This window comes from Cibotium barometz, chromosome 59, assembly GCF_041138505.1.
Source record: "Cibotium barometz isolate CiBa-2024 chromosome 59, ASM4113850v1, whole genome shotgun sequence".
NCBI classification, from domain to species: Eukaryota; Viridiplantae; Streptophyta; class Polypodiopsida; order Cyatheales; family Cibotiaceae; genus Cibotium; species Cibotium barometz.
In genome coordinates, this window is record NC_141104.1 from 33,079,909 (window position 1) to 33,151,997 (window position 72,089).

A 72,089-nucleotide genomic window follows, 5' to 3' on the forward strand; every position below is an offset into this window, starting at 1 on the left:
TAACTCACCACTAGGTAATGGGATATTTGTTGGGATTATACACCAAATATCCCTAGTCTTTATGTGTGTAAGGGTCATATGGACTAATGTTATTTTCATCATTATAAAAGCAACTTTGTTATTGTGAGGAATATCTATATTTGCAAGTGGCTAGGTAGATGGTAATCAACCCACCATGTATCTAGGGAGCTAAAATCATGGGGACAGAATAGTGGAACTAGGAGATACTCAAGAGAGAGATTCTAGGAGTGAGTTGAGGAGATGCTTCGTGAACTCCTATTAACGATTCCCATCATTGATTTGTAACTTAAAAATCTCTCACAAAGGAGATGTGATTCGAGATCTGTTTTTGCACGTAAGTATCCTATATCAAAAAGAAATTTCTATTCAAACATATCTTCAAAATGCAAAATTTCTCTCCCTAGAAAACTTTTATCTCTCTAGAATTTGATCATGAAAAATAGATATTTTTTGATATAATTGGGATACATATAAAGAGGTATCTTACACACACATAGAGGGAGAGGGTACATGACTAAACACCCCTTTCCTCCTCTTGAGTGTGTCAACATGAGCACTTTTTCATTAAGTTCAATCATTAATAAATGGTCAATATTGTTGAGGTGTCTAAATTCCATGTTGGTCTAACCACACGTATCTACTCTTTGCCTAAGAATTGGGAAAGCATGTTTAAACACATCCTTTAAAAAAGAAGGTGTCCTTTTTTTTTGTGAAGGGTATTTATGCCTATTATTTGTGAGAAAGAAACTATGCTCTGTTAGAATTAGGGTTGCAGGAAAGCACACAAAGCTTGGAGAAGAAGAAGCAAGAATGCACACAACACAAAGTGTATTAGATTGTGTTAATGTACAAAGATAAGTTAGCCCTAGAAGGATGGGCGTATATATAAGCCGGGGGGAAAAACCTCCTAAAGAGGGAAAAAGTGCCCCGGCGGTCCTAAGTGTGTTCTTACACATCACTGCCTATATATATATATGGCAACAAATCCCCCCTGGGAGTGATGGTGTGAACGAGAGCTGGCACTCATGTATAGGGGAGTGCCATGCCCGAAGTAGATCAGTCCACAAAGGGGAGCAAGCCCACCAAAGCTTTGCGGAAAGCTTCAAACTTTTCACGAGGAAGCGCCTTTGTGAAAAGATCGGCGAGGTTGTCCTATGTTGGCACATAGGCCAAGCTAATCTCTCCTACTGAGAGTCTCTCCCTGACATAGTGATAATGCACCTCAATGTGCTTTGTGCGAGCATGAAAAACTGGGTTTCTCGCAACTGCCAATGCGCTCTGACTGTCAGTGAAGATAGAGGTGGCAGACTCCTGCCCAACACCCAAGTCAGCCATAAGCCATTTGAGCCACACACACTCAACCGTAGCTATGAAAGCTGCCCTATACTCAGCTTCACAACTAGAAGTGGCCACAGTAGGTTGACCAAGATATGCATGAGCTACCGAGCATGAAACAAAAACCACTTGTGGACACTCTTGTGTCATAGCAACCAGCCCAATCTGAGTTCGAAAAAGCATGTAAATCTGGTGGCAATGACCCCCCCTTGGGATTAAAAAAACCCAAGATAGATGGTGCCACTCAAGTAGCGAAAGATGCGTTAAACTGCCTTCCAATGCTGAGACCCTGGGCTATGCATAAACCTGCTCACCTGTGAGACTGCAAACTGAATGTCCGGCCTCGTAATGCATACATAAATGAGGCAACCAACACCTGTCTGATAGAGTGTGACATCAAAGTGATCTCCAGCATCATGAAGACTCAACTTCAAACCTGTCTCCATTGGAGTAGCAATAGGCTTGCAGTCTTCAAGGCCAAATCTCTGCCTTTTCTTGAGCATAACCCTTTGCAACAAGTCTAGCCTTATAGCGATCAACACTGTCATCTGGCTTTCGTTTCAACTTAAAAACCCACTTACATCCCCAATGGCCTTTTTACCAATAGGCAAATCACATAAAGACCATCTACCATTCTTCATTATAGCATCATATTCAATTTGCATTGCAGCCAACCAATTTTTTGATTTTTGTGCCTTATCAAATGAAAGAGGTTCTTCCTCTTCACACATACTAGACACAGCCAAAGCATAACAATCTGATGCATAAGAGGCATGCTAAAAACTTGAACGAGTACGACTAGATATAGGTGCATCAATTTAACTATCACGCAAGGTTTGCACCAGCCATTTAGGCATACCTCTAGCCTGCTCATTTTCAGCCCTATCCTCAGAAATTACATCCTATAAATCTGCATTAGAAATGGACTGATCTATGATGTTGTTTGATATCTGCATAGGCTGAATATTTACCTCATTAGGACTTACATTTGAATTCCCACCTGTAATAAACAGAGGCAACAATGTATCAAATACATCCCGTGAGCTCACACCTGTCTCTTTGGTACATGATAACATAGGCTGAATATTTGCCTCATTAGGACTTACATTTGAATTCCCACGTGTAATAAACAGAGGCAACAATGTATCAAATACATCCCATGAGCTCACACCTGTCTCTTTGGTACATGATAACAAAGGCTGCATAGCATCTTCCACAAAAACAACATCTCGACTAATCAAGATACGCTTTGACTACGTGGATGATACAATCTGTAACCCTTGCTCTCAGCACTGTAACCAACAAAAATGCATTTGATAGCCTTATCATCTGATTTTCTGCGTTGTTGCACAGGCACTAAAGCATAGGCCAAACGCATCGTGCCATCTCCATAAGTGACCTATTTTTCCTCTCAGGAACACCATTTGACTGAGGGATGTACGGCATTGTACATTGGTGTTTTATCGCACGACTAGCCAGAAATGCATCAAACTCTTTAGACAAATACTCCCCCCCTCGATCAGAACGGAGGGTGCCCACAGTACAATTGGATACATTTTGAACCATAAGAAAAAACTGTTTGAAGCACAAAAACACTTCGGACTTTGCCTTCAGTGGATATACCCATGCATGCCTTGAGTAATCATCAATGAAAGTCACGAAGTACAAGTGTTTACCAAATGACGGAGTTTGCATAGGCCCACATACATCACTATGTACAAGTTGCAATTTGCGAGTGGCCCGCACAGAACCATCCTTTGGAAACGCAGAACGTTGCATTTTGCCTAAAATACAACCTTCACAAACATGTTTCAATGGTGCCTCAAGAGGGGGCAATGAAGCAACCATATCAAATTTCTGCAAACGCAGCAAACTAGCAAAGTTCAGATGACCAAAACGAGCATGCCATAGTTTTGCATCTAAAACTGCCTTTTCATCAGAAACTGCATTTGCTGAATCTTCCACACACTTGTCATAAGAATCGAGCCTATACAGCCCACGAAACAAGGTGCCAGATGCAATAATCGTATCACCAGAAGTCAAATCATGAATAATATATCTGTCATCCACAAATTTGACTACAAATCCAAGTCTAGCAAGCGCAGAGATAGACAATAGATTCTTCTTTATCCCTGGCACATACAAAGCATCTGAAAGTATGAAAGCGCTGCCATTTGCAGCAGTAAGCATAATTTTACCAACACCCTTCACTGGGTAAGAAGCATTATTGGCACATGTGATAGTATTCCCATTAGAGACAGCCTCAAGACAAGTGAACATATCACGATGCGAGGTAATGTGCTTTGTAGCACCACTGTCAAAATACCATACATTAGAGTCAATAGAAACTGCCAAACATGCATCATGTACAGATGGGTCATACTGGCAATACACGCTAAACGCCCATTCTGTATCCTGCACAACATTTGCAGAATTTGCATTTGTATAAGCATCCGCTATTGTGGCTGCATTTGACTCTTTCTTCTTTGCCTCTTTAGCCTTTAGCTTAGGGCAATTCTTAATGACATGATCATTTGCCTTACAATAGTTGCACCTGGTCTTTTTCTTACCTTTATCAAGAGCCTTCTCAGACTTATTGTTGCTACCTGTGGAAGGAGAAGAAGTTACAGACCTACTAATAGGAGAAGAAACAATTGAAGGGGCTACCTTACCACTTCTTCTCTACTGCTGGGGCAGTAATAAATGCTTGATCAACTGCATGCTGCCTGGCCTTGTTTTTCCTGGACTGCGCTTCTTGCAAGAGCTTGTTGTCTAAAGTATCATACTTGACAGTATCAGGTCTGTCCTCAGTAAGAAGTCTCCAAGTGGAAGCAAAAGTCTGATATGTCTCTCAGGTAAAACATCAAGAACAGTCTGCACAAGAGAATGATCAGGAATAATCTCACCTACTGAAATCAACTGTTCTTTGAGATCTTTAATCTCAGCAAGAAAAACATTCATGTCATCATCTTCCTGCATAATCTTCAATTCTAGCTCTTTACGCATGTAAGAGATTTTTGTCTCGTTATTACGACCTGCATACAAACCAGCTAGAATATCCCAAGTCTGTTTTGCTGTTTTAGCTGAACGAATATGTGGGGTGATGTTACGTTTGACAGAAAGTGCAATCAAGGCATGAGCATGCGCATCTTTACCATCCCAACGAGCTTGTTCAGCAATGGGTAAAATAGCAGCAACAGTAGAACTGCTAGAACCTGTAACATCCTCAATAGATCCTACATCCAAAGAACTTGGACGTACATCCATACCCTGCACAATGTTCCACACTCCTTTTGCAACCAAAACATGCTGCATCATGTATGCCCAAAGTGGGTAGTTGCTATCTCCATCCAGTTTGTCTTCAGCAGACAACATACAAAATGCATCATTGTTGTTATCAACCATGGCCACTGACTGAAACTGATGCAAAAGCTACCTGTAATGAAGCAAAGACTGAACAGAGAACAACTCATGCTATGTAGCACGGTCCACAATAGAATACGTATGCCTGTTTTGCAGAAAATTGCACTGTCGAAATTTCTCAATCGGAGAACGTGAGTCGGAGGGTGCTGGCGGTGTAGCCCTGGGAGCCGATGCCTGCTCTGATACCAATTGTTGGAATTAGGGTTGCAGGAAAGCACACAAAGCTTGGAGAAGAAGAAGCAAGAATGCACACAACACAAAGTGTATTAGATTGTGTCAATGTACAAAGATAAGTTAGCCCTAGAATGATGGGCGTATATACAAGCCAGGGGAAAAAACCTCCTAAAGAGGGAGAAAGTGCCCCGATGGTCCTAAGTGTGTTCACACACATCACTGCCTATATATATATATGGCAACATGCTCAAATCAATAAACCATCCACTTATTGAAGAAAGCACTAGGACTTTGTTAACAAGAAAAAAGGTCTTTGAGAATTTGTGATATTTAAAAGGATGGTGCTCAAGAACACTCCCCATTTATGCTAGAGAGATAAGAATAAACATAAAAGGAGAGGAAAGAGGCAAACGCCAAAAAAAGAAAGCATATTAACTTTTATAAATGAACGTCGAGTTATTTCAAACTACAACAAAATCACGAAAACTATACTCCACCTCAGGTTTTACCTAAAAAATCCAAAACATACATTTTTTAATGAAAACAGCCAAAATCGGCAAAAATGCATCAAAATACTACTAATTTATAATTTTTTTAAAAACATTCCACATCACAATAAAGTACACTCCATGCCAAAGATATCTAATTTTTAATAACAAAAAACCTTATGTATTATTATGAAAAGGTGCTATAGGGACAAAAGTGAACATTTTGGCAGCTCATGTCCGTTAAGATAAATCAAATTTTTTGCCATTGAGTTTTTCTTAGTTTCTTGACGTAGACTACCATGTGCTTCAAAGTGAACCCATGAACAAGGATTTTAGCATCTTGGAGGTTTAGCTTATCTATTTAACATTGATTCCCACATGATTTCTTCTCCTTTCTCCCTCTAATCGTCTCCCGTTAACGCATCAGAACCTGTTTTTCTGTACTAATGAATTTATATTGCTCCTCATACATGCTATAGTGATTTTTGTGACCAAACTATTTCATTTTGAAATGAATCATTTTTTGGCTCTTCAATGAGTTTTTCTTGTTCTATAAAAAAGCCTTGCCATCACTCCTGTGACTTTTGCCATTTGAAATAAATCATTTTTTGACTCTTTAATGAGTTTTTCTTGTTCTATAAAAAAGCATTGCCATCGCTCCTGTGACTTTTGCCATTTGAAATAAATCACTTTTTGACTCTTTAATGAGTTTTTCTTGTTTTATTAAAAAGTCTTGCCATCACTTCAATGAGCTTGCTAGAAAATATACATATGCAACATGTACTGTCTTATATTAAATCTCCGCCCAAACATCAAAGATAGTCAACTGTGTAGTTCTCTTTTTGTATAGTTTTCAAATTACGACTTCTGACAGAGGATCTCAAAAATATATTTTGATGCTCTCTTTTCAATTTGAATAATTTTTCTCATTCTTGCATGATTTTGACAAGCCCCAATTTTCTCAAATAATTTTTGTCATAGCATTAACTTTGACATATTAGTTTAATTACTAATATTGACACGAACCTTTTGTTTTGTGAAATTTGTGATATTTTTACCTCTTGGGATTCAAAATCACGTTCATTTGAACACTTCAAGCTTTTTTATTCAAAAAAGTACTTGTCACATTGTCTTCACTTTGAGAGAACCATTTGTTGGAGACATTAAAGAAGATGGAGGCTGAAATGTGTTTGAAAGGGCTAGAAATAGAGAACCTTAAACTCTTCATCTCTGTACAAAGCTTTACAACAAATTTGAGAAATGAAAACAATAAATACATGCTTAAAACCGAGTTAGAGTTAATTTAGGTGAACATAAAAACATTTTAAAAAGTGATAATACTGTAGTTAAGTGAAAAATTATTAGAGTAAATTAATTTTCCCCTTTAGAAGGGGGTGGAGAGGCTGTTTTCTCCTCAATATTAAGTGGAGTAGAGAGCATAAGAGCACTCAAGCTCCCTTTTTTGCAATCTTAATATTTTGTGAATAGTTTTACTAGCCCACATAGACATTTTTTAGTTTTCATTGGTTTTTTTTTTTGCTCTCAATGTTTGGAATTTTTTTATCTTTCATTTTTGAAAATAAAGAAATATCTTAGTAGAGCCTTTTATATTTCACACCAACCTAAAGAAGAAAAGAAGTAATTCTACTTTCATTTGATTTTTGTGACTTTTTTTGCGAAGTCAAACTTTTATTTCAAGCTTTTTAAATTTAAATGTAAGTTTTATTCAAAAACAACTTTAGGTAGTTAATTATTCAGTAATCTACATATGAAATGGTTCACCTAAAAATATGTAATTATACCACGTGAGTTTTAATGGAGGGGTTTTTTAGTTCAAAATTTTAAGGTAGATTTTAGTGAAAAAAAACCCATAAGTCCATAAAGAAAAAGGGATCATTTTATTTATGAAAAATTAATAGGTAAGGGGTTTTTTTAATACCCCTTAAACACACGTGATATATAGGGTTTCTTCCCCGAGATACTTAAGCATTTTAAATTACACACACACACACAACACAACACACACACACACACACACACACACACACACACACACACACACACACACTTAAGCGTTTTAAATTACACACACACACACACATACTTAAGCCTTTTAAATTGCACACATACTTAAGCGTTTTAAATTACACACACACACACACACACACACACACACACACACACACACACACACACAGAACACACACACACACACACACACACACACACAATATAAGATGTTAAGGTGGATTCTAGAATCCAACCTTGTGAGTGATCATGATTCAATTACAAAATTAAATTTTAGGTTTTGAGTCACACAGAAAAGTTTATGTAGATTAGGAAAATGTTATTTAATTTCTAAGACCCATACATAGTTTGTTTTTCTTAAGAGCACTCCATAGAACATGTAACAATTCATGAAATTTGAAAGGTTTTATCTTTTGTACTCTTATTCCTTAAAAATAAGAAAATCTTTTTAGACTAGTTGGTATTCTAGAGTCTACTGAGGCAGTTTGTTGGTATTGTAAATTCTAATAAAGAGGCTTCTTAGCATGTTGAATAGCATCGTTGTATTCCAAAATACACCTCTATTCTCAAAACAAAAAGCTTTGTAGAATAATATCCTTTTTTTTGTAAAATTTTTAAAATTTATACTATTTAGTCATGTTTCTTCACTTTATGTTGTGTTCTCAAATCAACCTTGTGGTTCCTTTGTATTCTAGAAACACACATGCTTCACATGCTTTCTCCTTTTTATTGAATCTAGAATACCAATTGGTAGTTATCCATTTGACATCTTTGTTTGTTTGGGCGCATTTACGCGCCTTGCCCTACCCATTAGTGTGTGTCCACTTACCTCTGTCGGCTCGCTTCCACACCCATCCACTTAAGTACCTGCCTCGTTAGGCCCACCACCTTCTTGCACACGTGTGCTCATCATGGACATGCCTATTCACACATGCACCCATGTGTGCCCTCTCACCTATTCGTGCACTAGGGCCACCCCTCGCCTACACTTAGTAGACTTGCACTTCCCTCCCCGCTACCCACCTACTACTACCTACCTGTTCATGCCCGTATGCCCCCCTGTTGGGCCATAGCTTCCTCTCCATTGTCTACCCTCTTGCCTACATGTGTGTTTGTGCCTGCACACCCGCCTACCAAATGCACCCCCTCCGTAATTCTCATCTTCATGTCTACGTGCATGTTTGTGCTCGCAAACCCACCTGCCAAATAGGGGCCCACTCCCCGTCCCCCTCCCATGGTTAGATGGGTTCCAGAATACCAACTTTTAGATTCTCAAATCTAATTGGTATAGTGAAATATCGATTTTGGTGCTCTTAAATTTAGTTGGTATTTTGGAATATGGATTTTGGTATTTTGGAATCCACTTGGTATTCCAAAACATGAATTTAGTTGGTTTTTTCTCCCTTGAAAGAAGAAAACTTTATAAGACGGTGATTTATGAGGCTGTTATATTTTAATGTACTTAAAATTTAATTTTGATCAAAACACATAGCTTTTAGATTACAAAAGGTTATTTGAAAATGTCCACACGACGCTTGCCAAATTCTTCATAGCTTTGGAGATAAAGGATGACAAAAGATAGCACTTTGCTATTTTAAACAGTTCAAACTAGGATTTCACCCATTTTTGAGGCTCCTAAATAGGCTTTAAAACACATTTTTGAGAATCTTCCCAACAACATGTTTTTTAGATAATTCAGAGGACTTCGACTTTCATTATCTTAATTTTCTCTAGTTCTTAATGGTTTGGAAGATATGACTCTTTAAAAGTGCCCTTTTTATTGCATTACCACTCAAAAATGAGTTACCAAAAGTACCCCTCTTAGGAACGAGCCAAAAAGCACCTCATTTTTGTAAAATATTGTGACTTAGGGGGTGGCGATGGTTTTGGAGGGGGTGGCTATTCGGGTCACGAAAAAAAAAATTTAAAATAAAAAATCGGTGATATGCTGTAGGAGATCTATAAGTTGAGAAATTTCACCATCTCTTGAAATGCACTTTTTGTATGAAATGGACTATTATTTTTCTTTAAAAAAATAGTTTTGAGATTTACTTTTTGTATAAAATGGACTATTACTTTTTTAAAAGAAAACAAATTATTATTATTAGTCATCTATTTTTTAGCAATATGAGGTGGATATTTAAGGAGTTTTCAAATTTTGTACTCAAATAAATTTTTGGGTGATTTACACATTTGTTGAAAATAACAATTATTAAGTTATGCTCTATGATTATGTTTAAGATGGTGTGATTGCTTGACATATTTGAGATCACGTGAGGAAATTTAGTCTTTAAAATTCTACAAATGTCTAAAATGGGTAGATTTTTAGCAATTTAAAATGTTTTCTCAAAACTACACCTCTTGCCTTGTTGTAGTTTTAGATGACTCATTATTAATGTTTTTGGTTAAAAATTAAGTTTGTGCTAATTGATGAGATTTCGAAGGGAACATACCAAAACAGAAAATATATTAACTTTTTTAATTGAAAATTGAAGTAAAATTATAGTTTTGCTATTCATAGAATTTCAAAACTTCTTTCACTAAGCATCATAGCAAAGCCTTAGAGATGAAAGAGAAATCAAGACTTGTTTTGCCAAGCATAATAGATAATCCTTAGTGATAGAAGAGAAATAAATAAAATTCCAATAAGAAAACCCCATGAAAAAGAAGTCGAAAATGTATAATCAAAATCTTGGCCTTTTCTTGTAAGAAGAGAAAAATATAATCATCAAAGCTTCACTAATCCATAAAGTGTATCATCTTTGAATTTTCCACAAGCTGTTTGAGAATTTGAGTAAAATGTTTTATTATAATGGAATAAGTATGTTTTCTTAAAATTTTGTAAAATTGATACATTCGATTCCAAAATTATTAATTCAAGACTTTAAATTTACTTGCCTTCCAAAATGAGTTGATAAGGCCACATGAACCAAAATGATTCAACTCAAGACTTGATGGCATTAACTCATAAAGCGACTTTTGTACCAAGTGTTATTCTAAGAAAATGCAACCAAGAAAAATTTTGTAAAATTGATACATTCGATTCCAAAATTATTAATTCAAAACTTTAAATTTACTTGCCTTCCAAAATGAGTTGATAAGGCCACATGAACCAAAATGATTCAACTCAAGACTTGATGGCATTAACTCATAAAGCGACTTTTGTACCAAGTGTTATTCTAAGAAAATGCAACCAAGAAAAATTTATCACGCAAAGAACACTCACTTTTGTACCATGTGTTATTCAGAGAAAATTCAACCAAGTGTTGTTCTAAGAAAATACAACCAAGCAAAATTTCTTATGTAAAAAACACTCATTTTTCACCATGCAATTATATGATGTCCTTTTTAGTGCTCTACTTTTTGCTGAAAGAATCACATAATACTTTTAGAAAGATATGAGTCAACTTTAACTTACTAAGTGCAACTTAGTAAGTTGAGTACAATTTGTTTATTCCACTAAACTTGCAAGAACACAAAAATCATTTTCATGGATGAGGTAAGGATATCCATGATCTTTTCCTTGATATTGACATGCTTTTGTTAATAAATAATTTAAAACAAGAAGGCATAACCTTTTTATCCTCGAAATAAAAGCTATGATTTTTTCTTGTATCATTTAAAATATGAAACTTTTTGAAAATTGACATTGTTTCAATCAAATGGCTAGTCATATGATATCATTGATATTATTGGTAAATTGTGATCTCTAAAAAATGTAGGTATAAAAATTGTAAGGATATTATTGATATTATTGGTAAATTGTGATCTCTAAAAAATGTGGGTGTAAGCATTCTTGAGAGAAAATACACTTTTGAACTAAGAAATATGGCATGACCATGTTCTGAGGCAAATAATGCATAGCCATAGATTTCTTCAAAGGTGTTTCTAGATATACTACACTTTGCTAGCATAATTTCTATTACGCTATTGTCCAATATAATCATATGGTTAACTAAAACACCAATTTTATTCACTATTATCAAATGGAATCAAACGATTAACTAGAATACCACTATTAGTCACGATTGTCAAATGGAATCAGATGGTAAAACTAGAGCACCACAAACAAATCAAACTTATTATTTCAAATTCCTTCACCTCAATTGCACTTGTAAAGTATGACTCGCTCCACAAGAAAACTTTGAGTTTTGCTACATATATTTTCATTTTCAACATACATTATTTCTCCAAAGGTGTTGCTAGATATTGGACACTTTGTTAGCATGATTTATATTATTTACTATTGTCATGGTTAATTAGAACACCACAAAGAAATTAAACTTATTATTCAAAATTCCTCCATCTGAATTGCACTTGAAAAGTATGAGGAGAAACTTTGAGTTTTCGACTATTTTTAAGCTTAAAAGGCACTTAAGACTACACATTATGTTATGCATAGATAGACCATAAACAAAACACCAAATTTTATTTTATATTTTTGGAATACAAAATATAAAGTAAGAACTCCAAGATGTTTAATTTCTCAATCTTTTTTTTTTGTTTTCTTAATCATGGATTCAATTGAAATAGTTTTCCTCCATAGATATTTCTTATAACTGAGCATGTGCATGATATTAAAGAAGACTAAGAGTGGATTGACCTACATGTATGGCACTTACTTTCTCCCTTTAACATAGAGTGCATTATGTCAACATTTTTTGTAACATCTGATTTTATCGTAGCTCTCTTTTTATTACCTTAGGGTCAACATCTCACTTTTTTTATTATCTTAGGGTCAACATTTCACTTTTTATTATTATCTTAGGATCAACATTTCACTTTTTTCCCACTACCATATATTACCATATAAATACACCAACATGAATCACGTTGGTGGATTAATGTTACAATTAGAGCATGCTAAAAGTGTGGGGTATGTGATGTGAATAACTGTTATAGTTTTACTTTTCTCGATTACACTTATTTATCCAAAGATTATTTTCTAAAAGTGTGGGGGATGTGATGTGAATAATTGTTATGGTTTTACTTTTCTTGATTACACTTATTTATCCAAAGATTATTTTCTTTGAGAATCCTTTAAACAACCCATGAGTAGGCCATAAATTTTATGTTGAAAGATCACTCAATTAAGCTTAAACATAATTAATGTGATACAAAAATAGTTCGTATTGGTTTGTGAAATAACATCAAGAAGGCACATGATACCTTGTGAAATTTTGATGATCTATGAAAAAGTCAACAACCTACATGTAAATGAGCTTACGTAGTGTGAGAGGGATTGATGCAAAGTGAAAGAAACCATCTAGTAAACATATATACACACATATTAGTTAGATCAATAAAAGTGGTTGAAGAATAACATCTTACTAGAGTCACTTGGAGTTAAAATTGTAGTTTATAGTAAGATCATCTTACTTTGAGTTAAACTTGTAGTAAATTTATGGTAAGATCATCTTACTTAGAGTAAAACTTATAGTAAGTTTATACTAAGATCCTTTAGGCATAATCAAAACGTTAATATTTATAGTAAGATCATTTAGGCATAATCAAAACATCAATATTTTATCTCTTCAATGAATTTTCCTTGATAAACATGGTCGAAAAGCATTTCATCTCATAACTACCAAATTTAATGATTTTACATGTAGTAAAATTAAGGATACTTTCTATCAAGGAATATTTATAGGACTTCATGATCTACAAATGAATGTATATCAATTTCAAGCTTTTATCCCAAATTTATATATTTTGTAATTTCACCTGTGAATAATATGACGTGGTTGAAGCAAGTAGTAAAAAATAAAGTTAATTTTTCATATCTACATAGGTATAGAAATAATTATGACTATTGAACTACAAAATGCCACTACTAATATGCTATCAATTTTAAAGTATTTTACTTTGATTTAGTCACCCTTCATCACATTTTTGGGGCATCTCAGGCCTTTAAAACTTTTGATTAATTTTACAGATAGTTGAATTAGAAGTTGCCACACCTACCTTAAACATCTATCCTACCCTTTTCATGAGAAGAGGGAGGCACGTCCTTAATTTATAGCATAAATCCTTTTAAAGGAAAGAGAATGGCCTACAAAGAGAGCTAAGGCCATTCATTATCTAAGCTACTAAGAAAACTACAGTGGGTAAGAAGAAACTCCTATGGTACTATATTTAACATATCAACGTAAGTTCTTTGTTATTACATGTGAATAATTACTTCACACACTTTGAGAAGGGACATTCGTTTGGGACACTTACACTCAACAACCTCAAAGGGGCCCATGCGGGCAGGATGATGGGCCCACTTCCAAGTGTATGGCCACTACCCCCATGGTAAACCAACAATCTCACACTTAATAATTGTACAATTGACAATTGGCACGGAAAAGCACGAGCTAGTGTGCACTCACGAGTTCGAATTATGATTTTATAGGTGTATATTGTTTAACTACATGATCAAGAAAGAGATTTCCTTACTATATACCAACCCACTTGTGGACGCGCATGGAGGCATGTGAGGAAGAGGAGTGGTGGAGTTGGTCAATGGTTTTTCATATGTGAGGAGGTGCCTTGGTGACATGTGTTTTCCTATTCATGAGAGCTTGGTCAATGGCTTTAAAAAAAAAATATTAATAAGGTTGTGAAATGGGCATCTAAGGGGCCATCAAACAAATATCAAAGGACTAAGCAAGTTTTCTTGTGTAGAAAATCAAGGGCCCTTTTTCCAAAAAGTGGACAAAAAGTCAAGAGGGGTAATTGTGTGAAGCCTATGGTATCCACTACTTTTAATTTTGTTGTGTGAAGACTTTTACGTGGCGACTGCGGTGGTGGGTGACGTTCTTCGTTCTTCGTTCTTCGTTCTTCGTCCTCTTCTTCATCGTTGCAGCTTCTCGGAGCTCTCAGAATACGATGGCTTCTCCCCAGCACGAGATCGCTTCTCCCCTTGCCCTCCCATGCAAGCAGCACACCATCGCTTCTGCACCTCCTCACCCTCTCATTATCTCTTCTGTTCCCTTCAAATGGGAAGAAGCCCCTGGCAAACCCATCCCCACTTGCAACCACCTCATCCCAGCTGCCCCTTCCTCTCCTCCCTCCCTCCAATTGCCCCCCAAGCTTCAACCCCAAGCTCACTTCCATAGCTCGGACAGCAGCAGCAGCAGCACCACCACATGGCACAAAAGCCCCCACCGCCTGCAACCCAAGAACCAGAAGCTCGTGAAACTCTGCAAGTGCATGTTTAGAACTGCTTCTTGGAGCCAGCCTCTTCACCCCCAATGGAGCTTTGCCAGGCGCCATGCCCATGATAGCAGCCTTGATGATGATCATGATCAAGGGGCGCCCACGGTCTTCAATGATAGGTTTTTCTTTGATAAAACCAGCCCCCAAGATTTGAAGTGCACTGTCTCCATAGATTCATGGCACCCCACAATCATCCCATTATATGAAGAGAAAGAGGATGAATTTGTGTGCAGGGATTCAAGCCTGGTTCTAGATGATGAAGAGAGCACTGGTTCTTCACCATGGCAGCCCATCATGTTCCATGAAAGAGAAGGTGCCTCTTCCCCATGCCAACCCATCATGTTCCATGATGGCAGAGAAGAAGATGATGATGGATTTGATTTCTATAGCACAGCTTCTTCCATAGAAAAGCCCTCCCAAAAAGCCCCCCTGGATAATTATGCTGATCCCCCTCCATGGATTCTAGATTTTAGCCCAGATGAAGAAGATGGCCATGTTAACAAAGGTGGCGGCAGAAAGATTATAAGATTAGTGGCCCTAATCAGGTTCAAGAACATAATCAGCAAGGTTTGCAAGCTAAACAGGAGAAGAGATGCTAATCAGGCAGACATGTGGTCACCTACTTTGGCCACCTACCTGTACAACCAACAAAAGCAGAAAGAAGAGGAAAGCAACCTTCACAGCATTAGAAGCCCTTACCTTTCAGAAGATGAGCAAGAAGATGAACAATTAAGCCCAATTAAGGGCCAATTAAGCCTAGCTAGGAGCCCTCATTTCTCAGAAGAGAAGCAAGATGGGCTCCAAAAAGCAACACACAAAATGTTAAGCCTAAGTGAGCATTTAGCAGAAGAGGAGCAAGATGAGCCCAAAAAGCCAACTGCTACACACAAATTAAGCTTAAGTGAGCATTTAGGTTATAATGACTCATTTAGCGAGCAAATGGACAGAAGATCGGTTGGAGACCCCTCTATTGATACAAAAGAAAGAGTGTCTGCATGCAAGGGGATGTGCAAGGTCCGGAAAACAGTCCGAGTCTTGGTAAGTACTCATCACATGGGCATTCATTTTTGGATTTACATACATAAACACATTAATTGTATGATGCTGAAGTAGTGTATCAATTCTATGAATCACACTAGCAACACCCTTGATCTCTTTATGGTGCTGCCATAGCAGCCAATGCATCGAGCTCTGTCTGGGGTCGAAGGCCGATAATGTCTCTGTCAAAGTGTTGGCATATGGATCATATGTGGTCTGGAGTAGTGTCATATGGATCATATGTGGTCTGAAGTAGTGTCATGTATGGATCATATGTGGTCGGTTGGCTTGACCATAAGTGCTATATGTGGTCTGGAGTAGTGTCATATGGATCATATGTGGTCTGAAGTAGTGTCATGTATGGATCATATGTGGTCGGTTGGCTTGACCATAAGTGCTATATGTGGTCCAAAGTAGAGTCATATGGATCATATGTATGACAAAAGCGTTTCTCTGCTCGAGTCTTAGAGACGAGCATGCTCGCCTCTGACCCCAGCTCGAAAAACAAAAAAATGGATCATATGTGGTCGGTTGGCTTGACTATAAGTGCTATTAGTATGATTGGCACCTTATGTATGTGGTCGGTTGGCTTGACTATAAGTGCTATTAGTATGATTGGCACCTTATGTATGTGGTCAACAGTAGGCTTGACTATAAGTGCAATTTGGTGCATCATATGGATCATATATATGATGGGCACAGGTATACGCGGTCTGTCGGCTTGACGCTGAGTTAAAAATTGGGCTGACTATGAGTCAAAAGTCTCAGGCACCCAGTATGTGGTCTGTTGGCCTGGCTAGGAGTTAAAAATCTCATCATGGATATGGTGGAGTATCATCAATGTAAACTAAACCTGTGTCATGAAACTAAACCTATCTAATCATGCATACAGGGTAGTGTCAATATAGTGGAATTATCATCAATGTAAACTAAACCTGTGTAATGACGCTAAACCTATCTAATCCTGCACATAGTGTAGTGTCAATATAGTGGAATATCATCAATGTAAACTAAACCTGTCTGATCACACTAATCTTGCATAAAGTGGAGTGTCAATCTAAACTAAGCAAGTGTTAACTTATATTCTGGAATCACAACGAGACCTTAATTAAACCTATATTTTGGAAGGTTGATTATTGTTTTCTTTTCAATTGTGTGTGTGTGTGTGTGCGCTCTTGGTTTCCATGCAGGCTGCAACAATCAAGCTCATTCTTGTTCAAACAGAAGCTCGTGGGAGGAGGGCAACATCTCTCAGCTATCGCTGCAAACCAAAATCCTTCAACCTCTCTCCACCCTCTTGATCCAACACACTGGTCCACACATACCTAATTATGGTTTCTATAATCCCCATCCTAATCTCAAGGATAATTAAGCTTGTAACAAGGCTTCATTAGAGGTTGGGAAATTCTCCACACGTCCCTGATTATGGTTTCTATAATCCCCATTCTAATCTCAAGATAATGATAATTAACCCTCATGCATGGTGCCAACAACAAACCAAAGTGGGATCCATGTAAGTGGGCAATTGACCCCACTATGCAAGATGCTTCATAGGTTGCTATAGTCCCTTTTTTTTCTTTTTCTTTTTAGATAGATAGATAAATAGATAAATAGAGAGAGAGTGAGTAGTCATATAGGAGGATTGGTTGGTGGAACATTTGTAAACTACTTCATTCCAAGAGTATTCTCACCCCAATCAAGAACTTAATCCTCAAGTGTGTAAAGGTGTGCTAAGACACTTTTCACTTCAAGATTGTGTCACAATCTTGCCATACATGCTCAACATTAGAGGCATCCATCAGTGAAGTAAGTTCCCCCCCCCCCCCCCCCCCTTTATTATAGCTCTTAGCATTTTCAACATGCACCAACATGTTGAGCGAGATTTGGTTTTGTTATAGCTCTTAGCATTTTCAACATGCATGACGTTACCAAGGTCAGATGAATAGAGTGATGTCTTGCTCGCCTTTTTGTATTTGTTGTTTTCAATAGTGCACATATTGACAATAGCTTGCTCGAAACAAAAAGTTAAAATGACATCTCGTGATGGTGAGCCTTTCTTTTTTTAGCAATTTAATATCTTTTATATTATAAAAATGTATGATTTAGATAATCTTTCTATTTACCTCAACTATTACATAATCTACATGGATAGTCAAATTTGATTATTTACTTATAAGTCATATATATGTTTTTTTTAATATTTAAATATTCTAATTTGATTATTATAATTAACAATGTTTTTAGAAAAAAATGTGATGAATAGATTAATATGTCCTAATATGTATGCTCACATCATATATATTTTGAGTTTATTTAAATTTTCATTCTATAAATTTTACATTTACTTCACTACCCACTCTAATAGTTATGACTACTACTTAAGCACCTAATCCTTAAATTATAATATTATCCCTACATTAAAAAAATCTACGATCTATAACATATTTATGAGTGCTCAAATCCATACAAAGGAAGCCACGACATCATGGAAAAATTTACAAGAATACATATCATTAATATTGACAAAATAAGCTTTTTTTAATCTCATTTTCCTTACTTCATACAAGTTCTCGAAGAGGGAGTGGTATTCTCAAAGAGCTAGAAATATAAACACAATAAGTGGAATATGAGCAAGAGTGGCTTCCTTATACATGAAAAGCTCAAAGAGTTGTCATGATTAAAATGATTTTACTCCAAGATTCATGTGCATGTCTCCTATCATGTACACATGTTGTTGTACCTTTTCCTTTCACCCATCTTTTTCTATCTTGAATTCCAAGATACATCGCTTCCAATTGTATTGTAGTAAGCCTCTTCTTTGCTTTTTTATCCTATGAGAGGAACTTTGTATGATGGTTTCAGTGTCACCCAATCGTTTAACTTGAAGTTTATACCTTTCCACACACCCTGATCATCTTTAACATTGTGAAGAATGCATGATAAAATGGCATTAAGACTATGCCTCATGTTAGACTAGTCTTGAAATTGTTTGATGATAAATAAAGGAGATAATGATCTAGAAAGACTATGAGAAAGAGGTGTAACCATAGTAGACTAGGGAATTTGAAATGCATTTACTCAAATGTACGATTCATTTTGTGAGGAACCCAATTTTTAAAATTTTATTTTCTTAAGTACTCACATTTGGTACGTGGTGCGAGTAGGTTTTGAAGTTGAAACCCCCACAAATAGCCATGTTAGATTACATTCAGTGGTGATACCCCCTAAATAGCTAAAACTAGTGAAGTTAGTGAAACTGTACATGACACCCAATGTCATATTTATGGTTGAATGTTGCATTTTTATTAGTCCAAATCTTAATCCAAATCTGATACAAGTGATTAAAGTGTGGCCCTTTTCTAAACATTTTTAGTCCTAATGGTACAACCTTCTTAGACATAAGTGAAATAGTACTTGAACCTTTATTGGTCAGTTTGCATCATTGCCTACTACTACCACATGACATTATCTCCTAGGCCTTAGGAAGGAATACCAATCCTTGTGACTGATCATGTGTCTAGAAACCCCATTATTGGTGATCCAAGAATCATCATGTGTGCTATAACATTAGTTGTCTCACTCACACTTCTTCAATGGCAACAACAAATAACTTTATTTCTCCTACTATAACATGATTGTATTGTTGGATTCTTCCATGGCCTTTCGAGTGCCATTCTTGGCATCTGCTTCCTTTTTCTTCTGTTCTTTATCTATGTGCCCTTTCTTGTTACATTATAAGCATTTAATATTTTTCTTCCAATTTTAAGAGTTAAAATCCTTTCCCTTCTCTTCTTTTTGTTAGTAGAGGAAGCTTGGTTGTTTGCTACCATTGTGACTCTTCATCCTTATCTCTTCATCTTGAAGTAACAAACTAAACTCCTCAAATCTAAGAGAAGTAGGCATAACACCAACACTCAAACATGTAATAAAACTATCATACTTAGGTGGTAATACCCTTAGACAATAATGATGAGTGAGATATAGGGAGAGCACACTCATGTTGATTGAGGCCACCTAGTCATAGATATCTTTGAATCTAGTGAGAAACACCTCCACTATTTTGCTTCTCTTATTGAAACTGATTTTTGAGCTTCTAAAACCTTGAGGGATTCGTGATCTCATATTGAATCTGCAAAAAAATCCCATGCGTTTGCAGCTATGAGACTTGTTGAACCATGGTCAAAAACACACTATCTTCCATGCCAGTGTGATAGTAGCACATATAGAGCATTTATCTGCAAGCTTGGACAAGGTCGGTAGCATATGGTACATGGTTATCGCCATATGCATCCCTAGGTTGAAAATCAACACTAATGATGGTGTCCCAGAGCTCATAGGAGGAAAGAATAACCTTAAGATTGAACTGTCAAAGAGAATAATTGGTTCCACTAAACTTTCTATTAGCATCAAATGGTGGATAGGATCATCATGGAAGGTGCCTGTTTTTTACAGGTATATATTTTATCATATTTTTTATAAATTAATAATTGAAGAAAAATATGCTTGATTTATTGTGTGTAGGAATAGACTTAATGGAATGTGCAAATGTGCACAAGATTATTATATGCGAAAAGGTGCACAAAGTTAGTGGGAAAACCAAGCCCAATTTATACGCTCATCTATTCTTATCTCCTTGGGCTATTTTTATGAATAAAATTCTCTAAATACTTAGTCGTGGGAAGTGGAGCTACGCACTTGAGGGGGGAGATTGCACCCAATCTGGTTTATTGTGTGGTATTCTCTATCCTTTACTTTTGATGGTGATGTTATTCTAATTCTTTTGCCTTGTGTTATGTTAAGTTATTTATTATTCAATTTAAATTCAAGTCTTTGTTTTAATTATGATGAAATTTGTGAGATTTTTAATTAATTCTTCAAGAAGGGTCCGGTGTGACAGTGGTATCAGAGCTTTGGTTTAATTTAATCTTCTTAAAGTAATCAAAGACTTGTGGAGAAAGAGGTGAAAGAGACAAAGGAACATGTGATTTTGGTAAATTTTTAATTTAATTTGAAGAACAAGTTTATGGAAATTTTATTTTATGTTTATGTATGGTTGAAAGAAAGCTTGTCTTTAACCATTTAACCATTGGATAACAAATCCCCATCAATCTATTGGCCAAAGGGTAAAGCCAAGTGGAAAACCATTAGTGGGCTTTCCAAAACCACAAAACCACCTTCTTCAACACTAATCCTCTTCATAATCCATCCATAAGGATTGAATCAGCAAGGAAAGGAGCATAGAGGGCCATAGCAAGATTACTAAGGCAATGGAAGTCTCTGATTTCTTTAACGGACAGCCTAGAGAGTCTTTGGCTTTCAATTTTCTCTTCTTCAATTACAAATTAGTGAAGCGCAGTATGGGAAATTAAAACCCAAATTTTATTTTAATTTGTTTATCTCCTCTCCCTCCAACTCATTAGGGCTGATTCATCTCCCTCTCTCCCTTGCGCTAGCCATCGACGATCGCAAGAATCACTAATCTTGGAAAACCAAAACATGACCCAGCTGCAGGAAAGAGGTGAAGTTAACCTAGCAACAGGGAGAAGTCTAACTGCAGATGAGCCAAAACACCGAAGCGGAGACTGCAAATCATACACACCGCAAACATAGGTGTCTCAGTAGAGTGGTGAAGACCATGGAAGACTAGCTCATTCCTACACAACCGTTGCTTCCAAAGAACTATATGCTAAAGCATGGTTAACTAGACCTGGGCTGCAGGGCCCACACTCACCTGTCTACGAAGCAACGAATGAGTCCAAGAAAGTTGGCGTCAATTCTCCTCCTTCCATAGCAGCGCTGCGTAAATTTTTGCTCGTGAAGAGAGGAGACGTTTTTTTAAAATTACAAAGCTATTAAAGCTTTGTGAATAAAGCTTTAACAAAGCTAGTAGGTTTGAAACCTACAATTTGATCAAAATATGTTTCTACCACACTCTTAGCTCGGCTATTTCTCTGGCCTTGAATTGTGAAAAGAAAATTGATTTTTCTAAGAAAACAATGACTCCCCAAACCTTGCCATCAACATCTTTGAGCCTTAAAACCTCTCTAAAATCATTTTGACACATCTTTTAATGACTATAACATAGGTATTAACACTAAGGTAGATGATTCACAAAAACTTAATAAACATGATTCCAAGAAGTGTTATAGGTGTAACGAGATTGGACACATTGCATTAAATTATCCACGGAAGTCAAACTTTATCTCATTAGGACTCAATATGATCGATGAAGATGAAGAAGAAGAATACCACGACGACTACTTAGACTCTTGAGGTAACATATTTATTGCATTTGATTATTTAACACTTTTTGGTAAACTCAAGAGAGTTTTTATGCATCAAAAGTGAAACTTCTTGAAGGAACTAGCCCTTCCATCTTGAATTATATTTTATAAATTTTTTACTATGTATTAGTCTTGTGGTATGGGACACGAGATTAATCATGTGTGAAGGATTTCGATGCATACTTATCTCTACATCTATGTGCTAATCCAATTTTGGGATTAACAAGAGCTACCACCATTATCTTATATCAAGGAGTCACGGTAGATACACCAAAGGGTCATACATTCAAGATATGAAGCAATAGTGTCCAAAGCTATAACTTGGACGGGCGCTCGTAATGGTGTAACAGAGTATTTATGGTGATTCCCGCTTCAAGAGCATGTGGTATAGTAAGTTAGGATGAAGTCCTAAGTGATGTACTTCATGGATATATTATGAGAGTAATCATTGTAAGAGCATTAGGCCTCTTATGAGCCTAAAGTGCCCGTCGGCCAGTTTAAGTGAGTGTGAACACTTATGGCCATATATATAAGTGAATTTCTCTCATAATACAACACACTCTCCCATTATGCAATAATTGAGTCTTGCTCTTGCTAATCCTCTTGCTAATCTCTCTCCCTAATGCATGCTAATGAGTGTGTGTAAGTGAAGTGAGGTGAGAAGAGGGACGAGGACCCGTAGTGCAACGCGACGGTGTGACAACGCTCACGGGAGATGCAGTAGAATTGCTTCTCAAGGAGTTGTAGAGCTTGGAGACCTCAAGGGTTACAAGCTTGGCCATTGGAAAGATCCTCACAACAGTTGCGGTTCACCAGGTAAGCTCTTTTTGGATGTGTTTCAAGGAGGGTTAGGGTGAGCCATAACATTTTTGGTGTCACTGCCTATGCAGTAGAGCCATTCCTTAGCTTTTTTCATCGTTTTATCTCTAATCTAGGCATAACCCATTGCCCATTATTTTGATTAATGTTTTTCCATGAAAAATATATGGATTTGATGGTGATTTATGTGAGATTTGGTGTAGAATAACTCTCTTTTTTGAAAAGAATATTTTTTGCTTAATTTTTAGATTAATTTGTTGATTTTGTTGTTGTTTTTATGGTTTTTCATGATCTTAGGGCTTGCACATAGTTTGTATTAGGATTAGTTTACATCCATTGCATCAAACAATGCAAGACAATGCAATTCTTAGTGAATGTCTCGTGAATGTTAGCTCCCTTTACTTTAAACATAGATCTAAGATCATTAATTCTAGTTTAATTGTGAGTTTTTTGTTGAAATTGTTTGGATTAGAGTGTTAGAAAGCATTAGGAGTAGCTCAATCTTTCAAAAAAAATCTTAAAACCATAAAAGAAACCCTTGAATTTGACTAATCTCTCTTAATGGACTGGTTTCTATCATTAAGGGTGGTTAATCTTGTTTAAGAGGCCAAAAATTTAGAAAATGTCTTAATTGGGGTCTAAATGGATCATATGAGTAGTCAAAATTAGAGTTTTTGAGTATTTTGAGAGCATCTAGATGCATCAAAACACCTAATCACATCAATTCTATGATTAATTAGAGAAATTTGGCTCTTTGTTTAATTTTACCTTAAAAGAGAAGACTATGATTAAGAGTCTAACTAATCTCTTAATTTAGATTAATTTACACAATTATTGATGCACAAAGATTAGCATTCCCGAGCCTTACTCTATCCAATGATGTGCTCAATTGTGTGAATTAATTAGGAATTAATGGTTAATTAGAGTCCTTGATTAGTGTAAAAGAGGAAAAGATTAGTGAAAGAATTAATCTAAGATTAATTCTTAATCACTTTTTTACATAACTCATTAAGGCTAATGAGCATTTAATGAGAAGATTCTTATGAGTTGTCAATTTGTCCATTTTGGGGGTCATTTATGAAGGGTGTAAGGGGGGTCATAAAAGGTTGACTTTTTTTATTCCCACTTACCTTTTTGGGAAAATGCCCATATCCTTTTCATTTTAAATTAAAAAATATTTCCCCCCAAAAAGAAAAATTTGTATTTCCCACTAGACCCCAAAATAATAATAGTAATAATAATAATAATTTTCCACGTGAAGTCTAGTTCGCGAAAACCATTTTACAACGTGAAACACTAGTTTCACACGGTTTTTTTAATGAAATTTAATTTTCAAGTGAAGTCCAGTTCACGGTGTGAAACACTAGTTTCACGCGGCCCAAAAAAAAGACTCTGGAAAATACCCCTGTTTGGAGGCCCAAATCTCTTAAACCATGTATCCGATGAAAATGTGTATTTAGAGACAAATAGGAACTTGAATACACTTGCACATTGCATTATGTAACTGAATGTTCAGCTCCCTGTCTATCAACCTAATGATGGTTGAAATCCCATTTTATTTGTCTCCACTCTGCATGCTTGTGTGCAATAATAATAATAATAATAATAAAACACTGTAATTGCTCATTAAGGAGCATTTAGGCACTCCGACATGGCCACGATAGAGGGAGTGCCAGGGATCACACAAGGACTAAACCCAATGGCTGTCATCTTCGAGCCATTGAGATCTATGCCGCCAATTCACCTACCCATGCCATTGGCCATGCCTATAACAAGCGTGTCATCAGGTTTTACACCCCCTATGACTTCCCACCTGGTCCCTTGCCTAACATTCCCACAAGTCCTATAAGTACCAACCCTTTCCTGGATACCCACACCTTGGACATACTGACTAGTCTAGGAAGGGGGGTGGCCCAAGGACTCACTGAGTCTCTTCCAACAAGAGCACTCACATATGGCCTCAGTGATTCATACAAAAATACGATCGTACAAATTTCCAAAATTATGGGCAAATATGACCGAACAACAAACCCTGTTCAATTCATTCAAGTGTTTGAACAGAGATGTGAAGCCTTTGGAAATCCCAACTTCCCCACTAAGGTACATGCGTTGAACTTATACTTAGAAGGAAAAGCTAGTCGATGGTTCATCGCATTAATGCCGCGATCAAGACCAACTTCAAAACCTTGAAATCAGCCTTTATACATGGCTTTTCCAGATGTCACGTAGGCTGTAACCCATGTGAGACTGACGGCGGCGGGCAGACCGGATGGCCAAGGATGTGGCCATCCGGGATTCAGTGGGAGAGGATGCCCATGCGGAGTCATGGGCGGCCAGGCTAGTGTGGACGACAGGCCACACACTATATAGCCTGGGGGATGAGGGGCAATACTCATTCTTCCTCTATGGCTGGGTGGTGAGCCAGAGGCCGTCCCCTCTTGTGGTAACGCCCGTAGTGGTGTTACGATAATCTAACATTGGTATCAGAGCGTTAGTTTTGATTTTGGAGCTGTGGAAGGCTGAGGCCACAGCCAGCGGCAGCCAGCCCACAGGCAGCCAGCCAGGCCAGCGCCGGCGGCCAGTCTACAAGCGGCCAGCCAGCGCAGCGTGGCGGCCAGCCAGGCCAACGCAGTCGGCCAGCCAGTTATTTTTTTATTTTTTATTTTATTTTTTTAAAAAAATTAAATAAAAAAAATAAAAATCAAACGAACACCTCTCTCTCGGCAGTGGAGAGATAATCCCGGAAGTAAAGGGATAATCCACAGTGGCTCAGGCACAAGTTCCCGCGAAATTAAATTTTTATGAGTTGTAGGTACCTTTCTCTCGGATCGGAGCATCCCGGAGTAGCGACACTTGTAGAGGCTCGCAGTGCAACACAAATCGGCAGTCGACAACAATCGCAGGCGACCGTAAGGGGGGTGACTATTCTCTCTCCACCATTGCTCATTTAATTAGCGTTTTTTTTATAATATCCGAGTTCTCGCATTTTTATTTGTGCAAGAATTAAAGATGTCTGCTAGGTGTAGTGTGTCCCCACCGCCTTCTACTTCTTTAGGGTTTTCAGGTCTCTTGTCCTCAGTCAAGGGTTTGAACCCGACTGAATTGTCAGGCCGTATACGCCTGCCGGTCTGGAGTGCGCTCGTTGATCACGTGTGATCTGCTAGCGCCCTCGTCATCTGTTGACCCTGCCTTAGGACCCAATGAGCCCGCAACGGCCGTATAGCAGATGAACCCTTTCTGGCCGATGAGCCAAACGACATGAACACCGACGTCACCGAGAGGACCGAGGAGGACCTCTTGGAATATGACGACGACGATTATGACCTATTGGACCCTGCCCGCGACGTCCTGACAGAGACGGAGCTCTCTAGTGGACTTTTTAAATATCTTAATGCAAAACTGAACAATATGGGTAAAGTCGAGGCTGACTTAGTCACGATGCTACAGAGCATCTCTACACGGTTAGATGCACTGACAGCCGCCTCGGCTAGTACTCGGACTCCTCGTGGTAGCCGAGCTCCTGCGGCACGGGTGAGCGTAGCCTCGCCAATGGTTGTTGCAAGAGTATAAGCCGATGCACCTGCGGGGCCGTCCGTAGAGATAGCTTCGTCGTTATTAAAAGACTTAAAGCTGCCTAGTTTTGGTGGCGAGGAGAAGGAGAGAAACAAGGACTCGGTCAACATGTTTCTAGCGAAGTGGTCAGATTTGTACACGCTGTGATAGCAGCCTAGCCGGATACAGCCCCTAGAGGCTAGCCTCTCATTAACCGGCAAAGCGTACAAGTGGTGGATGAGTTTGACAACTCGTCCTGCCACTTGGACGGAGTTTGAAACGATGTTTCGAAAAGAGTTTTTGCCTGTTAATGAGGTGGAGAGAAGCAAGGAGTTATGGGACAAGTGCTCGATGGAGAACAAATCCCTGACTCAGTACATCTCAGACTATAGGGAGATAGTACTCAAGCTAAAGGGGATCGATGCATTCCAGACATTGTGAGGCTTTAAAAGAGGCCTCAAAGATGATTACCTTGAGTACGTCGAGCCCTTACAGCCTAAAGACTTAGCAGAGGCAATTAAGTATGCACAGATATTTGATGACATCAAGCGTCGTAGTGCGCGTGGTGGTTCGAGCAGGGCCGAGGGTAATGAGAAGAGGAGGTCAGGCCTTAAAAGAAAAGGGTTCCGCAGTGATAAACAGGGGGATAGGATGGACTAGGAAGGACAGGGTGGTCATTGGTCTAGAAAATCGCGACCATCCAGGAAGAAAAGAGACAGCGAAATCCAAAAGAAAGAGCAGTATATTAAAGCACGAAAGGAAAATCGTTGCTTTGATTGCAACGATGTAGGGCACACGAAGGCTGAGTGTCCAAAGCCTAAAGCCAGCACGAGTGGCAACGAGCCCAAAAGAGATGGTAAATCCTCTAGGCAGTTGCATACAGTGCAGAGACTCCCTCTCAGTTCCGCAGAGTTCAGAGAGGTGATAGTGTGTCATTGTGATGAGCATCACGCTTGTTCAGTGGTGACACTAGCGATGTGGCAGCCTACTGTAGGTCCGCATGACATGGTACGCATGTATGGCACCATAGGTGGCCGTAGAGTCACAATTTTTATCGATGATGGTGCTAGCCACAACTTCTTGAACTACTTGTTAGTCAAGAAGTTGGGGTTGACTGAGACCCAGAGCAATCATGAGTATACTGTTGGCCTGGGTATGACAAAACGGTATGGAATACCGTAGTATTGGGGGTCCCATTATCTATGCAGGACTACGAGGCTCCGCTTGACTTTCAGGTCATGCACTTAGCCAGAGCAGATGTATATCTAGGCAGGGAGTGGCTGTATGGCTTGGGCCCTAGTCTAGCTCAGAATTACCTACATAATACGCTACGTTTTGAGCATGGAGGTAGAGTCATTACCCTGCAGGGTGACCGTATTGTCCCCGCCACAGCACTTATTTCCTCCATGGAGCTATGCATAGCGGTCCGCAGAGACCAGATAGCAGAGGTATATGCTTGTTACCCTCTTTTAAATTCTGTTTTCGTAGATGAAACTGTAAATGATGTTTGCGTAGACAAACAAGGAAAACAAAATAGCCTTGGATGAGACCCACTGTTTGGCATGCATGTGATTCAAACAAGAAAAAATTCAAGGTGAAAGAGACATTGAAGAAAAAGTACGTAGATACTTTAATGAATTTATTAAAGAAATTTTAGGATGTTTTTCCTGGTGATGATTTGCCAGATGGCTTACTACCATCTAGAGAAGTAGACCATGGCATCGAAGTTATGCCAGGATCAAAACCTATAAGCAAACCTACTTATAGATTAAGCCACTCCGAGGCACAGGAGGTGGAAAAACAATTGACGGAACATCAAAGTTATGCCAGGATCAAAACCTATAAGCAAACCTACTTATAGATTAAGCCACTCCGAGGCACAGGAGGTGGAAAACAATTGACGAAATATTTGAATAAAGGCTTCATTCGGCCTAGTTCAAGTCCGTGGGCATCGCCTATTCTTCTGGTAAAGAAGAAAGACGGATCTATGTGGATGTGCATAGACTATAGGGCTCTTAATCAGATGTGCATAGACTATAGGGCTCTTAATCAGATAACGATTAAGAACAAGTATCCGATGCTATGCATGGATGAGTTGTTTGATCAACTCTATGGATCGAGATAGTTTACAAAAGTAGACCTGAGATCAGGGTATCATCAGGTTAGAATTAAAGCAGAAGATGTTGCGAAGACAGCATTTAGGACCCGTTTTGGGCATTTTGAGTTTTCGATTATGCCATTTGGGCTAACCAATGCTCCAGCGATGTTTATGACGCTGATGGACAGCATTTTACGTCCATATTTGGGAAAATTCGTAGTAGTTTTCTTAGATGATATTCTTGTGTACAGTAAGACACAGAAAGAACACAAAGCATTTGCGTCTAGTGTTCGAGTTGTTGCAAGAGCACAAACTATTTGCAAAGAAGATCAAATGTGAATTTTTTGAAATAGAAATTCACTACCTTGGCCATATTATATCCGCCGATGGTACGCGGATGGAGCCAAAAAAAGTAGAGGCTATTCTTAAATGGCCAGCGCCGAAGAATCTCAAGGAACTGCAGATTTTTCTTGGCATGTCGGGGTTCTACCGACAGTATGTGAAGGACTACGTGAAGATCGCAGTCCCGTTGGCTGACCAGTTTTACGGTCAAAAACTAAAAACATTAGTTGGGGGAAAGCCCAACAGAAGAGCTTTGATAAGCTCAAGGTGACCGAGTAGCAGTTGCACCTGTTTTGACTATTGTCGATCCAAATGAGCCGTTTGTCTTGGAAACAGATGCTAGTAATGAGGCCATTGGGGCCGTACTTATGCAAAGGGGACGCCCAATTGCATTTGAGAGTAAAAAGTTAGATCGTGCACAGCTTAGCTACTCGGCTTACGAGCGAGAGTTACTAGCGATAGTTCATGCATTGAAAAAGTGGAGACACTATTTATATGGTGCTTCTTTTGAGGTTCGGACGGACCATGAAAGTCTGAAATGGCTTTCAAGTCAAAATGAACTGTGAAGGGTAGAAAAGCTCGGTGGGCGGAGATTCTATAGGAGTTTGACCTTCAGATACGTTACCAGAAAGGTAAGTATAAGGTGGTGGCAGATGCACTTAGTCGCATGCCACAGATTAATGAACTTAGTTTCACAGTCTTCAAGAATGATTTCTTGGAGTCACTACGTGGATTATGTGAGCACGATCCATCTTTTTACAGAGGTCTGGTGCGCTGTACGCGTACGCACTTCTTCACAGATGCGACCACCTCCCTCATTGGCACGGATTGCTAGTCCGAAGAGACTGGCCGAAGGTGCAACGAGAAGGGAAGCGAGAGTTAGTCCGGAGAGACTAGCCGTGTCTTCTGGGTATAGTTTGGAGCCGGAGAGCTCTGATGTAGGCCCTTCATCACCTTTGACTGCCACGGCTTCAAAGGGGGGTGATAAACTTTGTCGGGGGGAGAAATATGCTAATTACTTCATTGACAACGGGTACTTACTCTACAAGGGTAGAGTATGTGTACCAACTATTGGTGACTTTCGGGCCCAAATTCTTAAAGAAAGTCATGATAGTCTAAGTGCGGGTCATCCCGGGATTCAAAAGACCTATGCACTAGTAAAAAGATAGTTTTATTGGCCTAGTTTGTTTAAGGACGTCCAGACTTATGTGCTGAAATGCAGTAAGTGCCAGGTCAATAAACACAAACGTCTTAAGGTTGGAGGACTACTCCATCCGCCGCTGGAGATTCCTCAAGGGAAATGGAAAAGCATTTCCATGGATTTCATTACCGGTTTACCCAAGACGAGTCGAGGGAATGACTCGGTGTGGGTGGTAGTGGAGAGGTTAACTAAAATGGCAAAGTTTATCGCCACAAAGAAAATTGTTAAAATGTTAGAGTTAGCAAAACTCTTTATTGAACATCTCTACAAGCTATATGGCCTGCCCGCAGATATAGTGTCGGATAGAGATAGAAAGTTCAACAGTCATTTTTGGAGGAAAGTCTTCAAAAAGTTGGATACTACTCTCAGTATGAGTACTGCAGATCATCCGGAGTCTGATGGTCAAACTGAAAGAGTTAACCAAATTCTAGAGGATATGTTGCGTTCTTATGTTAGTAAGAAGTAATCTAATTGAGAAGAGTACTTGCCCTTATTGGAGTTTTCCTATAACAGCTCCAAACACTCTCAGCGACGACTGGATTTACACCATTCATGTTAATGTGATTCCAGCTGAGATCTCCGATGGCTGTAGGCCTAGAAAAGGAGAAGATTCAATCTGTTAAGGATTATCTGCATAAGTTTTAGCGCGGTCTTGAGTGCTACGAATGCTCTCACGTGCGGCTCTGAGCATATCATTCATATCTTCAAGGGGAGAGGACGCCCATGCGGAGTCATGGGCGGCCAGGCTAGTGTGGACGGTAGGCCACACACTATATAGCCTGGGGGATGAGGGGCAATCCTCATTCTTCCTCTATGGCTAGGTGGTGAGCCAGAGGCCGTCCCCTCTTGTGGTAACGCCCGTAGTGGTGTTACGATAATCTAACACCAGACAAGGTGATTGGTGCAGTGTAGTAACAGAACTCTATTCAATTGAGTGCCAACCAAATGAATCCATTAGAGATTTTATCCTTCGGATAAAACTCTTGGACTCACGTTGTGTCATGGGAAAAATTAAACGATGTTCAATTGAGGAGATGTTTCATGATGGGCTTGAAGAATAAAATCTTACACAACTTGATCATTGTATCCAATCCGAAAACATTTGATCAATGTTGTAAAGAAGAAATACGTTTAGATGACAACATGCTAGAAGATGATCATGCTACGAGTTGTTCCTCATCTAACCCAAGTGAAGCAATGGCAAAAGAAATATCGATCTTGGAATTGACATTCCCATAATTTTATGCAGCCTTGTTTAAAACCTTACAGCCAACATCTGTAAGAGAGGATGAAAACCTTCAAAATCAACATGCTAGAAGATGATCATGCTACGAGATGTTCCTCATCTAACCCAAGTGAAGCAATGGCAAAAGAAATATCGATCTTGGAATTGACATTCCTAGAATTTTATGCAGCCTTGTTTAAAACCTTACAGCCAACATCTGTAAGAGAGGATGAAAACCTTCAAAACCAAACATCCGTAATGCCTATAAAAGTGACGAGCGAAATGCCGTGTTAAATGTAATCACTATGACCATCCCAATCCTCATTATGCATACTACATATATTGTAAAACCTTTGACCATGATACTAAAAAGTGTCACGCTTCATCCACAATGTACTCAAAACCTCCAACTTTCATGCACCAAACAGAAACAATCCAAAGAGTAGAAACTACTCAGGAAGCAGTCGATTGGACACTTCAGTGTTTCGATTATCGTGGACCTCAAAAGGTGGCAGACTGCATAGTTTGGAATACTTCCATTCCCATAGTCACTGACACCTTGTGACCAATGTGTGAACGATGTGGCATTGATCACATGTTCCAAGATTTCCCAAGACGAGTTGCTTCAATGCAACTTGTCTCACGAAATACAACTTTTAACATCTTAAGTGTACAAAACGGGCAATTTCCACGATACCCTTGAATGTGCTTACACGTTTAGAAGCCAAGGCACAACAAACAGTCAAAAAGAATGTAAAAGACAACACCTCAACATGGGTAAAAGAACATGCTTCAAAACAGAACCCAAAAGAGAAAACAAATCCTAAAACCAAGAAAAACAAGGGACAAAAAACTATCAAAAAACCAAGGTCAAATTAAAAAACAGGGAAAAGGAGTCTATACACGACATAAACCCAAAAAGGGACATAAACACGAAAGAGCCAAAATCTATACATGATGTAGAAGCATCTATATCAAAGACCATAACACAAACCACAACACCCATATGTGTGAGATAGGATACAAAAATCCAAAAGAAAATTCAATCTCGTCGCATGGGTAAACATAATGAAAAACTGACAAACCAAAGAAAATAAAAGACTGAAACAAGTTCTAGTACATCACTAAGTGAGGATGAAGCAAGTTCTTACTCTCCGCTCAGTGCACCACATAGACCAATCAAGAAACTAGAGCCCACCCAACCACCCCAAATGGATAATAATGATCACATGACATATGCATAACGCAAAAAGCAAGATCGGGAGAGCATGCTTAGCTTGGTTGAATGTCTTACAGGGTCACCGATTGTGATTGAGCCTCATAATGCCAATCCTAAAAGAGCAACCAAGATTCAAAGCCTAGAAGAGTACCGCTTTCCCTTTCAAGAGGAAGACATACTCTCTACAGAAGAGTCATTTGAGATAGATTGTACGAACTATAGGCTTGAGAAAAGCACATGAGGAATTTGATAATTCCCTTACAAGATTAAAACAATCTCTCAAAACCTCATTCGGAGGAATGCTCTTCTCTCATGATAAAGCCAGCATCACATCGTCACTTGCACCTTTAATAACTTAACCTGAGTTATACAAGGACATAACGACCTCCATAAAACAGGACTGTCAAGATTCGCAAACAAGTTTCCAAACAAACCTCATTAAGAATTGTTAGAAGGCCAAGTGTGCCATTATACGCATTGGGTACCCTTGAAAAAGCTGAGACCCAAGTAGAGGATGAAAGTGAATGGGAATATGAAACAGAAACCAGATCTGAAACCGAGTCAATAACCGAAACATCCATGGTTCCTTTGGAAGATTCTATCATGGTATGGTTGGATTTCCCTATAGGCAATGATGTTCAGCTCAAATGCGCATTGATTAGCCCTCGAGCTAGTCATAACATTGTGACAATAGACACTTGGGTGTCATTGGGACAACCTAAACTTATCCCTACAAGCAATAGTCTTGCAAGAGGATCCACAATGGACAAAACATGGAAGTTCCAGGTTCCTTTAGATACACTCCAAACAATCGATGGCGATATGGAATTTACATTCCATGTTATCCTAGAATCCCTTAAGTATGATGTAATATTTGGTGGACCTTGGATAAGTGAATCGTTGTATTCACTAGATGAATCTATGCAAACAGTCACCTTGAACACTCCTGCAGGCAATGTACAATTGCTATTACGGGAGGAAGAAACCTTGCAAGAGCTGGAACTTCCAACATATCTTACTGAAAAGATCCCTAAGATTTTGGTTGGATTGGAAATCGCAAATAAAATTACCATAGCCTTATCCAACACGAGAACACAATCTCATGACCCTCGAGCTATGGGATTTGTTAGGTCAACCAACACTCAGGGCACATCCTAAAAGGATTACCTTTACACAAGACTTGAACATGCTATGCCTAGGGTACTTTGAGCATACAATGTATATTGAAACTAACCCCCTCACTTGCAAGTTTTTTGTGATTGAGTGTTGGGGCATAAATGGACTATTGCTACCCAAGCACCACTTTGCTTTTTGCGAGCGATAGAGTCATCATGATGTTCAATGACAAAAAGTTTACAATACCATACTACCAAGAAGAGGATCCAACTTTAATGGATTTCTATAATACTGAATGCAAATAGATACAAGCCTCTTCCACAAAAGCCCCTCTACACAAGGACCTACTATCTACGTCAACGATTGACTCCGATAAAGCATCAACTCCTTCAACCCCATCCTCACGAAGTTCGATGCCACAACCTTGCAATCAGCAGCTATTCCTAAAAAAGTTCCCAGAGCCCAACCATATATCTCTAACAGGGAACTCAAAGGAAAGACCTTGGACCCTATGCATCTTCATCGACAAACCTCATCAAAAGAGACAACCACATCCTTAAAGGCCTCATCATCGACAGCCACTCAACCAGATACTCTAACCTCATTATCATCAACAATTCCCATGAGTCTCAAACCTATAGCCTTCAGCACCAACCAAAGTCAAGGAGGGCCCCAAACCTTCCACATCACCCCAAAAGAAAACTCCACCACGACAACCACAATCAAGATATCTTAATAGTATCAAAATGTGGGTGGAGAAGTAGCTATTTGTAGCTCAAGGCTACTATGAAGGTGCCAATCAAATTTGGGTGCCTCGACAATCAAAACCTCTTCCTCAACGAAGCACTTGAAATCCAAGGAAGAAGAAGAGTACTTCACAACATCGTCCACAAAAGCCTATGTGTGCGAGTTCCTCAAAGAACTCCACCAATGCTACAAGTGTGGGTACCAAAAACACTGCTGCAAGCACAAGGGTACTACCAAAGAAATACCAAAGCTTGGGTCCCCAAGCGCATCACAAAGAAGCTTGGGTCCCCTAAGCTTGCACAAAGAAGATCCTTTGGAACCTACATTTTGTTGTTTCCTTCATGGTATTATCCTTGGTCTTCTAGACTTCTATCCACACCATTATGTGGTACTAGCTGATTTGGTCGTTCCTCTTTTGGGCTATCATGGTAGCCCATTAGCAGCTATATTCATGTTCACTTTCCCATGTTACTTCAGTATCTAGATCTGTGTTGACCTGCATAGTACCCCTAACTTCTCGAGAGTTCCTTGGGCACACCCATTATTTTCACCTTGGAATACATGAAGACCCACCTTCTTGAGTGTATTTTGTTTTTGGATTGCTCTTTTTAGATATGGTGCTTTAAGATGTCTTTGTCATCTCTTTGAGATGCTGGCAGCATGAGGATTAGGTTGGTGGCCCTTGTTTAGATTTCTTGGGTTAATTTTCCATCTTTATCCCATAGTGGCGTGGTGTGGGGATATCCCATCATGCTGGTGGAGTTGTGTCATCCTCTTAGCCTAGTTGATGGTGCACCCTAATGCACTAATCCAAGCTCTTCCTATAACATCTCTTCCATCATCATACTTGCACACCATATATACTTTCCTTGACAAGGGATTGTTTTTGGTTGAGATAGAAACTTTAGATACCCGTAAAGCATTGATTCTTCTTGAATGTATGCTCTAGAGTTTGGCTTTTGTTGGATACAATTTAAGTTCTCATTTTGTCCCAAGTTTCATATGAGAGCAAGTTATGAATAGCCCCCCATGTTAATTAATGCAATGCAGGTCGTCGCGCAAATTCTTGAAATAGGCTAACCTACCTTTAACCTTACATGTTCAATATCTAGGTCCTTCTCCTCTATCAAGGTAAGAGTAGACATGTTTATTTACAATGTTTTGTGCTTTATTTTTTATTTGGTTCTAGTCTCCCTTGCCTTGGCCTCTTCCCGAGTCTCTTTTTTTAGTTTTTCCTTGTTAATTTTTTCATGTTTCTTTCTAAGATGTTGACCTAGCGTATCTAGTATCAAAGGACCATAATACATTTTCAAGTTACTACCATTGATGTGTTGAGAAGTGTGGTGCCATAGAGAACATGTAGAGGCAGGGCATGAGTAGGTGAACATGAAGCCATATGGCTAAACTGGATAACCCCACATGCATGGACCAAGCAAAGATATACTCTACCCATATAAAAGGGGTCATTTTCAAGCAATGGAAATACAAGCACATCTCAAGCTTCTCTATGAGTGCAAGTTAATCTATCTTGCAACCTAATTAGCTTGTGATCATCACTTTGTTTCACATACTCTCATCATGATCTTGCTTAGGCATCATCTACCTTAGGATTAATTTAATCAAGTTTTATTAGTGTGTCATTTGTCTAATTAGTTTCTTGTAAGGAGGTACCATAAATCTTAACATGGTATAAGAGCCTTCCCTCTCTCCTTGATTATGTTTCACTAATTATATCATTAGTGGTCTTAATGTCATCTTATCCTCTTCTTCCCCTTGTGGTCAAGCATTCATCAGCTTGCCATTTCCAATTCTCCCAACCATTTCTCTTCAAAATTTGTGGGCATGTTTAGCAACCAAAAGCTAACCATAATTAGACAAAATCTCTGGCGCCCTACAGCCTAGCAGTTTGCTTTGTTCTCATCACTTGCTCCAAATTGGGCTAATTGCTCTTAGCCACATATTTTCCATTCCCTAAGCTATCGACATCTTGATTTGGTGGCCCTTCACATCAACTGGGCAAAGCACAGGAGGAAAAACAACCAACGAAAAATCTACTGTTTTCATGTTTTTGAGCTGATTTGTTTGTTCTAGCCTTTGATCCTCATCAAGGGGAACAACCTTGGGTGAAAACCCCCGCCAATGGTTGCTTCCACGTGCTCAATTTGATCCTCCAAGCTCAATGTTGCAAATCACTTGTGGGTTTTAGTCTTAATCACTATCATTAAAAGTAATTGGGGATACAATCACTATCATTAAAAGTAATTGGGTGCAATTGGGGATACAATTGAGCAATGAGGATTACATTTAATGTGTTTACACATTAAAATCACTAATTGTGCATTAGGGCTAACCTCAGGAATCTCTAGAAGAAAAAATTAAAAATTGGAAACACTCGCACTACTTGCATTTCATCTTGATTAAACTAGCCATATTTGCCAAGTTGTACAAGAATAGACACTACCAAATGAAGCATCATAAGCTCATTGGTAAGACTTCTCATTATGGCAACATCAACAAGCATCACTTCACATGTAGAGAAGTTCAATGGGGAAGGGTTCCACACATGGGCTACACAAATGAAGTACCTTCTAATGCATAAGAAATTGTGGAAAATCATTAAGGAAAATGTGCCGGATGAACCAAGTGAAGGGTGGGTTGAAAAAGATAAGCAAGCATTGTCACTCATTGGTTTACACCTGGGCACTAGTCTTATTCATCGCATTGACTCTAAGGAACACATAAAGGCTGCATGGGATACATTGAATCTTGTGTTTAGAGCTCATGTAAAGAACCAAGAAATTCACTTAAAGATTGAGTTCTATGGTCTAGAAATGAACTTTAATGAATATTTGGCTTAGTTTGTCAATAAAATGAAAAGAATCATGGCCTTGTTAGATGGCATTGATTCTAAGATTGGAGATAAAGATAAAGTTGCAATAATCTTAAAAAGCATGCCAAAGGAATACAATGCACTTGTCACAATCTTGAAGAATCTGTTAAAGCCAACATTTGATAGATGTATGTCCTCCCTTTTGGAGAAGGAGAGAGAATTAAAAGGAAGCAATCCCAGCACCATTAAGCATGCATTGTTTAACAAAAGTAATGTAAAGTGTCATAATTGTGGCAGGAAAGGACACTTTCAAAATGAATGCAGGTTCAACAACAAGCCAAATTGTAACTATTACAACAAATTCGGGCACAAAGAAGAAGATTGCAGATTGAAAAAAAAAAGCAAAGGCAAATGGATGGAGACTACCCACTATGAAGAGATCCCTAGAGATCAACTCTTCTAAAAGAAGAAAGGAGTAAAAAATCATCATTACCTTAGCCATCTATTGTAAAAGAGGGGTCACCGTATGAGACACCCATCTTATCATTTCATCTTGTTTGTTGTGTGTATCTACCCGACCACCTGAGAGTAGCTAGTTGAGCACCCAGGGGAGGTAATGATTATTATAATTCACATCCTCCCACCTTGAGTAGCTGTCACCAAGGTGGGGTGTTGAGAAGTGTGGTGCCATAGAGAACATGTAGAGGCAAGGAGTGAGTAGGTGAACATGAACATGAAGAGGCAGGGAGTGAGTAGGTGAACATGAAGCCATATGGCTAAACTGGATAATCCCACATGCATAGACTAAGAAAAGATGTACTCTACCCATATAAAAGGGGCCATTTTCAAGCAATGGAAGTACAAGCACATCTCAAGATTCTCTATGAGTGCAAGTTAATCTATCTTGCAACCTAATTAGCTTGTGATCATCACTTTTTTTCACAAACTCTTATCACGATCTTGCTTAGGCATCATCCACCTTAGGATTAAGTTAATCATGTGTCATTAGTGTATGCTTAGTAATGTCACTAGTCTAATTAGCATCTTGTAGGAGGTACCATAAATCTTAACATGATGAATCCCTCGGTTTCCACTTCATCAATTATTTAAATATGCATTGACCCTTGTTAGATTAACTCTATGACCCTACGTGCTACTAGCCATTGTTACAACTTTAGCTTTTGCATTTATTTGACCCGACCCCATACATTAACACCAAATCCACTTCTTCAAGATCTTTCATCTTGAGTTTATGGTTGAACCACCTATTTCACCATCATATGATGCATGGCCTAACAAGCGAGTTTCATCCAACTTTTCCAAGTCGAATATTCTTTTAACCAATGCATTTTCCATCCATCTCTCTTATTGCAACTCTTAAACTTAGCACTATATATTCCATGGGTAATAACTACCTCTACTTCATATGTTAGTTTAAAAGTAATTTGGATTATGGCTACCTTATATGATGTTTGGTATACCAATCTTGCCATAAGTCTATGTTCCCACTCACTTTGTCTAGCTCCCTCTTCCACGATTTTATTCATTATGTACTTTTCACTCCTACGTGGGTAGTAGGGTGAAGGTTTATGGTGCACCACTAAAAAACATATCATAAAGATGTTTGACCACTTTGTTAGTGAAGTGTGACCCCCTATCACTAACCAGATCTAATGGGCATCCAAATTTTAAAATCACATACTTGTATAAAAGTTGTGGTTATATGAGTGTCAGCCTTTCGTGTAGCCCATGCCTATGCCCATTTAGTGAAATAATCCATGGCTATAACGAGCTTGACTTTGCCAAGCTACTAGGGTGATGGGCCCAACAAAAACTATTTTGCCACTTTTTGAACAATTGTTGCATAATTTCTAAGATTAGAGGCATTCTTCGCTTCTCTTGAGGCACATTGAAGCACTAACATTTGTTGCACCTCTTTACGAATTCCATAGAATCTAGAAACATAGTTGGCCCCGATAAATTAGATTGTTGGATCTTGCGAGCTCACTTTGTTAGTGAAATGTCCTTCTACAATTCTGCAATGTGCTCCCTCTAGAACAGAGAGGAATTTATCTCTTTCGTTACACAATGCCAAGCACTTGGTCTTTACCTAGGTTTTTTACAATTATACAGCCTTAAAGTAGGTTTCCAACTTAATAAGTTATCACATCATATCATTGTTCAAGGCCGTATCGGTTGGGAGAATCGAGGTGATAAAAAATGTTTCTCCTCCATTAGGGGGCAATAAGTTGAGTTTGACAAAGCTACATCTGGTAATTCATTTATCAACTCTTATGATAGGTTTTCCATTGGGGGTCCTTGATATATGGTTTGTCAAAACATGTTTCCCTTTCCTAACTATGATAATAAAATCAAATTTCAATAAGAGACCATCTCATAATTTGCCTAGTTGTGCATGGTTTTTTTATGACAAGGTATAACAAGGCTTGGTAATCTAGAAAGAGCATAAATTTAGTAGTGCATGTACTTCTTAACTACATAAACCATTGCCGATCCCTCTTTCTCTATGGTGGTGTAGTTCACTTCCACCTCAATTAATTACCTTCTCACAAAGCACATTAGGTAGTCTAGCTTGAATTCACTTGGTTGCATAACTAATCTTAAAATTGGAGGCATTGATGTGGACATGAAAGATCAATTCCCAATTAGGTGGACATGAAAGTCCCAATCAGGTGGACTCAAAGTAGGTTCACTTGCCAATGCCTTTTCCAATTCATCATATGCCTACTGACACTCTTCATTCCATTCAAACATTACAAGTATATCAGTATAAAGTATGATGAATATATGATAATAACCTATGTGACCCATGAATCTTTGGATCCCTTTTTAATTGGTATTGGTGGGGTGGGACTTTATTGTCATCCTTGGAAATCCCATTTTTTAATGCTATGTGACCCAATATAGCACCATGCTTTACTTAGAATTGTCACTTCAAAGGGTTCAATGATATGTGGTATAATCGTTCAAGGATAGAACCTTTGAAATATCTTTCTTATGTTCCTTCCACCGTGAGTGTGACACTTTAAAGGGTTCAAGGGGGTTCAAGGATATGTGGTATACTCGGCACCTTTAAAGGATTCAAATAGTACCTTTGAAATATCTTTCTTAGGAAATCCAAATGCTCCTTCCATCATGAGTGTGCATAGAGATCATTTATAAATATTTCTACATGTTTAGCTATAAGGAAAACCATAAGTGTCACACATTTTATTTTTTATACATATGAGGGTCCCCTCCTAGTCCAAGAGCCTTAAAATGGATGTGTACTCTCACCCAAATTATGAGAGTCCCTTACTCGAGCCCACGGGTGCTCGAAACAATTTCTAATGTGGTGTGCATTGAGTTGTGCATGCATGAGAGATGCACTTTTTGGGGGTTGGTTCCTTTTCTTGGGTACATGGGAGCCCAAAAAGCACTTGGGTGGCTCTGTCAGAGAAAAATAGTGCTCATAATGGACTTGAGTGTCTGGAGTGGTAGACACATGCACACACACTAGAACTCTAATTTAGCATTGAGGGGAAGTTTTGAAAGATGAATTTGGCACAATGCTAAATTATTGTGGGTGAGTTAATTAATTAGATAGTGGTCAAGTTTAAGTGGAAAGAACACACCTTTTGCTTAAGAGGGGTGTTAAAATATGTAAGCTCGGGTTATTTGGTTGTGTGTGAGCACACCTTAGAGGTACAAGATATTATCTTGTGTTTTGTGAAAAGCCACATGAAAGAATGTGGAAAAGGGTTTTCCACATGGCAGGACACATGTAAATATGTAAGCTTGGATTATTTGGTTGTTTGTGAACACACCTTAGAGGTACAAGATGTTAACTTGTGTGTTGTGAAAAGCCACATGAAATAGTGTGGAAAGGGTTTTCCACATGTCATGACACATGTAAAGGAGAGTGGAATAGAGGCTATCTATATATTATCTTGTGTGTGTCATGGAAAGCCACATGAAAGAATGTGAAAAAGAAGGGATTTCCACATGGCATGACACATGTAAAGGAGATTGGCTATCTATATTAGAAGCCTCTCCTATGTTATGCCATGTGGTTTTAAAAGGGATTTCCACATGGCATGACACATGTAAAGGATATTGGACTAGAGACTATCTATATTGGAAGCCTCTCATATAAGGTTGACAACACATTGTAATATAGATCGAGTTCAGTGTGTCTATTCTCTTGCATTAGTGTGATGGTTGACACATTGTAATAGAGATTGAGTTTAGTGTGTCTATTCTCTTGCATTAGTGTGATGATTATCATTATGGATTTTCTTGATTATCTTGAGCCTCCTTAAGTATATGCTAATCATGTGATTAGTAAGCTCTCACTTTCTTAACAGGATGAAAGCATGATAAGGTGGACTGAAAACCTGTGTCCTGGACAATGGTTTACAACTGGTTATGAAACACTTGTATGCAGAGTTAGAGAATTAAAACATGGTTGTTTAATCTTGTTTCACATTTATTATATCTAAAAGGCACTAGATAAAATGCTAAATACATCTTATGATGATATTACATCCACTAATATTGGTTGTCTTCAAGTGTGGTAGCAACCAATGCAACAGGTAGAAAGTGTACCACCTTATCATGCTTTCACCCAACACTTAGCATGTCAACTAATAATAGGTCTAGCACAATGAATTGGATGAAGCCATTAGGACCCAAGTATTTGGACATAAGATTGACAAATGGCTAAAGAAGAAATGCTATCGAGCTAGACAGTAGGGGTCACTGGGAAGGCAACCTACTGATGCTAAATGGCTAAGATATGTTGAGGCCACTCAAGTTGATGAAGAGCTCCCTAAGAACTGGGGAGAAGAATTCAGTTGATTAATTACATAAGAGTAGGAGGATGAAATGAGGAAGCTTGAACCCAAAATCAAGCCTAATTTATCCAACTCTGAGAGATGTAGATGAAACAAAGTCCTAGATAGCAAAGGCTAAGAAAGAAGCTAAGATGATTTTGCCTCAGAAGGATGATGAGGAACCAAACTTATAGAAGGTTCCTGAGAGCACCTTTGATATTGATGAGAGGAGAAAAATCCAATTGAGGTCACAATGCTCCAAGGATGGAAAGTCAAGAATATCATATGATGGACCAACTAAGGTTAAGAAGGCAGTGGACATTACTGACCCTAGGGAAGAACCAAAACTAGTATACATTGCTACTTCAAAAAGGAGGATGAGGAATTTGTAGAGATGTTAAAAGAGAATAAAGATTGCTTCGCTTGGACCTATGATGTAGACATGAAAGGTGTGTTATCAGAGGTGGGTCAACACACTATTTTGATCATTAAAGGATCAAGATCCATGAAACACTCTTATCCGATAAACCTAAAATATTCAGCTATTATAAAAGAGGAAATTGATAAACTCATCACATCACAGTTCATTTATGAGATTGAGAATACAGATTAGGTATCACCAATTATCATAGTGCCAAAAAAGAATGGCAAAGCTTAGGGTGGTATGCGTGGATTTAAAAAAGTTCAATGCAGAGATCATTACCCTTTACCATACACTAAACATGTTCTAGAGAAAGAGTGGCAGAAGAAGCAGGGATGAAAGCTTACATATTTTTGGATGGATTTTTGGGATACAATCAAGTGTCCATAGCCCCTGAGGATCAGCATAAAACGATATTCGTAACTACATGGGGGATGGCCTAAAAGACATACCATTGGGCTTGACCAATGCTCTGGAGGCTACTGTGTACCATGTTTAAAGGCTACTTGCAAAAGTGGTTGGGAGTTCATACTTCACTGACTTTCAGGAACCCAAGTAGACCTTAGTCTAATTTTTATCTAATGTAGATATAAGAGTGTGGGTGCATAGGATACCGGGTTCACATAAGGCCTAACCATCCCTCAGGTGTTCTTCATGGGGCGAGTCTAAATCTTGGACAATAGTATTGAGATAGCAAGTTCATCCAAATAGTATCGGTGTGACACATGTGTGGTAAGATTAGGAGTGTGTGGAGAAGAATTGGATGTGCCCAATGGCCAAGTGTATAGACATTTGGTGTTACATTAGTATGGTGTGGACTTATCATTGTGTGTGTGAAGTTTGGAAGATGGAGAATGTGTGAAGGAGAATAAAATGAAATAATACAAGTTATGGATGGAACAAGCTAAGGGTGCAGATTTGGGATGTTGCTATACAACATTTAGCTTGATGTTGTAGGCTAAACTTGACAAATTGCAATATATGGATTGTGATGTTGTAGGCTAAACTTGACAAATCGGAATATATGGATTGTGATTAGTAAAAGCATTTGTTATTTTTGCTACATGGCATTGAAAAGCTCTTGAGAAGCCGATTTATAGGTTATTGCAAGAGAGTGTTAGTGCCGGATTTACCCACATTATTTATGCACCTTAGTATGAGCATGTGAATGCACTCGTATGTTTTAGAGACACATTGTTTACATATTTGATATGAGGAGTTACATGAGGGCAGTTATATGCCTCTTCTTGTATGTGAGAGAGGGAGCAATTATTCATGAATGAATGAATATGGGTTCTTGGCTCTCTCTCCTCTCTCTTGGTCTCTACGCATTGCTATGTGAGTGTGTTGTGTGTGTGTGTGTGTGTGTGTCTCCCTGCCATTACACATGGCGATTCTACCAGGTTTCAGCCCATTGATGGTTGATTAGGAGAGAACCTGGAATCAAAGGAGAGGGTGCAGTGACCCACCCAAGAAATAGCAATTGTGTTGAAGATTGGGCACCTCAACTTCCATTCTTTGCTCTTCGATTATGGCCACAACCATCCACATTCTATCCAGCGTTTTCTTGATATCAGGCATTTTCTTGATTGTCCAGGCATTTTTCGAATGATCAGGCGTTTTCCTAATTGTGAGGCATTTTCTAGACTATCCAGATGTTTTTTTTTTGGATTGACAGGCATTTCCTGGACTGTCAGGTGTTTCCTGGATTGTCAGGAATTTCCTAAATTGTCAGGCGTTTCCTGGACTATCAGGCAGTTTACAGATTATGTTCAGCATTTTCTTGTTTATCCAGGCTACAGCAAGGCAAGAAGTTTAACTTGACCTATTTTTTCTTTACAAGAATTGATGTAAAGATGTTGTTCAGTCGAAATTTTAGGATGCTGGTTCTCAACAAGAAGACTATGCAAAGACCCTATTATGATGCCTTTAACTACTCCAAAATTAAATCAGGTTTGAATGTTATTTTTTCATAATGTAATCTTTGTTAAATGGAAAAGAAGAAGAAGAAGAAGAAGAAGAAGTGTTTCATATGTTTGAAGGATGATCATTGCACAAGGGATTGCCTATACTTATGTGATTCGTGCTCAAAGGAAGATGTATGCAGAAAGCATTGTATGCCTGATTTGTGCAAGAAGCTCTATCGTGTCAAATCTTTCCGAAATGCATCAACATATGCTGAAATGGAGGAAGCAAGGGAAAAGCTAGATCAGTTTTCAGATTTGCTAGATAAAGCTGAGCAATGGCATGAAGATCGACGGGAAGGAAGAGAAGGAAATCATGCTCTAGTGCACGACGAATATCCATGTTGCAAGAAGCAGTTGAAGAGGTAATGGAGGAGTATGCAAATCAGTTTGAGGATCAGGAAAGTGATGAAGATGAGTGGTGGCCACCACCACCAATGCTTTTAGTAGAGCGAGACCGGACAAAAGGAAGTACAGCCGGTGGATGTTGCCATCAAGAGAGCCAACCAAATTCTTCAAATGCACTTGATGCAGTTCCAAAGTCCGCCAATGGTGGATGCAAAGCCATGTTCAGTGGAAGAAGATGTTCAAGCACAAAGCCAACTGGAAGGAGTTGAGAAGGTAGTGTTGGAAGAAGGAGGACAGCAAGAGGAGCAGCGGGCCAAGAGCCAAAGAAGCCAAGAGGAGCCCTCACTATCCCCAAACCACACACAAAGAAGATCCAATGGTTTGCAAGATGCTGACAGACTCAAATCCATATAGTTTTGCATGGGAAAAACTGATGATTTGATCATAGATGAGTTCTTTCTCATGTTGCATTATGTTCTCATGATTGAGTATCAATATGATGTCATATCGTTTGGCATGAATCAAGTGGGTATAGTGGTCGACATGCTGGATGATAGTATGCATGAAAGTATGAATGTGGAAAGTGGAGTATCAACAAATTGTCGAATCTCGGTGGATGTTTTCACATTGAAGATGACCAGTATTTCTTATGACATGGAATCAAGAAGCATGGGAATTGAACCGAAAAAATCGATCTCAACAACTCCGATTTAGGGTGCATCAGATTTCCAGCAGCCCTTGACATATGAGCAGCAATCCTTGTTATTCAAGCAAACCATGTTTTTCAAGCAGTCCTGACTATGCAAGTAGCAATCCCTGATATTCTGGAAAGTATTCAGACAGGCCCTAATTTTCAAGCAGTCCCTGATATTGTAACAGTTCAACCAATCCTCGATATTCCAGCGATTCAAGCAGTTTATCTTGAAAATCAGAAATCTAAATTTTACATTCAGGTAGTCAAGTTGGAAAGTCAAAAACCTGAATCAAAAGAAGTGGATGAAGTCAAACCGGATAGTCAGGCGATTGAGCCCAAAGTGTCGAAACTTGACTATGAAGGTCAAGAAGTGGTTCGTGCTGATGCTTTGTATGTTTCATCAATGTTAAGAACACATTGATGCTTTGTTTCATGCTCGTGGGCAAGTATTCAGATGTGACACATGATGGGCTTTATGATTTCCATGTGGAGGAGTTGGTTCTATGTAAGCATGATGGGCTTTATGCTTTCCATGTGGCTGATATGCATGTTATGGATGTGATCAAGTATGATGGATCTGCTGTTTTTGATGCTGGCAAAGTGGAGTGTTTTGATATGATGTCAATCAAAGTGCTAACTAATATCCATGTGCAATATGGATGGTTACTTCTTCATTGTCAACAACTATTCTCTCATGCATGTTACATCAACTGTGTGTCTATTTGGATACACCTTGATATTGATGGAGGTGGATGCTTTATCCATAATGCTAAAAATGAGCTGTTGATTTCTCCAGAGTATTTCAGCTGATCAACATATGTCAAAAAGTATTTAGCATATATCTGACGGTGGATTATCTTGTACTGTTCATGATTTCTAATGATCCGATGAAGATGATCATGGGTCATATTTTCAACTTGCTACTTGCTGTTGCTGAATTATTTTGAAGTAGTCCATGTTTTGTGTTCGTTCTTATTGCTTGTAGGAAGGAGCAAGTGGATCCAATTTGTGATTTAAAAAAAAGGTCCAATTGCACTGAAAAGTTATATTTTCCAGGATCTGATGTGCACCTAAAGTTCTTTGAAGTTGTGCTCGAGCTGAAGTGTATCGAACAACAAACTAATCATATGAGGTGGATTCTGAAATTCAAGGCTTGGAAGATGATGATGCATTATGATGGCCTATTCTTGGTCAAAGTTGCAAATGAAAGAGCTGATGTCGATATCATTATTTCATCATGGTTTTATGTCTTTATGCTGAATAATTCAATGCATTTTGCATTATCTTTGATTCTATGCTTAGAAGAGCAGATACCGGATGATCCAGGAGACAACTCTGATGATCCAAGAGGCAGCTTTGATGCTGTAAAATGTGATGTTTTGATGCTAGATAGTATGTAGGATGTTTTGAACATCAAAAATCTACTGATATTATCATATTATTTCTAGCCTAAAATGTTGAAATCTAAAGTTCAAGTGTGGCACCTGGATTGCCACACTAGAGCAGCCGGATTACCAGGAATGCCCCAATGCAAGGAGACTTTATTCCTGCTCAATGTTTTGCAGATATTTAGTCATTTTAGCACAATAAGTTCTTTCTTTTGGGTTTGGTAGACAACTATGTTTGGCGATAGTTTGAACCTTGGTATTGCACCAAGCTCTTCTCTCTATTTACTAGCATAGTCTTGACTTGGTGTGGTGCATCAAGTTGAGAGTTTAACAACTTCCATCAAATTGATCAAGGGAAATAAGTGGGTTCAGGTCAGATTTTTCAAATCCACCCACGGGGCTCTGCCAGGTGTTAGGGCCCAATTTACCCACATTACTTATGCACCTTAGTATTAGCATGTGAATGCACTCTTATGTTTTAGAGACACATTTTTACATATTTGATATGAGGAGTTACATGAGGGCATGTAAATGCGTCTTCTTGTACATGAGAGGAAGAAATTATTCATGAATGAATGAATATGGTTCTTGGATCTCTCTCTCTTGGTCTCTATGCATTGTTGTGTGTGTGTGTTTTGATGGTGAGTGTGTGTCTCCCTGCCATTACAAAGAGGATTGATTTGGAGCCTACAAAAATTAGACGAGACAATTTTTGGGCTTCTACTTGATGTCTAATATAATTGTATGTGTATGTATGGAGCAAATGAACATATGGGAGTGAAAAATGTCATGTACATTTTTTGAGAATGGTTTTTGGGATATTTTTGTATTGAGTAAGTGAATGTATGAGTGGGGTTAACACTAGATTAATGGGATTTGTGAATGTATATGTATTTGGAATTGTACCACATTGGTTACATAAGTTGATCGGGTGTGCTTATTTAAGCATTGGTTACATTAGTTATTGATGAATGGTAGTAAGGAAATACATAAATTTTCATTTATGTTTAATTTTAATGGTTTTTATGATTTTTGTCTTCTCTAAAATGAATATTATGTTATGCCTCATTGAAAAAAGGCATTCCCCTCTCTTCTTTAGTAAATCCAACCATTCTTTATCCTAAATGAATGAGTAATGGACAAAATCAAGTTTTTCATAATGTTTCTCTTTGATATAAGTAGAAAATGTTTACATTAGAATGATTTACTTGGTGAACTTCTAATTAATTTGAGAGAATTAAAATTTTAAAAAATGGTCAGCCATACAAAGGAGATTATGGCAAAATTTTCTAAAATTGTGTAAAATAAGTTTTACTTTTTTATTCAAAAAGAGTAATTTCCATCGTATATGTATTCTTAAAGTATTAATTTTCATCCTAGGTATAAGAAAATGCATACTAAAAATATTTTATTAAAAAAGTGTTACTTTCTTTAGAATTAAATTCTATGCATAGAAGGAAGCATATTGAAATTGTTATTTTGATTATAAAAGTGTGATTTTCATCATAAATAATTTTTATGCATAAATTAGATGCATAAAAGAAATTCTTTCATATTAAAAGAGTGATTTTCATCATAAATGATTTGTATGCATAAACATATGCATAAAATATATATTTTTATATTAAAAGTGTGATTTTCATCATAAATAATTTTTATGCATAAATGGATGCATAAAAGAAATTCTTTTATATTAAAAGAGTGATTTTCATCATAAATGATTGTATGCATAAACATATGCATAAAAGTTTTTTTTATATTAAAAGTGTGATTTTTATCATAAATGGATTTTATGCATAAATTAGATGCAGAAGAGAAATTCTTTTATTCTAAAAGTGTAATTCCTACTAAATTGGATTTATGCATGGAAAGATGCATAAAGAATTTATTTTAATCCAAAAGTGTTATTCTCATCAATTTTGATTTTATGCATAGAAAGATGCATAAAGAAATCTATTTTTAGTTCAAAAGAGTTATTTTCATAAATTTTGATTTTATGCATAAATAGATGCATAAAGAATTTTATTTTTAATTCAAAAGAGTTATTTTCATCAATTTTGATTTTATGCATAAATAGATGCATAAAGAATTTTATTTTTATTCCAAAAGAGTTATTCTTATCCATTTTGATTTTATGCATAGAAAGATGCATAAAAGATTTATTTTTATTTTGAAAGTATTATTTTCATTGAAATTGAATTTATGCATAGATAGATGCATAAAAGATTTATTTTTATTTTGAAAGTGTTATTCTCATTAAAATGGAATTTATGCATAGTAAAATGCATAAAAGGTTTATTTTTAATTTGAAAGTGTTATTTTCCTTAAAATTGAATTTATGCATAAATAGATGCATAAAAGGATTTTTATAAAAGTGTTATTCCTACTAAAGTTGTCTTTATGGCTAATTAGATGCGTAAAGAATCTTTATATATAAAAAATAGAATTCTCTTACATTCTATAAATAGATGTGATGAGATGTGATAAGAATCAAATAGATGTAAATGGATGGATGGAAGTAATATGAATCAGATAAATGTAAATGGATGAATGAATGTGATGTCCTATGAATTAGGATGTGAATGAATGGTATAGGATGTGAAGGAATGTGATGGCATGTGAATCGTGATATGAATGAATGATAAGGGATGTGAATGAATGACGGCATGTGAATTGGATGTATAGATGATGTGGTTTGATGTGTGAATGGTGTGGATTAATGAAGATGGATGAATGGATGATGTGGTTTGATGTGTGAATGATATAGATTGATTTAGATGGATGTATGGGTGTGGATGTGAAAATGGATGTATGAATGTGGAATGTGTGGATGTATGAATGTGGATGTGAAAATGGATGTATGGATGTAGATATGGAATGTGGATGTGGAAATGGATGTATGGATGTAGATATGGAATGTGGATGTGGATGTATGAATGTGAATGTGGATGTGTGGATGTATGAATGTGGATGTGGAAATGGATGTATGAATGTGAACGCGAAAGTGAATGTATGATATAGATGTATAGATGTGGATGTGGATATGAATGTGGATGTATGGATGTGGATATGAATGTGGATGTATGGATGCGGATGCGGATGTGGATGCGAATGTATGGATGTGAATATCGATGTGGATGTACGAATGTGGATGTGTATGTGGATTAATGAATGCGAATATGTATGTGAATGGATATGACGTCGATATGAGCGAATGGATGAGATGAGATGTCATGTGAATCAGAATGTGAATGAATAATATAAGATGTGAACGAATGAGATGTAATGAGAAATGGATGTGATGAGACGTAATGTAAATTAAGAAAGATAGGAATGGATGTAATGTGAAGTGAATGAATCTGATGTGATGGGATGGAAAATGATGTATCTGGTCAAGAATGGATACACATATGATTTGGATTTGGGTTAAGTAATATGGATTGATATGGAACAATCTGGAAAGACGAGAGTTCAGTATAGAAACTGTATTGGTGAACTATTTGTAAATGACTGTTTTATGTCAAGAATGCTGGGGAAGCATTTTGACTGTCTTGAGAATGTGGTCGTGGAGAGGTCTGATAAAGTTGCAACAGCTGATGTAGAGTCAACGGAGGACGTATCGCGTAGCAAGGTCGGCCGAGGTCTTGCCGAGGTCTTGACCAGCCTCCGTTTGATTTAAATGGTGAGCTTCCGGTATGGTGGATGAGGGACCAAGGAAGCGGCCTATGAGTGAAGCGCTAGGTGACCTGCGAAGGATCCTAGAGGGTGCTGACCATACGGTGCTCGGGCTCTGGGTCGCCGAAGATACTCACACGTGCGTCGTGGAAGATATTGGAACAAGGAGTATAAGTTGTTTTTTGAAACCGGGCATGGGTCTAGTTGATTGACCTTGTTAGTCCTCAACGGATGAGTCCATGACTCTTTTATATGGATCTGTTGGTTGATCTTGCTGATCTTCAACGGAGATTCCATCTTGATTTTATAAGTGATTATATTGCCGGGTACTATGAGCTAGGAACTATAGAAAAGGCCCCTGAGTGAACAGGTGGTGAGCGTTTTGGTTGCCAATGATGCCATAGATACTCTGATGAAGGGATGATTGGAAATAAGGATTCAACCAGAGATTTTGAGGATTGTGATCAGTGACACAATGGTTTCATTAAAGGATTGTTTTAAAGATAGTTGATGGTGAGAAAAAAGGCAATTTCATATTGGGTGTGTAAGTGGTGTGACTAGTTTTATGTTTGCATGAACATCCGGGTAGGGGGCCTGGGAACTCTTTTCCCTGGTACCCGGGACAAACCTAACCAAATTCCTAATTGGATCCCATCACTACAGTGGTTGGGCGGTTGGCTAATCCATGGGACTGGATGGGGTTAGGCTGGACTGATGGATCCATAAATCCAAACTCAATTTCTGTTTAGTTCGATAGATGAAGTAAATCCCGGACAAAAATTATTCTATGGAAAAAGAATCAACGGCTGTGCCTCTCGAGCGATGAGGAAAAAAGCGTTGATCTTTATGATCCAAGTGCAATCTGTCCCTTGATCTGACTATGGAGCTTACGAGTTCGATCAGACCAGTTCAGTTAGTTAAGGCTTTTGACTACGTTAGGAAAAAGTTATCCTAGTGGAATCGCCCGTGCTTTCTGGGCAAAGGAAGTTTTTTCGGGTTCGGTTTTGGAAAAACCGATGGATTAGTCTCTTGTCCGGATATCTGTGGGCGAGGCCCCGAGTGTGGGACCCTGCCTTGCGCAAGAAGTGCTACTTCCGCTGCTAGCACCCCTGAATTTGTTGCGCGGAGGGGACAGGGATCTTACATTTTTGCTATAAAGTATTACCATTTGTTTTGACCAATGGACCTTCATCTTTTCAAAGGAGTATTAATGTTGTGTTTTCACCTTATCTTAGGAAGTTCATCAAAGTTTTCATTGATGGCATTTGCATATACAGTAGTAGAATCTTGCATTGTGAAAAGCTGTGGCTTGCATTTGAAAGTTTGATAGGAGTGGTCAACTCAACCCAAAAAATGTTTCCTTGCATGCTCAACGTAAAGTCAAGCTGCTTGGACATGTAATTTTAGAAAATGGTATTGAAGCAGATGACGGCAAGATGAAGGCTTTACCTCCTCCTAAAGAGACACAAAGTGATAAATGGTTTTTATTCACAAGGTCAAGTATATGGGAATATTTATTCCTTTGGCCTCTCAAGTCTTGTATCCTCTCCAAAAAATTATTAAGCATGACCCTTTGAAGTGGACTCATGAATGTGAAGAGGTTTTCAGCAAGGTTAAAGAGATGCTTTGTAGTCTTTCATTTGTACAAGCTCCTGACCGGGACAAATTGTTCTATGTGAATCCTTCAATTGGTGATGATGCTATGGGCGTAGTCTTACTCCAATAAGGAAAAGGAAGTCTTTACATGAAGCCTATTTACTATGCAAGCAGGGTGAAAGCTACAGTGGTGGAAAGAGGCTATAGTGAAGCAGAGCAAGTAATGATCAGTGTGATCTTTGCTTGTAGAAGGTTTCAACATTATCACCTTCCAAGGCCTTTTGCATTTTTATCGAGCTATGCTTTACTTCCTCAACTTATAAACAATGTGGTTCTGTCCAAAAGAATGATTAAGTGGGTTGTAGAATTGCAAGAGTTCCAATACTCTTTCCTAGTAGAAGAGTCAACTAGAGCTATTTTTGCTGATATGCTCACTTACAAGGAGGGCCTCATTTATCATAAACATGTGGAACCAAGGTTGGAAGAAGCTGAGGAGGCAAAGATGGAGGATGCTTTCATCATGTTTTTTTATGGTTCCTACAGGAAGGCTCATCACAAAGCTTCAAGAGGGGTTTTTCTATATGACCTTGGAGGGAACAAAGTGAAATTGTAACAATCCAAGTGTTATATGATGTATTACGTTTGGGGGGTTGAAAAAGGATTAACACCATGATTCTCTCTCTTGTATTGGAACCCTGGCTACAACACATATCCACTATGGGTTTCCCACTCAATATTGTAGGTTCTTTTTGCACTGAATATGAGTGGTTTGTCCTACTCCAATTACAAACAGGGTTGGATAATGTTCGTATTGCTCAAGATCTTCCAGATTGGGTAATATATGCAAAAATTATAAAGAAAGAAGAGGTAGATGGTAACTTAATTTATGTTGATGATTTGTATTTTTTGATAAACAAAGTCGTGTATCTACCTATGGTTGTACCCAACAGTGTTTTTTTGTATAGAGTCAGGTTTCTTGATATACATCAACCATGTTTATCATCCTTGGGTTTGCTATGGTGATGGGTTGGTTGGTCATTCCCATGGGGTTTTTTATGTGAAGCTAAGAGAGGTATTTTTTGATTCCATTCAAGTGTGTCAGTGTTTTGCATGTTAGCTAGGTGTGCACTTACCCAATATCTAGCATTAAACTATATCTAATTATTTGGAATAAATTTAGTGTGACATCCTCTTGGGAGGTTCATGTTTGTTTAGTAGGGGTTGGTTATAGTGGTTTTGGGGTTCAACAAAGAGTCTTAGTGTGTTCCTCTCATATGTTCTTAGGGTTGAGGGTTGACAGAGAGGAGTTATAGAGGCAAACCCTAATTGCTTCTCATCACGTCACAGTGTTAACAGGAAAACCAGTTACTTGGGCAAGAATTTTATACCAACAACTGAAGGTAGAACTTAAGAGTATTGAGCCCAATTCAAAGACCAAGATTAGTCTATACATACAATTCATGCATCAGGAAGTTCTGCAAGGCATGCAAAGTTCGCATACAGTTGTTTGCAAGTGTGTGCAAGGCATGCAAAGTTTGCAGTCAGTTGTTTGCAAGTGTGTGCAAGGCATGCAAAGTTCGCATAAAGCTATGTTGCAGGTACTTTTGGATTCATGCATAAATACAAGAGGAATAAAAAGAATCAAGTACAAGAAAAATCTGCTGCTACTAAAGGAGCACAAGAGGAGCGACAAAGAAAAGAATCCATTGAAGAAATTATCCTTCCGGATCCAGCTACAACACACAAGAGCTCCGGCCAATTTGCTTTCCGGATACTGTTGAAGAAATTAATCTTGAAATAATGTAAACTGCCTATACATCTCGCACTGTGGAGAAAAGACAATAGCTCTTCAGCATGGAGTGGAATTAACAAAGATAGAGCTACGTTAGGCAAGCAAAAATAGACCTGCAAAAACAAAGAGTTCAGACTTTGGAGGCGAAGTAGGAACATTTTAGAAAAATAATTGAGATCTAGGCTAAGGAATTATCACAAGCAAAGCAAGATAAAGTGCAGATGCAGCAGAGATAATCCAAGATCTACAACAAAAACATAAAAATGTTGAGCTACAAAGCTAACATATTTTTGTGATACAGCAACATGAGGCCCAGGCAAAAGCAAATCAAGTAACTTTCCAGGGGCTCCAAAGCAAAGTCAGCGCTCTCGAGGGCAGATAATGATGCAGAGATATATGAGCTGTCGGCAAGTGAAGTGGATGCATATGAAGCTCAAATCTGGGAGCTTTATGGATATCCTGTATGTCGGATACATTGAGATGACATGCCTCTCGGATGAGCTCCAACAACGACCAAATGGCGTAGGCGGTTCCAAAGGAGGAGGTGGAACCTCAAGACCTATTGGTCCTATTCAGCAGGCTAAACAGAGCACACAGAAAGATTAGGGCCAATCTTCTAGTAATCCTCAAGGCAAGGGTGAGCAATCAGGTCCATCTGAAGATCTGACTTTCACTCAACTGTGAATGCAGTAAATTCTAATTCAGGAGCAAGCTTGAGCATTTCACCACAATGCAAAGATCAGTTTAAAAATGAGGTTGAAGCTTTAAAACTGGCAAATCAGCACAACTAGATGAGTATAATACTCAGCTAGAAGATAAAAAGGCACGTGATCTAGCAACAATAAATAAATTGTGGGAAAAAGTTGTTGCTTCTATAGAGCTTAAAGATACAATTAAGAAGCTGGAAGCATATGAAGAAGACCTTCAAAGATTTCAAAATGATCATGAAGAATATTTCAAAGAAAGGCAAGACAGGTGAGCTCAAAAATTTAGTGCAAGTTCTAGAGAGGGAGATGGAGTAAAGTGAAGTTTGTATGATGGAAGCAGTGGAGACATTGCACTACCACAATTTGCCCCTCCCTTCCAACTAGCGCATAGTGCAGAATATCATGGTGCACTTCAAGCAGTGCCACCACATTGAACCAGCAACCTCTAGAGGATTGTCATCATCATCAAGCTACATCGGATTGATGATAAAGTGTAGAGCACCCAAGCAGATACAAAGAACCAGCACATAAGGGTCAATCTAGAGGTTTGACGATGTAAGCACAAAGACGAGGTACGGTTACCTGACTATATGGTTAGAGTAACAAGCCGGAGGCTACGAAGCAGTTTGAAAGTCACCAATCCGGATATTCATACTCATTCCTTTTCAGATTACTTATAGTCTCAATTTCAGTCTTATAGGGCAAGCTCATCCACCCATATTATAGACATAGCTTTTAGAAACCCATTAGATAGAACTGGATTAGGATTTCAAGAAGATTTCTTTCAAGAAACTATAGAATCTCGTTTTGTTTTTACTTATCCTCATCATTAAGTGGGTTCGTCTTTCATCCACTTGACGGACTTTCCACCGGGTGTGCAAGAAGGTGTTATCCCGTAGTTACCCTTAGATATTTATCCGCACCGAATAGCTATGCATTTATCCTCAATTATTATTCAAACAGCATATTGGAAGTGTGTATCGCTTTGTACCACAACTGTTAACATCTTATGGCGCAAAGCACAAGCATATGTATGATTTAGAGCAAAAGACGCAATATATGCAGATGCTAATGGTTTGCCGATTACCTGTGTTTTGTTTATTTATGTTTGTGTTGTTAGTCATTTATATTCTTTGTCTGTAATACGTTAACATGAATAACATTACATGTTAGCTTTCCACCAACAGTACTTTGGTACAATGATGCAACCCAAGCATGTTTAGCAATCTTGCATAACCGAATGTGAGGAATGATACTCCTTTTTTATTGAAAAAGCAGGCAGTGCATGTGCATGTGCATCTCTACCATCCCACTTTGTTTGTTTCTACATAGGAGGTATGCTATCCTGTGTGGTAACGTACCATGTGAAACTAAGTCCATGTCTACAGATGTGTCTTCTACATCATGTTTAACCAAGATGTTTCTCAGTACTACCAACCATAACATTCCATAGCCCTTTGGCTATCAATACATGATGCATCATGAATATAGGACCATAATAGGTAGCTAGTCCCATCAAGCTTATCCTTAGCGACGAATAACATCCGAATTACATCACCGTCTGCCATTTCTCATAATATCCAAGCAAGTAATCACGCAACTTGCAAGTGTTAAGTTGTTGATACAACCAAGGTGGCTATTAATAAGGCCAGTGACAATCGAGACCTGCAAGGTGTATGAAACAAATGCAAAGAAAAGTTACATTATTCTTCATCAGATTCTGGAGTAGTATTGTCAGATCTACAATAGACACGTGCAAAGATACACGTGAAAGCATCTTCAGACACTCACCACATCAGATCTTGTCTACGAGCTACACTTCAGTGACATCGATCTTTACATCTTACTCGGTATTGGCATATCTACTATAGAGACGGGTGTGTAGATACACATAAAAGCATCATCAAACACTCACCACACCGGATCTTATCTATGAGCTACACTTCAGCGACATCAATCTCTACATGATGGGTGTGCAAATACATGTGAAAGCATTATCAGAAGCTCACCACATCAGATCTTGTCTATGAGTTACACTTCAATGACATCGATGTACACTACATAGAGATCAATGTCATTGAAGTGTAGCTCATAGACAAGATCCGGTGTGGTGAGTGTCTGATGATGCTTTCACATGTATCTACACACCTCTCATGTAGATACATGTATCTACACACCTCTCATGTAGAGATCAATGTCATTGTGAAGTGTAGCTCGTAGATAAGATTCGGTGTGGTGAGTGTCTAATGATTCTTTCACGTGTATTTGCACACCCGTCATATAGAGATCTATGTCGCTAAAGTGTATCTCATAGATAAATATCCGGTGTGGTGAGTGTCTGATGATGCTTTCACGTATACACACCCGTTTGTAAGATGTAGAGATCGATGTTGCTGAAGTGTAGCTTGTATAGACAAGATCCGGTGTGATGAGTATTTGATGATGCTTTTATGTGTATCTACACACCCATCTATAGTAGATCTGACAATACTACTCAAGATTTGATGAAGAATAGTGCAAATTTGGTCCACGAAGATGTTTGTAGAAGCTGCACGAACAGCCCCCAAGATCCGGTGTGATGAGTATTTGATGATGCTTTTATGTGTATCTACACACCCATCTATAGTAGATCTGACAATACTACTCAAGATTTGATGAAGAATAGTGCAAATTTGGTCCACGAAGATGTTTGTAGAAGCTGCACGAACAGCCCCCAAAATGCGCTCAGAATGAAACCTGACCAAAAAATAACAGTACAAGATATAACACACTTCCAAGTCCTCTTTCTTCTCACAAAAGGGCTCCTTGATCCGATTCAAGAAGACAAGTGACTCAGAGTGAAGGGTAGGGAGCCAAACATGGGCGAGGAATGTATGCTCTTATACCGATTGTTGGAAACAGGGTTACAAGAATGCACACACACACACACACACACACACACACACACACACACACACACACACACACACAGTGGAGAAGCTCAAGGGAGCTCACAAAACCTCCTAAAGAGGAAAAAAGTGCCCCGGTTGTCCTAGTGTGTTCACATGCACACTACCAAATTTGGCTACAATAACAATTTTAGCTATGGAAGAGATCTTCACATTCTTCACTAATCTATCTAGTGGAGGATCCAACAAACAAATCACTCAACAAAGGTCTCATCATCCGTCGTGCCTAAGAGCATAGTGGACAAATCGATGAAGAAGGGTATCATCATCCATTGTAGAAGCATAGTGGCATAAGACTAATGGAAAGATTTAATGGATTTCTTGGCCTTCTATAATTCTATAAATTCATTCCTCTTCTCCTCTTTGAATCTTGGGGGACAAAACCTTTTTTGGAGGTATGCTTTCATATCTTCCCATCTAAGTTAATCTTAATTTAGATGGCTAGACACGATATGATTCCTCCAACTATTTTGAGTAATACCAGTTTTCTCTAGCCAAGTGAGGGCCATCTTGCTGCAAGCGTTGTACGCTACAATGTCAAAGTATTTGTCCATGGAATCAATCTAATTCAAAGAGAGTATCACCTTCCCCTCAAAATGGTCCTAGTTATGATCTATGAAGTGCCTCTTTGAAATCACTAGGGGAAAGCCTCATTCTTGTGTTCCAAAAAGGTGGAAACAATGATATTGACCTATAATTACGAACTTTTAATTACAAATTTTCAATGAGGGAGATACATACTGAGATGGTTAAGCCTAGGTAAATATTCATCAAGGGTAAAGAGGCTTCTACCACAAATTCTATATTCCTTTACAAAATATAATATTGCCACAATCACAGCTAAGCTCACATACGAGGAGTAACATGGAAGATATTCTATGTCTATTATCATCACAATAGATTTCTCTTTATCCTCAACCCATTGATGATGCCACACATGAATAAGGACTGATAAGATTTCTAGAGGTAATATATGTTGAAAGAAAGGCTTAAATCTCAATACTAATGTTGTTGGTATATAAAATAGCCTCTTAGTAAGTGTTTGTGTGTTTGTGTGTGAACCACCTCTTAGAGGTAATATATGTTGAAAGAAAGGCTTAAATCTCAATACTAATGTTGTTGGTATATAAAATAGCCTCTTAGTAAGTGTTTGTGTGAATAAGGACTGATAAGATTTCTAGAGGTAATATATGTTGAAAGAAAGGCTTAAATCTCAATACTAATGTTGTTGGTATATAAAATAGCCTCTTAGTAAGTGTTTGTGTGTTTGTGTGTGAACCACCTCTTAGAGGGGCACATAATATCTAGATATTTTATGTGGTTTGACCTAAGCAATGATGTCAGTAGTAGTGCCATGTGTGTCAACTCCATGTGAGAGTGACTTAGTCAAAAGATAAGCCCCATGGGCTATAAAAATGTACTTTCATATCATAACAATCATATCAATATAGTACTTGAGTTTTGTGTAATCACATTATCTTGTACTCTCTTTCACACAACCATGGTTGCTCCACTATTTTAGCCACCATAGCTAAACCCTAACTCTAACCCTAAAATAATAACATGGTATAAGAGCTCTGCCTCTCTATAGTACACCAACCCACTTGAGCTTGCTACCTATCTATCGCCATACCTGTTGATACACCCTTCACTGCCTCTAAGCCCTACATAATAGTTCCTTCTTCGCCTACATAGTTATTAGGCCACATCTCTCTAGTCTTCAACTTCTCTATTGAGTGATAAGCTACCCTCAAATTCTCGTCCATCACAACAGCTTGATTGGGCACATATACAATTTCTACTCTTGTGGACTGGTCTCTTTGCTTGACCGCTCAAAAGCATGCGCACATCAATCACCTTGTACCCCCCATCACTTGTTGTGTGCTATCGTCTACATACTACTATCTGACATACCCTACTGATTTTCTTATTATGGCTAGATCAATCAGTGCCCTCCTGTCCTAACTATGCCAGCCACATCAGCAAAGCAATAACAAACAAAAAGGTATGAATTTGGGGCAAATTTGGGATCTTTCTAATTTTTGCATTTTTAAAAATCAAAGAAAATTAGGGTTTTGGGCTATCTTTTCAAAAATTGAAAGTACTTTTATGACATTGAGCTCATGCTCTACCTTGCTAAAGCATTAAATTGAAAAATCCCCTTGGTTGAAAAACCTACTTTTTTAGGGTTTTATAAGTTGAAAATCTATCTTGGGAATTTTGGGCATTTAGCACCATCTTCGTAAGGGTAGAAAATCATCTATAAAAGCTAAGACCCCCTATCTCCATCATTATGGGTTCAAATCTATTCATTGAGAAGTTTGATGGGGACAACTTTCACACCTAGCAAACCAAGCTGAAATTCAGCTTGATGCGTAAAGGCCTATGGCCTTACACTGAGGGAGAAGAGAAGATGCCAAAAGAAGAGGAAGCTGCAGTACTCAAACCTGGAAGATTAGAGATCAAAAAGCCTTTGGGTTGATAACCCTAGGGTTGTCCACAACTTCATACATCATCATGTAGTAGATCTCCCAACTTCTAATGAAGCTTATGAGTGGACAAGCTCTTTGGAGCTCAAGGGAAGAACTCCAAGGTTTCCCTGCAGATTGATATCTCATGATTCAGTTACATGAGAGCTTTGATGCTCATGTGAATAAGATGAACCACATGAACGAGCTTGTAGAACTCAAAGCTAAAGTGGAGGAAGATGTGGCCTGCAGTTGTGCTTATCAAGTCCATGCCAAAAGAACCCTATGGTACCCTCATCTCACTTCACTCAAAATAATCCTCACACTCACCCTAGAAGGAGTCATAAACACCTTTAAGGAAGAAGGAAAGAAGTTCAAAGCCAGAGTAATAGGAGGGGACAACTCCTTCTTAGCAAAACTTCATTGTTGTTAAAAAGTTCACAATCTGTGTGGCAAGACAAACCACACCGACAAAGACTGTTTTTCAAAGAATCCCTACAAGCATTGTGGTAAGATAAATCACCATGAGAATAACTATTCTCACAAAGCACAAGAAAATGTCACCCAGGAGGAAGTAGACTGCAAAGAAGAAGCAAACTTTGAAGAGTATGAAGCAGAATGGGATTTTTAAAATCCCTTCAACAACAAAGAAATCAAACTTTGCAGAGTGTGAAGTAAGTGGGCTTTCTTTGTTACTGAGGGCTTTCTAAAAGCCCTCAATAATTTTAAAAAAAATAACCATGAAAATAATTGTTTTATCACAAAGCACAAGAAAATGTCACACACGAGGAAGAAGATTGCAAAGAAGAAGCAAACTTTGGAGAGTACAAAGCAGAGTGGGATTTTGAAAAGCCCTTAACAACAAAGATGATATTGCCTTCATCAAGGATTACATCAGTAACATTCTAGTGAAACTAAGTCATAGACTTAGATTAATCCAAGCATGTACTAGGATAATGCTTGAGAAAGGTGTTGAAAGCAAGCCTTAAATCCCATTACAAATGTTTTTAGCATGTAAACAACCTCTTAGTAAGTGTTTGTGTGTTTGTTTGTGAACTACCTCTTAGAAAAGCATATATTATCTAGATTTATTGTGTGGTTTGACCTACGCAACGATGTTAGAAATAGTGCCATGAGTGTGACTTAGTCAAAAGATAAGCCCCATGGACTATAAAAATGTACTCACTCATTGTACTTTCATACCATAACAATCACATCAAATTTATAATACTTGAGTTTTGTGCATTGTCTTGTACTCTCTTTCACTCAACCATGGTTGCTCCACTGTTTCAACCACCATAGCTGAACCGAAACCCTAACCCTAAAATACCACCATAGCTGAACCTTAACCCTAACCCTAAAATACCAACAATATTGTTCATAATTAAAATGATAGGTTATGACATTACTTTATCAGTGACCATATGCTCAAATGTAACTTGGATGGCTTGTCATTCTAGGGTAGAAGACAAGTTATGGGCCATACTGCATTTTTAATTTACACATCATTATAAAAAAGACAAGATTTTTTTTTACAAATAAAAAACAAAGCAATATATTTTATTCTAAAAGTTTTATTTGAGTATGATAAAAGAGGCTAGCAGCCTATCAAACGATCAATTTTTGCTCCCATTGAGTGGTAACACATACAAATGTACATGCCATAACAAACATGATGATTAAAGGCTCGGCTAGTAGTTGAGATCGTATAATGAGGAATATAGTTCCTAAGAGTCTATACATCAAATGAAGGACACCTCTTAGAGGTCCATAGAGGACTATCCACCTTATGGCATCTAACCGAATGAGTATCATTACAAGACCAAAGTTCTTTGCTAACCTCTCATCCTCCACAAGGCTCCATGATCCCACCTATATCTCTGATATACAATGATAAGAAAATAGAGCTTCTCAAAGTTTTTGGCTAAGGCAACTCAATATACACAATGAGCTAAGGAGAGGAGATGCTCGAAGGTGAAAGCTAGCATATCATCCTTAGTAGAGATAGTCCAAGGACTCGTGATAGATGAGGCCTCATCATCTAATGCTTCATCTGAAAGAGAAACCCAGTAAAATACTATAGGTTTTGGTTTTAGGCTACACACCACACGATTAACATCATAAGCTTATGTCTAAACCTGGCTTGGCTCTGATACCAGCTACTATGAGACCCCTACCCCTTAGCGCACACTTATGCACAAAGAGTTAGGGTCTTCTTCCAATCTTCTTCTTTTTCTTAGAACACTCAAAAGTTTCTCGACAAATCCTAGCTTTTTTTTTCTCTCATGATCGGATTCATTCCTTCTTATCAATGAGCTAACAGTTCTTCCATAAGCTTAAGGACTTTGTCTCTGTAATCTAAGCACTTCTAGTCCTTGATTTCTCTAGCTTTGGTCTTAATCTTCCAATTCCTATTCTAAGACTTTAGCCTATCACTAAGGAGCATTTAATTTGTATAAAATAATGTAAATATAAGGTTTTTCTTTAATAATTTATTTTCTAAAAAAATAGGATACTACTTCGCACTTGTTGGGGTAGATGATGTGCTTCTAATGCCCTTGATTTATGGACAAAATAAGACTTACTCTCTCTAAAATATAATGTCCCTTATCGAGATTTATCCAGCTCACAAAAATCTATCCTACTTTTCATAAATTTACCTTTGAAATTTAAACTATGGACTTTGACTAATATCGCCCTTAATTCACCCATGCACATTTAATACATGTAAACAAGTATTCTTTATCTCTCTCTCTCTCTCTCTCTCTCTCTCTCTCTCTCTCTTTACAACACTTTAGAATATTCTCTATCTAGAATCCAACCTACCTGTGTCAAATGCACCTTAATTTTTTTAAAAGAAAATATATTTAACATTATTAAGTACTTTTGATAAGTTTGGGTGATGCCCCATCTCTTGTAGCATTATATGGTAGTGATGTGTGCGAACACACTTAGGACCGTCGGGGCACTTTTTCCCTCACTAGGAGGTTTTTTCTTCCATGCGTAAGTACACCCTCTTATCTACTCATTTTGGGGTGTGTACTTATCTTTTGTATCTGGCACACATTTGTTTATTCTAATCTAGTAAGTTTGTGTGCTCTCAAGCTTCTCTATCTTGTGTGTGTGCATTGTTGCAACCCTAACCCTAATTCCAACAATTGGTATCAGAGCTAGCTTCCTTGACACTTGATCTAGTAGTCGGCCTCCCTCCTCACGACCCTTTTTTTTTGGGTCTCCCATTGAGATACTCTCTTAGGAGACAAAGGTATATACTATAGTGTGTTGTATATAAAGTATACTAAATTTTCGGGTCTGCATGACGCGATTTGGGCGCGTTTTGGGCATCGCAAGGTTTCTGCAGTAGCAGACGTTCTGGAGAGGCATCATTTTGGATTGGTTCTGCTCGATTTTGGGTGTTTGGGCTTGTAACGGCAAAGATTTGGTGTGCAGCAGCATCTACAGTGTCTTCAACAACATCAACCATCATACTTTCACCACTAATAACACTCTATTCTCTACTCTATGTTATTTTTCATACACTTTGCAGGTGATTCAGCCAGTTTGCAGCCATACAGGGTTGCATTCGGTGAATACTGAGTACTTGCACTGTGTTGAAAGATTTTGCATTTGGTAGACATTCATGGCTGGCAGTAGTGATGTATTCAACATGTTGAGTACTGAGGACAAACTTGATGGGACTAACTACCCATTGTGGTCCTATATGATGAGGCATGTACTGGTTGCTAAAGGCCTTTGGAATGTGGTCAGTGGTAGTGAAGCTCATCCTATTTCACAACTGCCAATGCAACCTACTGCTACAGGTACATCTGAAGTAGAATCTGATACAGATGTGGCTCCTCCACATGCACCACTAGTACTTTCCACTGCTGCTCAAACGAGATGGGATGGAAGAGATGCACAGGCACATGCATTACTTGCACTTTCTATGAAGCGAAGCATTATTCCTCAAATTTGGTCATGTAAGACTTCAAAACAGGCATGGGATGCACTTGCTGCATTATACCAGGTGTACATTGAAGCACGTGTTGCATATCTGCATAAACAGTTGGAGTCTGAGCACATGAATGAGGGAGACTCAATGGATAGATTCTTGACCAATATTAAAGATTTTAAGGAGTAGCTCGCTAGTGTGGATGAGATATATCTTGATAGTACATTGGTGCCCACATTTCTCAATACATTACTAGAGTTTTACCTCTACCCTTAGACTCATGATGATGAAGGGGAATCCAAATGCCCTTACATTTGCTGAGATGGTTTCAGTACTCTTACAAGAAGAGTAGTCTAGGCAACACATATCTGTTATGCGAGTTGGTGAGACCAAGCTTTTGTTGCAAGTCAAAAGCAAAGGTAAAGCTTCTTCGCATGGTGGCTCTATAAGCCAAAATCAAAATCCTTAGGTAAGGATGCAGAGAAAGAAGGTGATAAGCCTAAAAATAAGGGCAAGTGCCACTATTGCAGGAAACCGAGGCACTACATAAATGAGTGTAAGAAAAAGCTAGAGAAGGAGGAAAAGAAAGAATCGGGCATGGTTGTGGCTGCACCAAGTGCAGAGAAGAAGGAATCTATAAATTTTTCTCAAGATGATTGGGCATGAACTGTACATTGCAGTTATGATGTATGCATATCAGTGGCAAAATCGGATGCTTAGTACTTTGACAATGGTGCTAAAAAGCACATTACTTCACCAAAAAAATTTGTTCTCATCTCTAGAATCTGTCCCAAGTTCAGGAACTATTACATGTGCAAATGGTTCCTCATATCCTGTCAAAGGAGTTGGTAGAGTTGCGCTCAGCTGCAAATGGGGGTGCATTTACTCTTTCTAAAGCTTTATATGTGTCAGGCATTAAGAAGAACTTGCCATCAGTTTCAGCCTTAGCCTTGTCAAGCTTAATGGTGAAATTTATGGATGACAGATGTACAATTCAGGATAGAAATGATGGTTATTCTATCATTGCCTCAGGTACCTTGTTTCATGGCCTATGCAAGGTGGATGTATTTGAGAAGTTGCAGCATGATGCTTGCTCAATCTCACGACTCCTGCTATGAGTGATGAAGAATTATGGCATGCACAATTTGGCCATGTGAATTATGACAGTTTGTTATGCCTTCAAAGGTATGATATGGTGTCTGAGTTGCCAACTCCTCTTGAGACCCCTGCTAGACATGTATGTGAGGGTTGTATTCTTGGTAAAATGCACCGGGCATTATTTCCAAAGGATGGATCTGTGAGAGCTGTTAAGAAATTACAGCTTATACATAGTGATGTATGTGGTCCTATGAGAACACCATCTATTGGGGGATATCACTATTTCGTCACTTTTATTGATGATTACTCTAGATATAGCTAGGTGCATCCATTAAAGCAGAAGATAGAGGTTTTTTTGTGCTTTAGGCACTTTGTATACATGGCTGAAAATGCATGTGAATGTAAAGTTGGCACCCTTCATTCAGATCGAGGGGGGGAGTATATCTCCAAGGAATTTCATGCATTTATGGCTGAAAAAGGCATAACGCATCAATGTACAGTGCCATACACACCTCAGCAAAATGATGTGGCTAAGAGGAAGAACGTGTCTCTCATGGAGATGGCACGATGTATGGTGAAAGCCCAAAATTTACCTCATGGTTTTTGTTTAGAGGCAACTATGTGCGCAAACTATGTGTTGAACAAATGACCTACCAAGGCCTTGCAGTCTAAAACTCCTTTTGAAGCTTGACATGGCAGCAGGAAGTCTTCTGTGGCTCATTTGCGTGTTTTTGGTTGTCTTGCTTATGCTCTTGTGCCTGAGCAACAACGCAATAAGCTTGATGATAAGGTAGTTGAATGCATATTTGTGGGACACAGTTCAGAAAGCAAGGAATATAGACTCTACCATTTGGCACCTCAAAGCGGATTTTGGTAAGTAGAGATGTTGTTTTTGTTGAAACTTAGTTCATCCCATGCTTTCATGCAAAAACAGCAAAATGTATGCTCACAGGACATGTTTGATTCGCTCATACCTTTGTTTAATGGAGGGTAGCCATATGTAGAGCAATTGAATGCTCAACCAAGTGCTGAAATTCAGCCTTTGCAGGTGCAAAATCAGCTTACAAATCAACCTCATTGAGGGATAACAAGTTGGTAGCTCCTTTCCCTAGCAGAACTCGTGCATGTTCTCATCATGCAGATTATTCTCATGTGGATCATGTTCTCATTTCTACTTTATGTAATGAGGAGAAACTTGTTTTGTCACGTAGGCTGTAATGCCTGTGAGACCGACGGGGCAGACCGGATGGCCATGTCCGGGGTTCAGTGGGAGAGGACGCCCATGCGGAGTCGGGTGGCCAGGCTAGTGTGGACGGCAGGCCACACACTATATAGCCTGGGGGATGAGGGGCAATCCTCATTCTTCCTCTATGGCTGGGTGGTGAGCCAGAGGCCGTCCCCTCTCGTGGTAACGCCCGTAGTGGCGTTACGGATATATAACACTGGTATCAGAGCATGGTTCGAGGGGATCGTGAGAGTCCGCGCGTGAACGGGGGACCGGAGCCCACTCGATGGTTTTCAACCATTCATCTTCTCACCTTTATCTCCACAAGGGAGTGTGTGGAGGGAGGCGACTGAACCATTTTTGGAAGGGAAGAACTCTCTCTCTCTCTCTCTCTCTCTCTCTCTCTCTCTCTCTCCCCGTCACACACAGCAAGCAAAAATACAGGTAAGCAAAAGCAATTTTCGTTTTGTTTTTTTTCTCTGCGTTGAATGGCTGCGAAAGAAATCTTTGAAGCCTGTGTGTGGGGGTGGGGGGGCGAAGACCAGTCCAGGGCAATGGCCAGCCCCATGAGCTGCGTTAAAGCTCCAGCAGCCCCCTACCTCTAGTAGCGCTGTTGTGCAAGGGGGGGCTTGCCTTGGAAAGGCGAAGAGTCTAACGCTGTGTGTCATTGTAATGAGGGGGCAAAAACGCAGCGCAGAACCTTGCGTGAGCGCCGTCGTCGGGGGCGACTTGCATTGCTGACCCACGTGCGTTGAAGAGGAAGGGCGACTTGCGTTGAAGCCGGCTTGCATGGCCAGCCAGGCCAGCCAGCCCCCCAGCGCCGGCGGCGGGCGGGCGGCCAGGCGGCGGCCAACCGGGCGAGCAGCCACGCCAGGGGGCCGGCCAGCCACCAGCACTGCAGGCAACCAGCGAGACAGGAGAAAATATATATATATATATATTTATTTATTTATTTTTATTTTTTTAAATATATATTTCATTATTCATTTTTAATGAAATTAAAAATGAAACTCAATTCAAACAAACCCTCTCTCTCGGCTGGGGAGGAGGGATAATCCCCGCAAGAAATAATCCCGGCAAGGCACAGCCTCTCGATCATTTTAATTTTTGTTATGAGTTGCATGCATTATTTTTTGCTCTCGGATCGGAGAATCCCGGAGTAGCGTCCTTGTAGAGGCTCGCAGCGCAACACAAATCGACAGGCAACCGTAAAGGGGGGTGACTATTATTCTCTCTCCACCACCACTGCTCATTTTTATTAGCGTTTTTTTTAGTAATTTTCAAGTTCTCGCATTGTTTTTTGTAAGAATTAAAGATGTCTGCTAGGCGTAGTGTGTCCCCACCGCCTTCTACTTCTCTAGGTTTTTCCAGTCTCTTGTCCTCGGTCGCGGGTTTGACCCCAACCGAATTGTCAGGCCGTACACGCCCGACCGTTGTTTGGTCCGGAGTGCGCTCGTCGATCACGCGTGATCCGCCAGCGCCCTCCTCGTCTATTGACCCCTCCTTAGGACCCAGCGAGCCCGCAGAGCGGCTGCATTGGTAGATGACCCCTTTCTAGCCGACGAGCCAGAGGACATGAACACCGACGTCGCCGAGGGGACCGAGGAAGACCTCTTGGATTATGACGACGATGACTATGACCTATTGGACCCTACTGATGTCCTGACAGAGACGGAGCTCTCTACTAGTGGACTGTTTAAATATCTTAATGCCAAACTGAACACTATGGGTAAAGTCCAGGCTTATTTAGTCACGATGCTACAGAGCATCTCCACACAGTTAGATGCACTGACAGCCGCCTCGGCTAGTACTCTGACTCCTCGTGGTAGCCGAGCTCCTGTGGCACGGGTGAGCGTAGCCTCGCCAGTGGTTGCAGGAGTACAGGCCGATGCGCCTGCGGGGCCGTCCGTATAGCGACAGCTTCGTCGTTATTAAAAGACTTAAAGCCGCCTAGTTTTGGTGGCGAGGAAAAGGAGAGAAACAAGGACTCGGTCAATATGTTTCTAGCGAAGTGGTCAGATTTGCACGTGCTGCGACAGCAGCCTAGCCGTATACAGCCCGTAAGGCTAGCCTCTCATTAACCGGCAAAGCGTACAAGTGGTGGATGAGTTTGAAAACTCGCCCTGCCACTTGGACGGAATTTGAAACGATGTTTCGAAAAGAATTTTTGCCTGTTAATGAGGCAGAGAGAAGCTGGGAGTTATGGGACAAGTGCTCGATGGAGAACAAATCCCTAACTCAGTACATCTCAAACTACAGGGAGATAGTACTCAAGCTAAAGGGAATCGATGCATTCCAGACATTGCGAGGCTTTAAGAGAGGCCTCAAAGATGATTACCTTGAGTACGTAGAGCCCTTACAGCCTAAAGACTTAGCAGAGGCAATTTAATATGCACAGATATTTGATGACATCAAGCGCCGTAGTGCGCGTGGTGGTTCTAGCAGGGCCGAGGGTAGTGAAAAGAGGAGGTCAGGCCTCAAAAGAAAAGGGTTCCGCAGTGAGAAACAAGGGGATAGGACGGACCAGGAAGGACAGGGTGGTCATTGGTCTAAAAAACCGCGACCATCCAGGAAAAAAAGAGACACCGAAATCCAAAAGAAAGAGCAGTATATTAAAGCGCGAAAGGAAAATCGCTGCTTTAATTGCAATGAAGTAGGGCACACGAAGGCTGAGTGTCCAAAGCCTAAAGCCAGCACGAGTGGCAACGAGCCCAAAAAAGATGGTAAATCTTCTAGGCAGTTGCATACAGTGTAGAGACTCCCTCTCAGTTCCGCAGAGTTCAGAGAGGTGACAGTGTGTCATTGTGATTAGCATCACGCTTGTTCAATGACACCAGCGATGTGGCAGCCTACTATAGGTCCGCATGACATGGTGCGCATGTATGGCACCATAGGTGGCCATAGAGTCACAGTTTTTATTGATGATGGAGCTAGCCACAACTTCTTGAACTACTCATTAGTCAAGAAGTTGGGGTTGACTGAGAACCGGAGTGATCATGAATATACTGTTGGCCTAGCCAACGGATATGACAAAACGGTATGGAATACCGTAGTATTGGGGGTCCCATTATCTATGCAGGACTATGAGGCTCCGCTTGACTTTCAGGTCATGCACTTAGCCAGAGCAGACGTATATCTAGGCAGGGAGTGGCTGTATGGCTTGGGCCCTAGTCTAGCTCGGAATTACTTACATAATACGCTATGTTTTGAGCACGGAGGTAGAGTCATTACCCTGCAGGGCGACCGTACTGTCCCTGCCACACCACTTATTTCCTCCATGGAGCTGTGTACAGCGGTCCAGAGACCAAATAGCAGAGGTATATGCTTGTTACCCTCTTTTGAATTCTGTTTCCGTAGATGAAACAATAAATGATGTTTGCGTAGACAAACAAGTAAAACAAAATAACCTTGGACGAGACCCACTGTTTGAAAACCCTGTTTGGCATGCATGTGATTCAAATAAGAAAAAATCCAAGGTGAATGAGACATTAAAGAAAAAGTACGTAGATACTTTAATGAATTTATTAGAGGAATTTCAGGATGTTTTTCCTGATGATTTACCAGATGGTTTACCACCATCTAGAGAAGTAGACCATGGCATCGAAGTTATACCAGGATCAAAACCTATAAGCAAACCTACTTATAGATTAAGCCACTCCGAGGCACAGGAGGTGGAAAAACAATTGACGGAATATTTGAACAAAGGCTTCATTCGGCCTAGTTCAAGTCCATGGGCATCGCCTATTCTTCTGGTAAAGAAGAAAGACGGATCTATGCGGATGTGCATAGACTATAGGGCTCTTAATCAGATAACGATTAAGAACAAGTATCCAATGCCACGCATGGATGAGTTGTTTGATCAACTCTATGGATCGAGATACTTTACAAAAATAGACCTGAGATCAGGATATCATCAGGTTAGAATAAAAGCAGAAGATGTTGCGAAGACAGCATTCAGAACCTGTTTCGGGCATTTTGAGTTTTTGGTCATGCCATTTGGGCTAACCAATGCTCCAGCGACGTTTATGACGCTGATGGACAGCATTTTACGTCCATATCTGGGAAAATTCGTAGTAGTTTTCCTAGATGATATTCTTGTGTACAATAAGACACAGAAAGAACACACAGAGCATTTGCGTCTAGTGTTCGAGTTGTTGTGAAAGCACAAACTATTTGCAAAGAAGAGTAAATGTAAATTTTTTGAAACAGAAATTCACTACCTTGGCCATATTATATCCGCCGATGGTACGCGGATGGAGCCAGAAAAAGTAGAGGCTATTCTTAAATGGCCAGCGCCGAAGAATCTCGAGGAACTGCAGATTTTTCTTGGCATGTCGGGGTTCTACCAACAGTATGTGAAGGACTATGCAAAGATCGCAGTCCCGTTGACTGACCAGTTATTACGGTCAAAAACAAAAAACATTAGTTGGGGGGACGCCCAACAGAAGAGCTTTGATAAGCTCAAGGTGACCGTAGCAGCTGCACCTGTTTTGACTATTGTCGATCCAAATGAGCCGTTTGTTTTGGAAACAGACGCTAGTAATGAGGCCATTGGGGCCATACTTATGCAAAGGGGACGCCCAATTGCACTTGAGAGTAAAAAGTTAGATCGTGCGCAGCGTAACTACTCGGCTTACGAGCGAGAGTTACTAGCGATAGTTCATGCACTGAAAAAGTGGAGACACTATTTATATGGTGCCACTTTTGAGGTCCGGACGGACCATGAAAGTCTGAAATGGCTTTCAATTCAAAATGAATTGAAGGGTAGAAAAGCTCGGTGGGCAGAGATTCTACAGGAGTTTGACCTTCAGATACGTTACCAGAAAGGTAAGTATAACGTGGTGGCAGATGCACTTAGTCGCATGCCACAGATTAATGAACTTAGTTTCACAGTCTTCAAGAATGATTTCTTGGAGTCACTACATGGTTTATGTGAGCACGATCCATCTTTTACAGAGGTCTGGCGCGCTGTACACGTACGCACTTCTTCACAGACGCGACCACCTCCCTCGTTGGCACGTATTGCTAGTCCAGAGAGACTGGCCGAAGGTGCAACGAGAAGGGAAGCGAGAGTTAGTCCGGAGAGACTAGCCGTGTCTTCTGGGTATAGTTTGGAGCCGGAGAGTTCTGACGTAGGCCCTTCATCACCTTTGACTGCCACCACGGCTTCAAAGGGGAGTGATAAACTTCATCGGGGGGAGAAATATGCTAATTACTCCATTGACGACGGGTACTTACTCTACAAGGGTAGAATATGTATACCAACTATTGGTGACTTTCGGGCCCACATTCTTAAAGAAAGTCATGATAGTCCAAGTGCGGGTCATCCTGGGATTCAGAAGACCTATGCACTAGTAAAAAGACAGTTTTATTGGCCTAGTTTGTTTAAGGACTTCCAGACTTATGTGCTGAAATGCAGTAAGTGCCAGGTCAATAAACATGAACGTCTTAAGGTTGGAGGACTACTCCATCCGTTGGAGATTCCTCAAGGAAAATGGGAAAGCATTTCCATGGATTTCATTACCGGTTTACCCAAGACGAGTCGAGGGAATGACTCGGTGTCGGTGGTAGTGGACAGGTTAACTAAAATGGCAAAGTTTATCACCACGAAGAAAACTGTTAAAACGCCAGAGTTGGCAAAACTCTTTATTGAACATCTCTACAAGCTATATGGCCTGCCGCCGCAGATATAGTGTCGGATAGAGATAATGTATGGATTCCAGCCGAGATCTCCGATGGCTATAGGCCTAGAAAAGGAGAAGATTCAATCTGTCAAGGATTTCCTTGAAGATATGAATGATATGCTCAGAGCCGCACGTGAGAGCATTCGTAGCG

The 72,089-nt window shown here is 39.0% G+C and overlaps 1 protein-coding gene across 1 annotated transcript; it reads left to right on the forward strand.

The window, feature by feature from the left end:
- The first annotated feature begins 14,237 nt into the window (after positions 1–14,237).
- LOC147605737 (uncharacterized) lies at positions 14,238–17,504 on the forward strand. The gene is made up of 2 exons (XM_086793109.1): positions 14,238–15,710; positions 16,901–17,504. The coding sequence occupies exons 1-2, from the start codon at positions 14,343–14,345 to the stop codon at positions 17,009–17,011; spliced, it is 1,479 nt and encodes a 492-aa protein (XP_086649235.1). The 5' UTR covers positions 14,238–14,342; the 3' UTR covers positions 17,012–17,504.
- Positions 17,505–72,089: the final 54,585 nt, after the last annotated feature.

What these genes read in the sequence shown, in the direction of transcription:
- LOC147605737 (XM_086793109.1), top strand. Translation starts at nt 14,343, where the DNA reads ATGGCTTCTCCCCAGCACGAGATCGCTTCTCCCCTTGCCCTCCCATGC. An exon ending in GGAAAACAGTCCGAGTCTTG is followed by an intron (nt 15,711 to 16,900) that starts GTAAGTACTCAT and finishes GTTTCCATGCAG; the next exon opens with GCTGCAACAATCAAGCTCAT.